Source organism: Coregonus lavaretus, assembly GCF_964263955.1.
Source record: "Coregonus lavaretus genome assembly, chromosome: 4".
In the NCBI taxonomy this organism is placed as follows: Eukaryota; Metazoa; Chordata; class Actinopteri; order Salmoniformes; family Salmonidae; genus Coregonus; species Coregonus lavaretus.
Window position 1 is genome coordinate 555,218 of NC_139991.1, and position 59,127 is coordinate 614,344.

A 59,127-nucleotide genomic window follows, 5' to 3' on the forward strand; every position below is an offset into this window, starting at 1 on the left:
GGTCAAATACTTATTTCCCTCATTAAAATGCAAATCAATTCATAACATTTTTGACATGCGTTTTTCTGGATTTTGTTGTTGTTATTCTGTCTCTCACTGTTCAAATAAACCTACCATTAAAATAATAGACTGTTCATTTCTGTGTCAGTGGGCAAACATACAAAATCAGCAGGTGATCAAATACTTTTTTCCCTCACTGTAAATGAGACAATATTTACATGAAGCACACCTTTTAGTTTTCTAATTAAATGCTTTCAATATTTGTATATGAATATCTAAAATGTATAGTTGGTTCATTGAAATTTGGAGCTATTGGAATTTTAACATATTGTCCCATGTACATTGTGTCATTTACTGAGGATCCCTAGCTAGCCTCATAGGTATATCCAAAATCAACCCAAATTTACCACATGCATTACAATCGGGTTGTGTGCAGCTTCACTCCGAATTGATTATTACTTGTGTGCCACCAGCTGTGGGCAGGATTGAAACAAACCCAACCTTCATTTAAGTTGTGATGCAGTCATGACAACAAGTTTTAAAAACTCAGTTTTGGACGAGACAGACTTTATGACCAAAATTATCCTATTTGTAGTCAATTTTGACAGTAGAATAAATGTTTCTGACTCATATCAATGCACATAGTCTATTTTCTAAATGAGAAGTTGTTTTTTTAGGGGCAGTTGCTCTTTAAAGTTACTGTATACTGACACGACCAGGGCAACTCAACTGTAAAGACAAATTCAAGTGTCCGCATAACAACACCCCTAATGCCTAGGGTATATGAATATAAAGAGAGAAATGAGACAAGAAAATGGTATAAGTTATAAGACCTCTATGATTAATTTCATTTAGTCAGTTCTGTCAGCTAATGTGAGATTTTTAGATGACATAACAAGGGCCTATGTATTTTCAATGTTTTGTTCACCTACAATCTAACCACAAAGCCGGCCACCTTTTCCTCTCTCTTTTTGGCTCCCCTCCCCCTTCCCTTCTAAGTTAAAGTTTTTTTTTTCTTCATATACACATGATAATACATAATATACTCTATTTAGCAAACGCTTTATCCAAAGCGACTTACAGTAATGCGTGCAAACATTTTACGTATGGGTGGCCCCAGGAATCAAACCCACAATCCTGGCGTTGCAAGCGCCATATTCTACCAACTGAGCCATGCAACGAAATGCTTACTTGCAGGTTAACCTCTCAACAATGCAACAATTGAAAAAGTAAGTAGATAAGTGAATAAAAAGAGTAATAAAAATAAAAGCTCAATTAAGTAATTTCACCAATTAAATAATGGGCAGTTTATTTTTTACATAGCCTATATGGAATAGTTACATAGCCTATATGGAAATAACAGACATGAGCCAAGCATGTTTACCTGTAGAATGGAACAGGTTATAAGACCTCTATGATTCATTTCATTTAGTCAGTTCTACCACCTTAACATCGCTAATTTAAACAGGGTTAAATATAATGTTGTAGTAAAGTTCAGCTTCAGTCTACAGGGGGGGCACTTTGTCACTGTCAGAAGATATGTGCTTCAGTCAGAAAAACTTTCTCTCGTCTCTTCGGTCTCAGCTAGCTAGCCAGCCAGACAGTAGCTTGGGCTTTGTCGAGTAAGGCTTAATTATGTATTTAGATTGTAGTTAGGTATTGTAGGTAGGCCCGCAGCACGAAGCTAGCTAGCTAGCCGTTTTTCAAACAAAGTCAACACAGTAGCCATTGCTAGCTAGCCAACACGACCAGCTAACTGTACTGTAGCAGCTAAATACAATATATTTGTGCTAGCTAGCCAACGTTTAATTATTGCTGCGTTATGAAAGGAACTAGACACGGACACGAATTATCTGTTTAGTGTGTTAACACACTATTGGTAGTTTGTTGTAACCAAGTATTGGTGCTAAACTGTGTGTTATTGGACGCTAGCATGCTAGTTAGCTATGGTGTCATAGTTAGCTAGCTGAATAAAGTAAGTTGAGTCTATTCCTTGAAACATTGAACTGCTGTAGTTCACAACAATTCTAATTTCTAAAAGTGGAAGTTGGGAGAGTTTTTGTTCGGGTGGTTCAGTGAAACAATTATAGTTTCTGAGGTGGAAGTTTTGGTGAGGGAGGCCCTACTCTCTCCTTTCCCAGATGTTTAGTTCATTTCATTCCGATCTCCTCTGCATTATTGTAGCCATTTGCTACAGCCTGTCAACTATGCCTCTGCCTATCCCTGTTCTCTCCTCTCCGCACAGGCTACACAAACGCCTCACACCGCGTGGCTGCTGCCTCTCTAACCTGGTGGTCCCTGCACGCACCCCACACCTGGCAGCCTCTGGAACTGCCGTTCTGCTGCCAACAAAGCTGACTTCATCCCAGCCTATGCTAACCTCCAGTCCCTCGACTTCCTGGCGCTGACGGAAACATGGATTACCACTGAAAACACTGCTACTCCTACTGCTCTCTCCTCGTCTGACCATGTGTTCTCGCATACCCCGAGAGCATCTGGTCAGAGGGGTGGTGGCACAGGAATCCTCATCTCTCCCAAGTGGACATTCTCAATTTTTCCCCTAACCCATCTGTCTATCTCCTCATTTGAATTCCATGCTGTCACAGTCACTAGCCCATTTAAGCTTAATATCCTTGTCATCTATCGCCCTCCAGGTTCCCTTGGAGAGTTCATCAATGAGCTTGACGCCTTGATAAGTTCCTTTCCTGAGGATGGCTCACCCCTCACAGTTTTGGGGGATTTCAACCTCCCTACGTCTACATTTGACTAATTTCTCTCTGCCTCCTTCTTTCCACTCCTCTCCTCTTTTGACCTCACCCTCTCACCGTCCCCCCCTACTCACAAGGCAGGCAATACGCTTGACCTCATCTTTACTAGATGCTGCTCTTCTACTAATCTCACTGCAACTCCCCTCCATGTCTCCGACCACTACTTTGTTTCCTTTTCTCTCTCGCTCTCCTCCAACACTACTCACTCTGCCCCTACACAGATGGTAATGCGCCGCCGCAACCTTCGCTCTCTCTCTCCCACTACTCTCTCCTCTTCCATCATATCATCTCTTCCCTCTGCTCAATCCTTCTCCCTCCAATCTCCTGATTCTGCCTCCTCAACCCTCCTCTCCTCCCTTTCTGCATCCTTTGACTCTCTGTGTCCCCTATCCTCCCGGCCGGCTCGGTCCTCCCCTCCAGCTCCGTGGCTTGATGACTCATTGCGAGCTCACAGAACAGAGCTCCGGGCAGCGGAGCGGAAATGGAAGAAAACTAAACTCCCTGCCGACCTGGCATCTTTTCACTCCCTCCTCTCTACATTTTCTTCATCTGTTTCTGCTGCTAAGGCCACTTTCTACCACTCTAAATTCCAAGCATCTGCCTCTAACCCTAGGAAGCTATTTGCCACATTCTCCTCCCTGCTGAATCCCCCCCCCCCCCCCTCCTCTCTCTTTGTTAAGTCTAATGACACTGCTGGTCCTACTCACACTGCCCTACCCTATGCTTTGACTTCTTTCTCCCCTCTCTCTCCAGATAAAATCCTGCGACTTGTGACTGCAGGCCGCCCAACAACCTGCCCGCTTGACCCCATCCCCTCCTCTCTTCTCCAGACCATCTCCGGTGACCTTCTCCCCTACCTCACCTCGCTGATCAACTCATCCTTGACCGCTGGCTATGTCCCTTCCGTCTTCAAGAGAGCGAGAGTTGCACCCCTTCTCAAAAAACCAACACTCGATCCCACTGATGTCAACAACTACAGACCAGTATCCCTTCTTTCTTTTCTTTCCAAAACTATTGAGCGTGCCGTCTTTAGCCAACTCTCTTCCTATCTCTCTCAGAATGACCTTCTTGATCCAAACCAGTCAGGTTTCAGGACTGGTCATTCAACTGAGACTGCTCTTCTCTGTGTCACGGAAGCTCTCCGCACTGCTAAAGCTAACTCTCTCTCCTCTGCTCTTGTCCTTCTAGACCTGTCTGCTGCCTTTGATACTGTGAACCATCAGATCCTCCTCTCCACCCTCTCCGAGCTGGGCATCTCCGGCGCGGCTCACTCCTGGATTGCGTCCTACCTGACCGGTCGCTCCTACCAAGTGGCGTGGCGAGAAGCTGTCTCCGCACCACGTGCTCTCACCACTGGTGTCCCCCAGGGCTCAGTTCTAGGCCCTCTCCTATTCTCCCTATACACCAAGTCACTTGGCTCTGTCATATCCTCACATGGCCTCTCCTATCATTGCTACGCTGACGATACACAACTAATCTTCTCCTTTCCCCCTTCTGATAACCAGGTGGCGAATCGCATCTCTGCATGTCTGGCAGACATATCAGTATGGATGACGGATCACCACCTCAAGCTGAACCCTGGCAAGACGGAGCTGCTCTTCCTCCCGGGGAAGGACTTCCCGTTCCATGATCTCGCCATCACGGTTGACAACTCCGTTGTGTCCTCCTCCCAGAGTGCGAAGAGCCTTAGCGTGACCCTGGACAACACCCTGTCGTTCTCCGCTAACATCAAGGCGGTGACCCGATCCTGCAGGTTCATGCTCTACAACATTCGGAGAGTACGACCCTGCCTTACACAGGAAGCGGCACAGGTCCTAATCCAGGCACTTGTCATCTCCCGTCTGGATTACTGCAACTCGCTGTTGGCTGGGCTCCCTGCCTGTGCCATTAAACCCCTACAACTCATCCAGAATGCCGCAGCCCGTCTGGTGTTCAACCTTCCCAAGTTCTCTCACGTCACCCCGCTCCTCCGCACACTCCACTGGCTTCCAGTTGAAGCTCGCATCTGTTACAAGACCATGGTGCTTGCCTATGGAGCTGTGAGGGGATCGGCACCTCTGTACCTTCAGGCTCTGATCAGTCCCTACACCCAAACGAGGGCATTGCGTTCATCTACCTCTGGCCTGCTGGCTCCCCTTCCTCTGCGGAAGCATAGTTCCCGCTCAGCCCAGTCAAAACTGTTCGCTGCTCTGGCACCCCAATGGTGGAACAAGCTCCCTCACGACGCCAGGACAGCGGAGTCACTCACCACCTTCCGGAGACATTTGAAACCCCACCTCTTTAAGGAATACCTGGGATAGGATAAAGTAATCCATCTACCCCCCCCCCCCAAAAAAAAATAAAATAAAAAATAAAATAAAAAAATATATAAATAAAAAATTATAATAAAAAAACATATTGTAAAGTGGTTATCCCACTGGCTATAGGGTGAATGCACCAATTTGTAAGTCGCTCTGGATAAGAGTGTCTGCTAAATGACGTAAATGTAAATGTAAATGTAGCTAACGTAGTGGCTAGCAAGCCAATCTAGCTACGGAAACTAAACCCTTCAAATACACTTGCTGAAAATAAACACTTTTCCTCATGACTTATATCAACATCCTTAGCTTCCCCATTCACTGAATATACTGTTAAATAACTCTGACTGACACTCAATAGATTAAGGATGCTGAACGCTAATGCTATCGTATTAGTGATGTGCGGTTACGGAAATTGATATCAGACTGAAATGTAAAATAAAATTGTAATAATAATAATATATTTGTTTTTTACCATCAAAAGGTTCGGGGCTGGATCAAAAACATCCGGGGCTGAAGCCCGGAAGCTCAGGCCTAATGACGCCACTGCCCTTAACCCAATTCACCTAAGCTGCTACCTAAATTCACCTAACCTTTCTTTTTTTTTTGTTCTCCTAACCTTTGTAGTGAGTTCCCCTAACCTGCAACATAAATTCTCCCCATAATTCTCCTTTGTTGTTACCATGCAACAAGCAACCTGGTCTCAGATAAAGACGTGCAATACTTAAAAGCCCTCCGTGATATATTATAAGTTACGCCATCCAATTCGTATGATACGACCGGGTAAGACGTATGATACTATACGTCCACTAATTCGTTTGATATTGTACGACTGCTATTCCATTCATATAATGTAATGTAACATATCATACTAAATGGCATGGCATAGATTTACATACAGAATAATACGAAATTGCCCTGAGACCACATTGCATACTTAGTCTGTCCCCACCCCCCTTCTTTTAATACAGAAATAAGTGCTTTTGTCTTTTCAGAGATGATCACACTCATTTCTCTTCTCACACCTCTCTGAGAGCAGGGCTGAGTTCTCCTTGGTTCTCAGAGACTGTTATTGGTAAACATCTAGACAGTATCTGTCTCTCCATGCTCACAAGGGGCTCTGAAAGGCAGATGCTCTCTCAGAGATCTGTTGTAAACAGAGTAGTTCTAACCTGCCCTCCTCCGCACCCCCCACATGACATGTACTTCTTAGAAGTACCATCCTGGAATGTGTATATTCAGAGGCCACCATACAACCCAAACAAGAGGTATTCTGTGTCCATATTGCTTCAGTTAAGACCAAAGGCCAATCACTCAGCATGTGCTTTGCTGATGTTATGACGTCTGATGTCTTGGGTCTTGGTATTTGCAGATGGTCAACTGTAAATAGCACATTTAAAAACTCTGTAAAAAGAAACTCCAATTATGGGTTTCAATCAGAGCTCTAATGTTATTAACACCATAAGTAAGAACAAGAGTTTGATCATTGTTTGGGTTTTAATTATTAACCTTTGCATTTAATTTCAAATCAAATCAAATCAAATTGTATTTGTCACATGCGCCGAAGACAACCGGTGTAGACCTTACAGTGAAATGCTTACCTACAAGCCCTTAACTAACAATGTCGTTTTAAGAAAGAATACCAAAAGAAATCACAAAAAAATACAATATAAAATAATACGAAATAAAAGTTACAAATAATTAAAGAGCAGCAGTAAAAATAACAATAGCGAGGCTATATACAGGGGGTACCGGTACAGAGTCAATGTGCGGGGGCACCGGTTAGTCGAGGTAATTGGGGTAATATGTACATGTAGGTAGAGTTATTAATGTGACTATGCATAGATAATAAACAGAGTAGCAGCAGCATAAAAGAGGGGGGGGGGGGGCAATGCAAATAGTATGGTACCTTTGATTAGATGTTCAGGAGTCTTATGGGTTGGGGGTAGAAGTTGTTTAGAAGCCTCTTAGACCTAGACTTGGTGCTCCGGTACCACTTGTCGTGCGGTAGCAGAGAGAACAGTCTATGACTAGGGTGGCTGGAGTCTTTGACAGTTTTTAGGGCCTTCCTCTGACACCGCCTGGTATAGAGGTCCTGGATGGCAGGAAGCTTGGCCTCAGTGATGTACTGGGCCGTACGCACTACCCTCTGATCACATGATCAGTCTATCATTTTAATGGTAGGTTTATTTGAACAGTGAGAGACAGAATAACAACAAAAAAATCCAGAAAAACGCATGTCAAAAATGTTATAAATTGATTTTGATTTTATTGAGGGAAATAAGTATTTGACCCCTCTGTAAAACATGACTTAGTACTTGGTGGCAAAACCCTAGTTGGCAATCACAGAGGTCAGACGTTTCTTGTAGTTGGTCACCAGATTTGCACACATCCCAGGAGGGATTTTGTTCCACTCCTCTTTTCAGATCTTCTCCAAGACATTAAGGTTTCGAGGATGACGTTTGGCAACTCGAACCTTCAGCTCCCTCCACAGATTTTCTATGGGATTAAGGTCTGGAGACTGGCTAGGCCACTCCAGGACCTTAATGTGCTTCTTCTTGAGCCACTCCTTTGTTGCCTTGGCCGTGTGTTTTGGGTCATTGTCATGCTGGAATACCCATCCATGACCCATTTTCAATGCCTTGGCTGAGGGAAGGAGGTTTTCACCCAAGATTTGACGGTACATGGCCCCGTCCATCGTCCCTTTGATGCGGTGAAGTTGTCCTGTCCCCATAGCAGAAAAACACCCCCAAAGCATAATGTTTCCACCTCCATGTTTGACGGTAGGGATGGTGTTCTTGGGGTCATAGGCAGCATTCCTCCTCCTCCAAACATGGCGAGTTGAGTTGATGCCAAAGAGCTCGATTTTGGTCTCATCTGACCACAACATTTTCACCAAGTTCTCCTCTGAATCATTCAGATGTTCATTGGCAAACTTCAGACGGGCATGTATATGTGCTTTCTTGAGCAGGGGGACCTTGCAGGCGCTGCAGGATTTCAGTCCTTCACGGCATAGTGTTACCAATTGTTTTCTTGGTGACTATGGTCCCAGCTGCCTTGAGATCATTGACAAGATCCTCCCGTGTAGTTCTGGGCTGATTCCTCACCATTCTCATGATCATTGCAACTCCACGAGGTGAGATCTTGCATGGAGCCCCAGGCCGAGGGAGATTGACAGTTATTTTGTGTTTCTTCCATTTGCGAATAATCGCACCAACTGTTGTCACCTTCTCACCAAGCTGCTTGGCGATGGTCTTGTAGCCCATTTCAGCCTTGTGTAGGTCTACAATCTTGTCCCTGACATCCTTGGAGAGCTCTTTGGTCTTGGCCATGGTGGAGACTTTGGAATCTGATTGATTGATTGCTTCTGTGGACAGGTGTCTTTTATACAGGTAACAAACTGAGATTAGGAGCACTCCCTTTAAGAGTGTGCTCCTAATCTCAGCTCGTTACCTGTATAAAAGACACCTGGGAGTCAGAAAACTTTCTGATTGAGAGGGGGTCAAATACTTATTTCCCTCATTAAAATGCAAATCAATTTATAAAATTTTTGACATGCGTTTTTTGTTGTTATTCTGTCTCTCACTGTTAAAATAAACCTACCATTAAAATTATAGACTGATCATTTCTTTGTCAGTGGGCAAACGTACAAAATCAGCAGGGGATCAAATACTTTTTTCCCTCACTGTAGATAAAAACTCTCTTGGTAGATAGTGTGGTCTACAGATTATCATGAGATACTCTACCTCAGGCGAGCAAAACCTTGAGACTTCCTTAGATATCGTGCACCAGCTGTTGTTTACAAATATACATAGACCACCACCCCTTGTCTTACCAGAGGCTACTGTTCTATCCTGCCGATACAGTGTGTAACCCGCCAGCTGTATTTTATTCATGTCATCGTTCAGCCACGACTCAGTGAAACATAAGATATTACAGTTTTTAATGTCCCGTTGGTAGGATATTCGTGCCTGTAGTTCGTTCATTTTATTATCAAGCGATTGTAAATTGACCAATAGTATCGATGGCAAAGGCAGATTAGCCACTCGTCGCCGGCTCCTTACCAAGCACCCCGATCTCCTTCCATGATATCTCCTTTTCTTTCTACTGCGAATGACGGGGATTAGGGCCCTGTCGAGTGTCTGGAGCAAATCCCTCTCGTCCGACTCATAAAATAAAAATTATTCGTCCAGTTCAAGGTGAGTAATCGCTGTTCTGATGTCCAGAAGTTATTTTCAGTCATAAGACACGGTAGCAGAAACATTATGTACAAAATAAGTTACAAACAACGCGAAAAAAACACACAAAATAGCACGGTTGGTTAAGAGTCCATAAAACGGCAGCCATCCCCTCCGGCGCCATCATCAGTTTGGAATGGAAAGTGAATTTGACATGAGGAGGCACTGTTCAGGGCAACTGTGCTATATTAGAAATGGTATAGAAACTCTGAGTTTCTCCTATCCAACATACATTATCCACCATACAGCAGACAGATGGTATTGGTGCAAACTTCTTCCAGGAACAGTAAGACAGGACTGAGAAAGTGGGTGGCTGAGGGGGAAAACATGCACACGTGGTCACACACACATGCACGCTAACAAAATGGCTACACAGACGGAGTCGACCTTTGTATTTTATTCTTATTTTTGCAGTCTCTATGCACACTCACTGGGCCCTGCACTCTACACACACTGATACTCCAACACACATACAAACACTCACTCCATCAGTTGCTTTTACACACATAATATGCACATACATTTACACTGACTCTATATCCTGATGCCTAGTCACCTCACCCCTATACATATCTACCTCTAATGATCCAGTATCCCTTCACATTGTGAATATGCTACCGAAACTGACCCTGTATATAGTATGCTTACTTAATTTATCGTGTTCTTCTTATTTCTTAATCTTGTGTGTTGTTATTTGTAGTATTACATTGTTATTGATTTCTGCATTGTTGGGGTTAGAGCTTAGAAGAAAGGCATGTCACTGTACTTGTGCATATTTAATCTGGAAAGCAGCTTGCGTGCCAATAATAATAATAACATGCCATTTAGCAGACGCTTTTATCCAAAGCGACTTACAGTCATGCGTGCATACATTTTTGTGTATGGGTGGTCCCGGGGATCGAACACACTACCGTGGCGTTACAAGCGCCGTGCTCTACCAGCTGAGCTACAGAGGACCACAAATCCAGTCAGCACCTGTAAACAATGCAGTGTTAAAGGTATCAGCAGGAGGGGAATAGGCAGTACACAGGTGTGTGGGCCTACATGCACACTACCAGTCCCACCCCACCCCATCCCACTGCCATTGCCACCACATCTTGCTGTCACCCCCAGCCCTCTTAGCATTACAGGTGCCATACGGACCCCCAGTGTGGCACACCCAGAGGGGGCCACTGCCCCCCCCCCTCCATACACACACACACACACACACTACAGAGCAGTGATGGCCAATAAAAACACTTCACACCTTAAGTGGAAGATACGACCTTAAATATTTTACACACATCCTGCATATGCAATTTGCCCACACCTGGCTGTTAGGAGGAACAACATCTGGCAACGGTTGCTTTAGAGGCAATTCATTATTCTCCCTGTGACTAGCGTCCTCCTACTGAACATCATTTCAGAGGGGGGAGTTGTTGTGTAAGCAGCACAGGTATGTGAAGAGATACATACGTAAGCGAGTGAACCGGTTCATCGGTAAAGAGCAGAAGGGAGGTGTAGTACTTGACCCTCATGTTGCATCAAATAGAATATAATGTTTTCTGTTACAAGACGCATGCGTCATTCCTACATCAAAATGTCGAGGTATGATTACAAACTAATTTTGTTGGGGAATAATATTTGAATCAGAATAGAGTTTAGAGTTGGAGTAGTTTCTCTGTGGCAAAAACAAGTAATTGAATTAAGTATGAAAAATAACTGCCTCTGCAGCTGGCCATTTGAACAGGATTGCGAATGAACGGAAACTACCTTACAACACAGATATTTAAAAGGTCTCAAAGTGATTGAAGAACTGCAGAGTTAATACTTTCAATTCTAAACATTAGTTTGATTGCACTGCTTTGACTTCATCAGACTGTGACCTTTAAAGCCACTAAATAAAACCCCTTATCACAATAGAGTTAAAACAGCGCCTAAGTGGTATATTGAGTTAGGACTGATTGGCTTGAAATTGTTCTCTCTCAGCACCCTTTTCATCTTTAGTGTCGGAAATCACTGTTTTCCTGTTGTCAGAATGGGCTTTAACATTTACCTTCTCTCTCCAGACTCTGATAGGATTTCTTTGTTTACTGGCAGTCTTTCCCATGGGAATGAGAGTGGATTTCAAGTTCAATGCTGAGTGTGAAACAACCATTCTGCATTCCTATGTATAGCTGACAGGCAGCAGAATCACTACCTGATGTGATGGGAGGCTGTTTACAATAAAACCATAGCGCCCATGTCTTCTTCAAGGTCCCGTGCATGGTGTAGATGTGAGAATACCGAGAACAACATCAGACAATCTTGGGAAAGTATCAAAAAAAGAACAAAATAGTCCCATATTTTAACTTGGGACTGACTATTATGAGTGAGAAAGAACAGGAAATTCAGACATTAAAAAATACATCAAACACAACACCAAAATAAAGTGAGAGAGTGATCCTGAGTGTGTCTGTCTGGGCTTCTGTTGTGTGTGACTGTACCGTTAGGCCACAGGGGTTGGAGAATATAGCCTGGGTGGTTCGAGCCATGAATGCTGATTGGCTGACAGCCGTGGTATACCACGGGTATGACAAAACATTTATTTGTACTGCTCTAATTACGTTGGTAACCAGTTTATAATAGCAATAAGACACCTCGGGGGTTTGTGATATATGGCCAATATACCAGGGCTAAGGGCTGTATCCAGGCACTCCGCGTTGCGTCATGCTAAGAACAGCCCTTAGCCATATACCACACCCACTCGGGCCTTATTGCTTAAATATAGCCTGGGATCCACAATGAATATCGCTGTGTTTCACTTCACGAAAACAGCACAGTAGTAAAAGCAATATTCTGTGTTGTTAGCAGGCTAGGTAAGTTCTAGGTTTTTCCAGAGGCCCAATCCACCAGTGTAATACTTGCTCCTGTCCAGTGGAGAGGCTATAGGTGGTAGACCCTGCCCCTTCCCCAGCAGCCCCAACCCAGCGGTGTTGGAGGGCCACTGGCTTTTTATCATAAACACAGCCCAGCCCAGAGAGGTCCATCTGCTTGGATTTTATTTAGCAATCTCCCCCAGGGCCTCTGAGCTAGAGTGAGAATAACAATACTTGAGCCCATCTGCTCCTGAAGTACCAGTCCCGGCTAAATTATCACACGCTACGAGCGGCTGGCATATGCTGTGGCATTAAGATACAAGAGGGCATTGTGGCGCCAGCTGTTGTGTTGACAAATACTTATCTGGCACTTCTGAAGTCAGCTTGCTAAGCTGGTTTCAAGTTTGACTAAAAACTAAATGGGTGTAAGGTGTGTAAGAGGGTTCCTGTGGGGGAAATGCATGTATAATAAAGGTTGATTTATCTCTTTGTTGCTAAGTGTCTGGGGAATTGGGTCATAGGGTATATGGAACTTAATCCCAACATATAGGCCACGTGGATAATAACAATGAAAAGCCAGTCACACAAGTGGTCAAACAAACTGCCATCTTGAAACAGATCTTTGTCATCCTGAATGTTAAGAATAACAGGTTGTGATCATATTGCGCCCAATTTGTATGTATTTTCTAGACAGCAGACGATTGACTGTGGTTTTAAAGAGGCCTAAACTGGGCCCTATAGTATAATAATCCTATGACTAAAGGCATAAACCCACTTGCTCACACATTGTCAGCAACTGCTCAAACACAGATGAGAGACTTTTCTCAAGAGCTTGAAATACTGCAGTGCTCACAGACAGGCACTGCAAGTCACTCACTGAGCTGGAAATGTACCTATGGGTTAAACTCTTCCCACTGGGCACACACTGGTTGAATCAATGTTGTTTCCACGCCATTTTAATTAAGTTACGTTGAACCACGTCGAATTGAAGTCTGTGCCCAGCGGGTTATGACTAATCCAAAAAGTATACCCTTTCCACTATTTTAACAATGATTTATCAGAGGTATGTTAAAATTATTTCTGCCTTTTCCAGTGGGGACTGTAGTTTGAGGTGAGAAAGAGAAGAAAATAGAACCTTGTGTTCCCTGTGCTGTCTAGGCCTCGAGCCCCCAGTCTGACCTGTGCCCAGCTGCTATGTCTCTGCCCATGGGGAGGTTAGTCCCATCTGCACGCCGTCTCTCTGACAGACGCATTGACCAGAGCAGCGCTCCCGCTGTGCTGAGCCCCTGCAGAGACACCATGCTAATGAGACCCGCACCTCTGTGACAGGTGAGGACACGGACACACACCAGAGCCGTCATTAAGCTACACGACAAGCGTACCGCAATGCACTCAGACGCAACAAACAAAGCCAACTGCCATCAGACGCATACGGCAAACATCTCCAACACACAAATAAACGTTTCATTCCTTTCAAAACATAGGTTTTAATTTAGTTAACATTTACGAGAACAGCACTGACATTAATTTCCATCCGTTATATACGTTTTATACTGTACAGATAGATGCACAAGTCAATGTTTATAGATCTCCATATCAGAGACTCACAGGCTCCCATGGAGTAAAGAAAGTCCTCCTGTCTGTCTGTGACGAGCATTAAACTTCAGCAGTGCAGAAACAAGCGCACACAGTAATAATGTCCCCTTTGGGGGTCCCTGGGAAAACAATCACAATGGGGCTTTGTGGAGGTTGTAGTCATCTGGAAACTAGCATTGAACCTCCCAATCAGGCCTCCATCATGACATTAAACTACACTACCCAGCATGCCACTGGTGGTAACATTCAGTAGTATTAATGGGACAGCATGAATCACAAGAACTCACTTCAATATCTGGTGAGAGATGAGAGGAGGAGTACCAGAAAGCTTATATTTAATATATATTATTTATTTCCTTAAAAAAAAGGAAATACGATAATGTAAATATATTTTGATTAAAATATAATTAGGCATTTACTGTTTTTGAAGTTATTTGATTTTGATCCATGGTTGGGGAGTTGACTGTCACAAATGTATGAAAAAGACACAAAAGGCTAATACTGTTTGTCTCATCAGATAGATAGGTCTTGAGAATGACAAATGCCAAGCAGGGGTTTGCTATGTCTTGAGTGCAGTTAAAAGTTTAGATATAAAATAATGTAGTTTTCTGACACACAACGCCTTCAGACTTACAAAACAGAAAAATCTAAATTGAAAAGTTCAGCTGAATTTTTCCACAACAAACTGTTAATTCAAAAACACCTGCCAGGCTTTACAGTACCTCACCTGTCCTCTTGACTGCATGGAGAACTGTCAAACAACCGGCTATACCGAGGTATAATAGGGAAATATGCAACCCAAGGTATTCTGGTTGATCCTAATGCTATAGTCCGTTGACATAAATATACTGTTGGTGGTGGTACACATCTGACACAATGGATCATGGTACTAAGGAGGTCTTAAGACAAGCTGTTTAAACAGTATCCACAGTTGGTTGAGGGTTTTGAACATGGCATTATTTCCACTATGAGTTGAATTATGGAGAGCTCCCATCTCTTACACTGATTAAGAAAAGCAGAACTCCCCCTTCTTTAGGTAAATGAGGTGGCCTCTGTCCTTCCATTAACACGGCTTGTTTTTGTTTTGCATGTTTAGTCAGCCGAGACGAGCATGTCGTCCCCTTCTCTCGCTCTCCTTCTCCCTCTCTCTCCTTCTCTTCCTCTCCACAGGGAGAGAATAATATTCAGCGGGCTTCTCGTGTCTCCATCGACCACCGACCCCCACCACTCAGCTACGAGGCACAGGGAAGCTACTGACGGCAAGATCAGCTTGTTTTGTTGTTCACCACAGAGGGAAAACATGAAGAACAACACTTCAACAAATGCACAGTGCAAATAAGCTTTTTTCTTTTCTCTTTTAGTCTCTTCACTTTGGGCAGAGTAGACTGAGGAGACAGGGGCAGGCATTGAGGAGGTGGTGGTGGGGACTGAGGGAGAGAGCTCTGGACTGCAGCTCTCCCGTCTGTCTGTCTGTCTGTCTGTCTGTCTGTCTGGGAGTCTCCTGCCCCGGGGGCTCTACTTGTACAGGCTCATGGTGGGGCTCTGGTACATGCACATGTAGGCGTCACACAGCAGACGGCGGGCCTGGCCCTGGATGCTCTTGGGGTCCAGGGCGTGCAGCTCCTCAGGGGTCATCTTCAGATAGGCCCCCACCTCCGGACACGGAGACACCTGGGGGATGTTGAAGCCATTCTGCCCTCCTATGGAACAACAAACACACAGAGCACTCAGAACTGTGGTATTAAAGCAATGACAAGTGTTCTAGTTATATTTCTATGTAATATAATTTCTATGTGTGATTTGAGGGATATACCTAAAGCTTGAATCCAAAATATTTACTATTGAACTGAATATCTATTCATAATTATGAACAATGAGACAAACGGCCAATATCGGAAAAATACCTGGTTTGACAGTTCATAATAATTTTGTAAATGATTCAAAATATTGTTTCCCCAACAATACAAAATACTAAATTATCCAATACACATTTCACCAACAGTAAAAAAAAACTAAAAGTCATCCAATAACTCCTAAAGAAGACTTTTCTCCCCATACCGTCGCGGTCGGCCATACTGTCGAAGAAGAGCCATGCGGAGTCTTGGTGGCCGTACTTGACGAAGGCCACGTAGTGACTGGTCTCGATGCAGAGCACGGCGAACAGCTCCATCCGCTGGCGAGGGAAGCTACCCTGCCGCCACACACCCTCCTGCAGCTCCTTGGGGACGGACAGCTTCCCGTGGCGATGGGACTTCCTCCTCGGGTGGAGGTGAACCTGAGGGAACACAAACACACATAATGGTTGTAAATAAGTATTTATCTATTTCTTGGGGATTTTGTAAGTATTTCTATGCAATAGTTATAAATATGTCTAATAACAGTTATCATAGATCGATGGCAACTACAGTGTAAAGAATAAACTGAAGAATGACAAGTTTCACAATTCATGAGTTTTTTTAATTAATTACGCATATATTCACTGAGAGTTAAGCAAAAATATTCACAAATGTGCCTCAAAGTTCGGGGTAAATATTTCCACTTTTGTCTTGAGCTATAAGTTATTTAAGGAATAAGGCACGAGGGGGTGTGGTATATGGCCAATATACCACGGCTAAGGGCTGTTCTTACGCAAGACGAAACATGGAGTGCCTGGATATAGCCCTTAGCCGTGGTATATTGGTCATATACCACAAACCCCTGAGGTGCCTTATTGCTATTATAAACTGGTTACCAATGTAATTAGAGCAGTAAAAATTAATGTTTTGTCATACCCGTGGTGTACGGTCTGATATACCACGGCTGTCAGCCAATCAGCATTCAGGGCTCAAACCACCCAGATTATAATATAATTTAGAAAGTTACATGAAACTCAGTCATTCCTTAGGACTTGTCACCCCCAAGTGGATTGTACTGGAACTACACTGCTTTACAACTACTGCAAGTCCCTGATGAGATCCCCTTAGTTTCTATGTTGGTGAAATGGCGCTCTCTGTCTGTTACCTGTGTATTGCACTTTTCACAGAACTGTTTTATCTTCCCGGCAGTGATGTCACCGTCCTCGTAGCACTCCCTGCATTCATACAGAGCCAGACCCCCGCAGATTCGACACTCCCTGGGAGCTGAGAGAGAAACACAAGGTTGAGGGTTAAGACTATACACACCCACACACAACCATATGTTGATGGAGAACAGTAGATTTCTGATATGGAAAACAGTTCCATCACATTCAATAATGATAATCCAACTTCAACCACATTCAAATAAAATACATTTTTACGCACTGTCTTCAAGTAAGTCTGTGATGTCTAACTCTAGTGAGGGGAAGATCTTGTTGAACATCTTGAAGTCCTTCCCAAAGCGAGGCATCTGGATGATAAGGCATGAAGGAGCCTGAACAGAGAGAAGAGAATAAGCATGAAGTCACTTACTGAGGAACAGCTGTTACATAACAAACAAATCCTGAATATAAAGCACCGGATTGGTGACAGCAGAGCAAACAACATCCCACTTAAATTCCACAAAAGAGAACTGTATGTGGTCTACACTATATTCTACAAAGTCACACCCAACTGAATACAAGCTACTGATCCTGCCAATTTCCATAGTAGCTCAGCCTTTCATTGATTAACTCAGCTAATCATTAGAATTGATAGTCAAGTTGACTCTCCCTTCATGCTCCTAGAATGAATTGCTTCTTGATTGCAATCAGCAAATGATTCAACCCTGCGCAACCCAACCACTGACAGACAGCCAGACAGACATAGACATACAGACAGATCACCTCAGCAAACTTGAGGTCACTGTTGATGAAGGACCACTCTATGAGCTGCTGGCTGGTTGGCACGCCCACTTTGTCCTTCTTATCCATGAAGATCTGGTAGAAGTAGCAGTCCTGAACCTTCTGACCTGCCGACCTAGACACGACAGATACAAACAGGATATAATGTGTAAGAATACATGGGAAATCGTACTAATTTGAGCTCAGCTTAGATTTATGTCTAAATATTCTTAAATGTGTATACTATTTACATTTTAGTCATTTAGCAGACGCTCTTATCCAGAGCGACTTACAGTTAAGTGAGTGCATACATTTTCATACTATTTGCAGAAATACTTTAGATAAGCAATAACAAGAGGATATGTTTATGAGTATGTTTAATGTAGACTGACCTCAGCTTGAGTAAGGGGTCCACCCTCAATATGTGATGGAACAGAATATTGAGGAACTCCTCAGGATCTGTGAGGTGAAAGGTGAACATTAAGTTTATAAGACGTTTAAAAATATTTAGAACAAGTTTATGACATTTATAACAAAACCCCAACACTTTAATATTTTGATAAAGGCATCAGACACCTTTTTCTTCAGATGTGAACCCTGAGGCAGCTTCTACCTTCTCCAGTATCCTTCTGAGCTTCATCACTTTAGTGGCGCACACATATCCGTGTCTACAAGACAAATTGAAATAGAATCAGAGGATCTCACAGTTATGATACTGTGTCTAGAAAACTAATTAAAGTGTTTATAAAATCACATGTTAAGCATTGGTTTGCCACATTACATTATACTGAATGAATGTGTCTGTGAACAAAACACAAAGAGCAATTTCCTACTTACATGCGCAGGGGGTTGACTATCTCTGTGCGCAGCAGCTCCTGTGTCTCTCGGTAATACTCTACGTCAGTCTTGGACCTCGGCCTCAGCAGAACCGTGTCCAGGACTGAGCTGAAGGAGAAGAGACTAAAGAGGGGAAAGAGAAAAGAAACCATTTATTTTCCCTGTTGAGAGACTAAAAAGACTATGAAGTACCTTAGTGTGATTGTTTTCAATTAAAAATAGTCCAAAAGAAACAAAAATGGCTTCTTAGCAAATTCTCAAGCAATACTTTTGCTAGGACTGTCTGGGAGTGGTCTGAGTGGGGAGGGGTGAGAGGTTTGGATCTCTTTATTATTGGTCTATTAACTAATTTACCTAAAACTCCATCCCACCAAAACAGGCTTTATTCCAGTATTATATTAAAACAGTATTATTCCAACCTCATAATGTCGAAATATATTTATAAAACACAGGAAAATCACATTTTTTACTACGCTGGGCCTTTAACTACAGTGACATAGGAATGAGGAGGTTAAGAACTCGCAAAGAAGAAGAGAAAACTCAAGAGATCTCTCTCCTATGTCCTTACCAGAAGAGTGTGGAGTCCAGGTAGCAGGAGTTGTAGTGGCCCTGGATACCTTTCTTCTTGCCCACCATGACGTCCAGACCATCATTCTCAGTGCGTGGAGGAGTGTTCTCATGCACCACCTCACTCAGATAACCCCCGAAAGCTGGACAGACACAAACAGTGAAGATTAAGTTGACAATCCTGGGCAGGACTGCTTAGCTGGGAGGAAATGTCCCCATATTGCTTTTACCCGTCCAATCCTAGGGAGTACCTAGGGTAGGGGCTAGGGGTCAATTTGTAATTCAGCGCAGGACTGACAGGTGACACCAGTGACTCACCGATAGAGTTGCATCTCTCTATGGGGTTGGAGGAGTGATGTAGGGAGGGAAAGCGGGAGTCAGGCCGGCAGCATTTCAGCTTCACAAACAGGGCCTTCTTGGGCGCGCAGCTGAAGTAGCGGGTACCTTGAAAGGTGCCGTCTGTACAGCCAACACACTCTTCCTCCTGAGAGAGCAGAACCAGACAAGGCCATCATGATGTTATCAGTGCAGTTAGCCGTATGCTATTAGACTAAACATATAGCTAGTAATGACCAGTATGAAAAATGTATGCACTCACTAACTGTAAGTCGCTCTGGATAAGAGCGTCTGCTAAATGACTAAAATGTAAATGTAAAATGTAAATAAACATGTTTATTCCAAACCGTAGCAAACAATGGATTTGGATGATTCTACTATTCATTTAAAAAAAACGTTGTTTCACTGATGGTTTCCTTAAATCCTTAATTCACTTGTTGTGACAATGTTATTGGGGAAAACACAAGACAAAATAGCCAGGTCTCAGAAGCTACAAAGAGACAATCCTTCCTTTCGGTGTAATGATCTCTCACCAGCTCCAGGCCAGCCAGTGGCTCCGGTAGTCCCGGGGGCAGCCCCACCCAGCGGATGACCCCACACAGTGGCGGGTTCTCCTTCACCTCCACCAGGGACCCCACCTCCAGACCAGGCACACCCCCACCCCCGCGAGAGTTGGGAGGAGAGGGGGGCCGCGGGGAGGGAGGGGTAGGGGAAGGGGGCTCTGGCATCTGCATCTGCTCTCCCATCACTGACTGGACGGAGAGGGAGAGGGGTCCATGGCTCATGCTGCCATTGGGCCCAGTCTTACGGCTCAGGCTGAAGGGCAGGGAGTGGAACTTGTTGTCATTGGACAAGGAAGCAGAGGGCGGGGCCCTGGTAGGAGGAGTGGCTTCATTGAAGTCAGGGGGCGTTTCTGTGAGGGACTTGGCAGGGTCCTCCCCGACTGCAGAGGAAAACAACAGACTGACAATCAATTTTCACTGCAGCAGATATTACACTGACAGAGAGCTTCTAGCAATGTGGACTTTGTCGTGAACATTTGCCAACGTTCTGAATAGGGAGAGTCTAGGTGGTGTCACAGCTTCAGATCAGCATTAGCAAACCAAATATAACGTTGGCTTATAACACTTTCACTATAAAGTGTATACACATTTTTACATTCACTGTAAACAGAACCACAAAATATACCTTGTGTGACACAAGGACGTTTTTATTTACCTCCCATGGGAGTTGAAAATGTAAATTTTTGTGTCACTGTGAGCATGTTGAGAAAATCTAAATGCCTCCACATGGAGACAGCCACAGAATAAACCAGAAGAGAGATGGGTGAGTCACAAGATCCTCACATCACCAACGGAAAATAATACAATCCACCACCACATATGAATATGATGGACCGGAACATATGGGGAGAAGGCAGTGATGAGAAACAAAAGAGGTGATGAAACAGAACAGAGAGAGCAGCTGTGACAGGATTGCTCTCCACTAGGTCATCTCCACTAGGTCTTCCTCACCCTAGAGTCCACTGATAGCTCCATAACTTTACACAGGCTTTACATGGCTCAATCGTTTTCAATCCCTTGGTTTCCTTGTCAATTATCCATTCATCACCACCATGCTGTAAGGAACATGATCATCACCACAGATGAAGACAATGGTACAACTTTTACCTTCCTAAACTACCCCACACCATCCCCCATAAAACATATCCATGTCCTCACTTACACCCAGCACTGAAGGCTTTCACTAATGCTTACACGAAACTATCAAGAATAAAGTACAGCACTTTACCTAATTTAATTATTCTGAGAGAGAATACATGTAAGAAACGTTACTTCTGTCCACTTTTATTAAAGCATTATTAAAAGCCTTTTTGTGATTTAATGAAGACCATGCCACACCAATTACACCATGCAGGTGGACCTCACAGTCAATGGGAATGAATAGAGAGAGGACTCTCAGTGAATGGTCTTGATTAGGGCCGGGACGATACCAGTTTCGTGGCAAGGAAACAAAACACTAAGCGGATTTCACTTCTTTAGTAAAACAGAACCTCATTATGTTGTCAACCAGTCATATTTATTTATTTTCCAAGCTATAGAACACATTATTTTACATACACAGCAGGTATTTTAAAGGACCAAAGAGTTTGACCTGCTTCGTGTTGTCATTTCTGCCATGGAAAAAATATATCTCGATACTGGTATCGTCACAGCCCTAGTCTTGATAGCAAGCTACTTAATCAAATCACGGTAAGATTTAAATAACAATGTAATGTTATCTACCAAAACAATACAATAATTAAGTTAAAGCTCAAACGCATTCTTTATTTGTTCACTGATTGGTAAATTAATCCTGTAGATCAACCATGCATTAACAGGACCCTGCTATCAAGACAGTTGGGAGTCTCAGTACTGTATCTTGCTGGTGTTTTACCTTCATCAATGTACCATGTGCTTTTGGATTTGGCCTGGACTGGGTGGTCAACAGAGCTGCCATTTAAAGTATAATAAAACTCTGACTTGCTTCTACTCCCACACTGAAGACCTAAGCCTGGAGATAACACAAGTCAACAGAGAAACAGAAAAGAAGCAGGTGTGTGTTTGCTGTGTGTGTTTTTGGCTGGTTGTTCAAAGCAGACACTGTCATTAATGACAGCAGGATGGGTGTGGAGAAGAGAGAGAGAGAGAGAGAGAGAGAGAGAGAGAAAGGGATAGAGAGGCGGAACGGGGAGGCAGATCCTCAGCACACTGAGCAGTTCAGTAGCCATGCAAGGAACACAACGGTTCAGTAACTCTCACCACTCCATACCTTTCACATAAGCTCTGGAATCCAAATTGGACATTCACACAAAAGGAATCTGGCAAAACGTCTTACATTTTCCAAAACTCAGTCATCATGACTTATTGATATGATTTCCCTCACAACATTCCAATGACAGAACCCTCAGCTAATATCACGTCAGCACACTAACACCATGTTAAAGTGTTATAGTGTTAGCTAGTACATGCACTTGAAGCCAGCAGCAGTACCTTTGCTCTTTGGTTTGCTTTGGCCAGAGGACGACTTGTCACTGCTGCTGCCTCTGGGGGCAAAACTGTGCTTCTGCAGCCTCTGGTCCTGCATGGAGTACTCTGTAAACACAGAGCCCAGTATAACAACAGTGTTCAACAACACTGATATACGCATCCCCCTGTGCAAAAACAAGTGAAAACCCTACAGTTCACAGCTGTGTGTCTTGTTGCAGGTGCTGGTTCTGGCAGGTATACAGTAATACACCACACACAAACAAATCAATAAAACCAATGGCTAGAACAAAGAGGCTGAGAGGAGCAGCATCTCACTTGACTTTCAAAAACAAGCAGAGCCGTCAAACAAAAGAGCCTCTGTTACTGATGCTGCTGCCATTAAACACTAACACACAACACTCCGCTTAGTGCTACTGTGTTCACTCACCCCCCACCATAAATACTACACTCATAACTGCCTAAATGACTATATGGCCAACTGACAATACTGAAGCTTCTTCAGTTAAGGGAGAGAATATTTCAAAAATATCTATTTGCACTTGATGAAATTGTTATGAATTGAAATATCAATACACATTCGATGTGAGAGAAAAAGGAGAGAATAGACTACCGGACCGCCCGACTCACCTGGCATTACGTCACAGATGGGGACTAGACGGGTGTGCTCCAGACTGGCGAAATTACACAGCAGCTTCCCGTCGATAACGCCATCCCAGTCCCCAATAGGATTGTCCTGGAAGAGTCGGAGACAGCAACCAATTACTCCTGCGGGCGTTCCTCATCTCCTAAAACCTGTACTTACAGTCCCAGTCTCAGTCTCAGCAGCAGCACTGGCATTACTACTACAGCTCTTCTCTATCCAGTCAACTACCCCCTCCACCCAGTAATGGGCCTCCGTCTGCACTTCAACTCCCCTCTTAACCTTCCCTCCCTACGTTTCTCAAATGTACCTCCCCGCGTCTTCAAAACAGAGGGGTTATTCCAATCCCCAGGAAGCAGGGTCAAAGTTCTCCAGTACTGGTTGCCCCACTCCACCACACTAATGTATGTACTCTTGGAATGTTGGCCCCATTGTGGGCTAAAATAGATCCAAATAAACAAAAACGTTACACGAATATAGTCTAACACTAAGCTGTTTTGTATATGGCCTGTCAGTGTTGTTGATTCTCTCTGCGTGCTGGGCGAGGCTGGAGCAGAGCGGACGGAGCAGTGGACTCTCCTCTCCTTTCCTCGGCTGCCCGGCCAACCCGCTGGCCCTGTGCCATGCTACTGGTCATACAGCCCAGTGCTGTAGCTACGTCTCCAATGGCACCCTATTGCCTATTTAGTGCACTACATTTGAACAGAGCCCATTGAGCTCTGGTCAAAAGTAGTTCACTGCATAGGGAATAGGGTGCCATTGGGGGCTCAGCCTGCATCTTTACCTCACTCCCCAGCTCCCTGCGTGACTACTGCCCTTTGTGTGTGTCCCAGGCCAGAGTAGACTGAGTGGGCTCACTGCTGCTGCTGCTACTACTACTAACAACCAGCAGTCAAATGCCTCTGTCATTATGCATGTTCCCTATCCTTAACTGCTATGCTATCTGATTACATTGGCAACAGTAAACATCGACACCAGCAGCTGGTTGTTAGACTGCTAAATAAATAATATGAATGATCTTTGCTTTTCTGGATAGACAATAATCAAATCACACAAACAACCTTACATGGGCTACTTGAACTAGGCTCTTGCTTAACTTGAGATGTAATTTATAAGTGGTTAGCCATGTTCTATAAATATAGCATTATTCTATAATATTTAGGGTGGACATTTCACCTTCACCTAGTGTTAACAGCATTTACATTGCCAGTCTGCCATTCTACAGCACACAGGAGCAGGTTGTACTCAGTGAGGCCCCTGTATGGGACCAGCGTCTCGACCCTTACCATATCTACTCCCACATAGTACCCCAGGCTCTCGTTCCCAGGCAGCAGGTCACAGAAGATGATGGTTCCCCTCTCTGGCCCCTCTCTGGTCTGGACCAGGACCCTGGAGTTGAGCTCCAGCAGATGGAAATCTCTCTCCTCCTCCACCAGGGTGACGTGATCAACCTCTAGCTCCCCCAGCTCCTCCTCCTCCTCCTCCCACAGCTCCAGCTTGTCCAGGGCCACGAACACCCCGCACTCATCCTCACAGCGGAACAGCTGTCGGCCCTGGTAGGAGCCCTCTGTGAAGCCCTGGCCTCTGCCCTCCTCCTAGGAAGAGGCATAGGTTACATACAGTATGTTAAACGTGGGATAACCTGTGAGTGCCAGTCGCATGTAGCTTACTCCGTCACGCTAACCCCTCACCCAGTAATGCCCAAGAATAACCCTGACCCTTAGCCTAACCCCATTCCTAACACTAGACTAACCATCACAGGAAAAGCCTAACACTGGGCTGAGCTGATACAAGAGGCATGAGCTCTCATTACAGTGAGGTGAGCTCAGCTACAGTAACCTGCCTACTCAGCATTCTACAGGGGAGGGAACATCATACATCTGGGATGATGACGGTTTCAGATCGATACTGCGGAGGGCATAACAGCATACTCAAAATGTTTCATTGCAGAGTAGCCGGCAGGCGCCAAACTGAATAATATTTGCTATTACACAGGGATAATGGACAGTTACAGGGTGTAGTTCCATGATCCTATACACTGCAACACTGCACTTCTTCTTGAATGCCATGTAGGGCTTTTCAGTATTGGCATCGTTCAATTTATGTGTGTATGATCAAGACAAGAAGTAAACATTGTTGACTGTAAATGTGTGGTAAGTATTCTGAATTGTGATACAAGTCTGGCATTCAATCAAGACGCTGATCTGAAACCCAAGAATGTGCTAAACCCTTTATAGTGAGCAACGGTCAGCCTTGCCTCTCGTCCAGCTCCTTCACCCACTCACCCAGCCTACAAGAGGAATAAACACAACATTGTGCTCCAATAAACAAGCCTTTGTAGCCCGCTATTTTACCTCATCTTTACAGAACGTAGGCTACGGCAAGAGAGAGAGTCCATTTACTAGCTTTAGCTGTTATGAAATCCTCAAGGAACATTTCACAAAGACCAAATTATAGGCAATATCACACACACATAACATAACTGAAGTTCCTACTCTATATACGTAACTGAGGGTCAGTTGCTTACAAAATGCATTACAAATTGCATTTTAAAAGAATAGTAAAGATGAGGTTTCTCACCAGCAGCTCCACTCCAAACCAGACCCCGGAGAGAGCCCTGTCGGGGAGGAGCGATCCTTTAAATCGGACTACCCCAGGCAAAGGTTCATCCCCCGAACGCAGCTGCACGCGCACCTTGGAGCCACAGTCGATGTCTCTGGCCCGCTCCAGCCGGGGCTTGTTGCACAGCAGGGCATAGCGCTCCTCACAGTTGGTGATGGGGAACAGCAGCTCAGCTAGCTTCTCATCCAACTCCAGGACGTCCCTGAATTGAATGAATTGGTTGCAAATCAAACACACAACAACATGTGCATTTGAATCCCACAGGATAACACAAGAAAGTATTAAAGTAACAAAAACAACAATACAAAAAGTATGTGGACACGCCTTCAAATTAGTGGATTTGGCAATTTCAATCACACCCGTTGCTGACAGGTATATAAAAATGAGCACACTGCCATGCAATCTCCATAAACAAAAATTGGCAGTAGAATGGCCTTACTGAAGAGCTCAGTCACTTTCAACGTGGCACCGTCATAGGATGCCACCTTTTCAACAAGTCAGTTCGTCAAATTTCTGCCCTGCTAGAGCTGCCCCGTTCAACTGTAAGTGCTGTTATTGTGAAGTGATAACGTCTAGGAGAAACAGCGGCTCAGCCGCGAAGTGGTAGGCCACACAAGCTCACAGAACAAGACCGCTGAGTGCTGAAGCGCGTAAAAATCATCAGTCCTCGTTTGCAACACTCATTACCAAGTTCCAAACTGCCTCTGGAAGCAACGTCAGCACAATAACTGTTAGTCGGGAGCTTCATTTAATGGGTTTCCATGGCTGAGCAGCCGCACACAAGCCTAAGATCACCATGCGCAATGCCAAGCGTTGGCTGGAGTTATGTAAAGCTCACTGCCATTGGACTCTGGAGAAGTGGAAACGTGTTCTTTGGAGTGATGATTCACGCTTCACCTTCTGGCAGTGCGACGGACGAATCTGGGTTTGGCGGATGCCAGGAGAACATTACCTGCCCGAATGCATAGTGCCAACTGTAAAGTTTGGTGGAGGAGGAATAATAGTCTGGGGCTGTTTTTCATGGTTCGGGCTAGGCACATTAGTTCCAGTGAAGATAAATCTTAACACTACAGCATACAATGACATTCTAGACGATTCTGTGCTTCCAACTTTGTGGCAACAGTTTGGGGAAGGCCCTTTCCTGTTTCAGCATGACAATGCCCCCGTGCACAAAGCGAGGTCCATACAAAAATGGTTTGTTGAGATCGGTGTGGAAGAACTTGACTGGCCTGCACAGAGCCCTGACCTCAACCCCATCGAACACCTTTGGGATGAATTGGAATGCAGACTGCGCGCCAGACCTAATCGCCCAACATCAGTGCCCGACCTCACTAATGGCTGAATGGAAGCAAGTCCCCGCAGCAATGTTCCAACATCTAGTGAAAAGCCTTCCCAGAAGAGTGGAGGCTGTTATAGAAGCATATTAAAGCCCATGATTTTGGAATTAGATTTTTGATTAGCAGGTGTCCACATACACTACATGACCAAAAGTATGTCAAATGTGAGTATTGTTATTTTTCAAACTTTGCTATATTGCAAGATAAAGTGTCACTATCCATGAATTAGATATGGACCAACCGCTCATCCAGGCTCAGCACCACGTTGGTCTGGTCCAGGACACGGAGGCTCCTCTTGCCCTTGCTGGGGGGCAGAGTGCGCCCCAGGCTGTTCCGCTCCTGGCAGGCCTGTCCAAGGCTGCCCCGGGGGATCCTCAGGGTCTTCTGGGGGGGCTTCTCCACTGTACACTCCTTAGTGGAATTTTGTTGAGTTATTAAGGGTCTCAGGCTGTGTCAGAAATGGCACCCTATTCCCTATATAGTACACTGCTTTTGACCAGGGCCCATTGGGCAGAAGTAGTGCACTATATAGGGAATACAGAGCCAATTCAAACATAATCGAAGATACCCATTAGTACATCAGGACTTATCTTCCTGATTTATTCTCAAACACACAATAGACAACAACAAAATATGAAACACAAAAGGAACCCTTTTCGATAAACAGGCCTCAATAAATAAATAAACATGAACAAAATATTGAATAATCCCTAGCAAAATTCAGTAATTTCTTAAAGAGCGACTGCTTTTAAAAAGCAATGAATCCCTTTGAAAATGGCCTATGTGGCATCAATATCAGAAAGTCAGAAACCGTTATTCTACTGTCAATATTGACTACAAAGTGTAAATAGGATAATTTTGCTCATAAAGTTAGTCTCGTCTAAAACAGAGTTTGGAACATCCGTGCGTCACAATGGGTAAATGAAGATAGGGTTTTGATTTGACGACGTCCATTTGCCCACTAACATGGGGTGAACCGCTGCAGTGATTGCTCTCTATCCAATAGCATAGACAGTGAGACTGTTTAAATAAGACCACATGTCGCACATTTTTTTACTTGAGAAATACTGCACCAAACACCTTAGTTAGATGTAATAATATATACAAATATAACAACAAAATATATATATTTTTTTTACACCTTTATTTAACTAGGCAAGTCAGTTAAGAACAAATTCATATTTACAATGACGGCCTACACCGGCCAAACCCGGACGACGCTGGGCCAATTGTGTGCCGCCCTATGGGACCCCCAATCACGTCCGGTTGTGATACAGCCTGGAATCGAACCAGGGGGTCTGTAGTGCCGCCTCAAGCACTGAGATGCAGTACCTTAGACCGCTGCGCCACTCGGGAGCCCATATATATATATATATAATCCTTAGCCAAAACATCAAAATTAATTACAGATTTGAGTTATCTTAGATTCATTCTGCGGATTTTGAAGAAGTGAAATAGGCTTCCGTGTCTACAGTGCTTATTGGGAACAAGCATCATTAACCAAACGCGGAATCGGTCAGGAAACACACCTACAAGACTGAAATCTGGTTTTTCTAATGAGCAACAGAAAAACACACGCGCCAATCGGCATGTTCAGTGGCTCTTTAAACATAAGTATATTTACCTTGACCACCATGTAGAAGCGCCAGTCCTCCCTGAAGCCCCCACTGGGCTTTTCCTGGCTCCACAGGGCAGAGCTCATGGCTGTAGGAGCTGGGGCATAGCAGGGGGAAATACAGGGTCCGCCTGTCTAACTAACCCAATATGAAGGACCTCTCTCTTCCCTTTATGGCCGTTCCTCTATCCCCAAAGCAGTGACAGGGGCATAGAAAGGGTGAGAGATTAACTAGACCTAACACCTGAGGGGAACGTTGGCTGGTTAGAATACAGAGTAGACAGAGAGGGTGGTATGGTCGCTCACAGGCTCCTGCTGGCCTGGGATTCCCTCATGACGGTCTCAACTGGCTGCCTGCATGCCCCAATGTACTTTGTAGGACCTGTGTATGAAAAGAAAGGCATGTTGCTATTATGACAATGTTGTTAAAGGTCACGGAATGACTCCAGGTTAATTCTATTAGACCATTTAGAATCACTGACCGTTATCATAAATCCCAGCTCAATTTCTCCCCAAAAAAATTGGCCTATGGCTAGGCTATATTAACCCAAATAAGGATTGAGTTGTTTTTTAAAAGATTTGCTAGAAATGTGCCTTTTCAGGAAAACAACAAAACATTTAGGCAATACAAATCTGGGATAAGCTCTGAATAAATGGCATTCAAAGATTAAAACTGGTATCTAAACAAACAGGATGTAGCCTCATTAGAATGTAGGCCTATTATCTGAGTGAAGCCTGATTACACCATTAGCTGCAGGCTGCTACTGTACCTCATAAAACTGATGGTGAAAACCAGTTGGGCACAAACATGATTAGGCCTAACCTAGTGTACTACCGGTATCTTGCAACCAAATAGGCCTAAAAAAAAAGGTTACTGCCTGTATTCTGATTCCTGACAAAACAATTTGACATAAGGGTAAAATCAGGAATTCAATCACTTTTGACAGCATCCCTTTTGATTTGAACGAAACCTTCCATACATATTTGCCCATCGTATTAGTGCTCAGAAAGTGACTTTTTGTACCTGAATGCCAAAACATTCAGGAGATAAAGGTGCTCAAAGTTGACTTATTTTGCATACCCCACCATACCATGAAACATCACTGGAAAAGATCAAGAGTTTGGGATGTATATAGTTTAAAAGCTTACAAACAGGGTTGTCAAACTATTTTATAATTTCTGGAAAAATAAAGTGGCATTCTATTAAAAAACTTTTTTTCAATAAATAATAAAATAGTTTGACAACATTGTTTGTAAGCTTTTAAATGATATCCAGCTCAACCTCTTATCTTTTCCAGTGATGAAGACATGGATGTCTCATGGTATGGTGGGGTATGCAAAATGGGTCAACTTTGAGCACTTCTACCTCCTGAATGTTTTGGCATTCAGGTCCAAAAAGTCACTTTCTGAATACTCCTTCCATGGGCAAACATCCATAGAAAGTTGACAGGGATGCTGTCGAAAAACTGATTGAATTCAAATGGCTTTACCCAGAAGGCAATTTTGAAGCAGTCAGACAATATGCTCAAAACCTGTTGATACTGTACTCTCCTCTTAAAATGAGAAATGGGTGATGCCGCATAGGCCTTGGTACTACAGTCAATATTTACATAAATAGATTCTGAGCCAGCCGTTATTCAAACACACTCGGGCCTGACTCAGAATTTGAGACATTTTGGATTTCCCCTAGCTGTGTGATGATCAGATAAGGTCAGAGTGGGTTAAGGGAGTTGTGAGGGGGAATTCATAGACTAAAGCAGTCAAACGCCTCTTCCTGACAAACAATAGAGACACCTCCACTGTAATACAGGGTCGACCTGTTTGACAAAACCAATATTATGAAGGGAGGATCCAAGCACCTCTGACATGACTCCTCTTTGTGGTTCTCTGGCCACTCACACCTCATGTCTGTGCATCAAGCATCAATCAATGATAGGGTGCCACTGTTAGCCTTGGTTTGCATTGCAACTCCTCTCAGGCTGCGTATCTGTGCATAACATCAATTTTCCCAGTTCAAATGTTCACATAGAGGACTTGTTGTTGTTTATCATGCAAAGTTGACCATGCCCCTATTTGAGCTTGATGAGGGAGCATGGAATTAGCAAAATAATACGACAGACACTTGTTGTGATGCTATTCTAGTAGTCTACCATAAGGAAGGAGTGAAGGGAAAAGGCCTATTGCCCTTTCAAAATACACATAATTGAATGACCCTTGGTCAACAACATGTACTACTGCAGTGCTTACTGCTATCTGACACATGACAACTACTTCTGAAAGTAGCCCACTTGTCCCTTTTGCTTTGCCTTTTGACAGTGTGAATGTGTGATGTACAATGTAGCCACATACTGATGGTGCTGACATTCTGAATATAAAATGACTGGGATGCAACACTGACTATCTAAACAACACACCATCTTGCTTCCATTTTCAATCACAACATTCAAAAGCCCCAACAGATTAGATCAAACATTATTAACAGCAGAGTAATTGTATCATCATTGCAACAGTTGTCTTGCATGTCCCATCAGTGACATCACTGAATAAAGCCAGTCAACAGCAGCGAGTGATGATGCGCGAGAGAAGAATGTGTCACTGCCAGGCCTTGCTTAAATCAAGGATGAGGAAGGACCCTCATTGTGAAAACACCCATGGAACGTGTCAATTAGTGTAAAACAGCACATATACTAGGACATGTTTGCTGTAAGGCTAGGTAGCCAGTATAGCAAACCATGCAAAATTTGATCAGGTGCATCCATATCATAATCTGACGTATGACGAGGAAACACGCGAAACAATGTAGCTAGCATCGTCGTTAGCTAGCTCGTTTTCTTACCTTATTCAAACGTCAGTTCGGCGCTGGAGTGTCATGTCACATGCATATTCCAATGCTGTCCTTTAGTAACTGAGGTTTGGATACGTTTGTACAATTAACTGGCTAGCTTCTTGATAGCAAGACAGCTGAGAACTGATATGACAGCCTCGAAACTACCAAGCTAGCCAAAGTAGCTAGTATGGCTAGCTAGCTGCCCCCATGCAACAGAGGATGTTATCTACGGCATTTAATGTAGATATTTTTCTGAACGACTCTTAGACTATACTAACAAATACTGACACACAAAACTTATATTATGTGACAGACAAACGAAGTCAGGCCTTATAGCGAGAGGAATAAAGATTATTTACAGAACCAATTTACACCAGACTTGTGTCACCTCAAAATATGCCAATCATCCATTGCAAGTGCCAATTGGCTGAGCTTCAGGTTAGTCATTAAGTCCCACCCCCCGGGGTTTTCCCACGAGTTTGGTTGACGGGTATGGAAGAATCCGCGAATGAAGGGTTCTCTCTAGTAGCAGTTTCTAAACCTGCTACTAGTCTCCCTGGCAGACGGTCTTCACTAGTTACCATAGCCACAAAGTCTTAAAGCCCGCCTAAATCTACAACGTATCTTCTTAAAACGTGAATTTAAACCTAACCATAACCTTAACCACACTGCTAACCTTATGCCTAACCCTAATCAATCTTAAATTAATACCAAAAGGCACATTTTTGTTTTCGTGAATTTTTACCATATAGCCCATTTTGACAACTACTGATAACCTTGGCAGACCATATACACTAGATGACTGATAGGGGGCGCTGTGTTGAAGCCACCGTGCCTCCATCTTGGCCTGATCTTGGTACTCCCCCACATTTGACATTTTAGTCATTTAGCAGACGCTCTTCTCCAGAGCGACTTACAGTTAGTGAGTGCATACATTTTCATACTGGCCCCCCATGGGAAACGAACCCACAACCGTGGCGTTGCAAGCGCCATGCTCTACCAACTGAGCTACAGGGACCGTCATACATCTAGCCCTCCCCAACAGTCAAGGCCAGAACACCAGTCGTCCCAGATAACAGAAGATGCAATACAAGGAATGAATTACTAGCATCTAACAGCATGAAAATAAAATCAACGTTTTTGTGTTAAAAGGTTTTAAAACAGAGTTTGACTGACTGACTATCAGAGGGTTACTGAAGGTCAGGTCTACACTGGAGGGAAGACTGCAGGCAGACCCCACTCAGACCACAAATAAACCACAAACTGACGGATGAGCCACCGTAGTGTTCTGGCCCCAACCGCACAGGGAGAGGACATGAGGATAGGGGGAGTGGAGGAGAGAGAAGGGGGAAGTTAGTCAAGAAGAAAGGCATGCTAAGGAGGTGATAACGTTATAAAAATGCACAGACCTTTACATCCAGCGATATCAGTCTCCCCACATTTACATTTACGGCATTTAGCAGACGCTCTTATCCAGAGCGACTTACAAATTGGTGCGTTCCCCTTATAGCCAGTGGGATAACCACTTAACAAAATATTTTAGAAGCTATAGAATTGCTTTTATTAATGTCTACATTCGTTTTTGCCACATTTATTCTATTACAAACACCTTAATGGGGCGGCAGGTAGCTTAGTGGTTAAGAGCGTAGTGCCAGTAACCGAAAGGTTGCTGGTTCTAATCCCCGAGCCGACTAGGTGAAAAATCTGTCGATGTGCCCTTGAGCAAGGCACTTAACACTCTGCTCTGGATAAGAGTGTCTGCTAAATGACAAAAAAAAATGCATACTTTCAATTATATTGTGAGATAAACATTTAAAATTAAAACATATATATAAAAAAAAAAACATTTTCCTTAAAGTATCACCTTAGAGATTACTAATGTTACTGTCACCACTACAACAACAAAATACTTAAATATATGTAATTTTGTCCTTGAAATGTTTAATTGAAATACTGTAGAATTCCATTCATTCCTATGGAGGACTGCTCTTACTGGGGAGTGCCAATATGGGCGACCGGTGGCTTCAAAGCCTCTCGATGGCCAATGCAAAGCATCAGCAGTCCAGGGTTTATATACATAATTGATTGCCTCCCACATTAACAGTGCTGTTGACAGGTCTGGGATTTACTATACTGTGACTTGTACAGTGTACACAGATTAATGTCATTCAAACCAGGCAAGTGTGTTGACATGCAAATTACTTGTTATGAGTGCAGAATGATGTGCAAATATTGATACATTTTCCATATTATATTTTGGAGAAATTATATTTAATTAATAGTACACTGAATTGCTGTTTTACTTCAAATTAAAGCTGCAACATGTAACTTTTGGGGATTCTCTACACTATACTTGCTTGTTTCGTCACAAACTGAAATTAAGCGAACTATTAGAATTTTAGCAACCAGCAAATGGCGGTTTCTGCATAGTGCATCTTTAAAATGTAATAGCCTACATTAACATTTCTCAATAGGCAAGGTGACATAATGTAACAAGACCTTCTATCCCCACCGTAGATCACTGACACAATAGGACTAATGTAATCACTGTTAGTGATTCACTGATGAAATAAGAGTCATGTCACCGCTGAATCAACCCGTGTCATCAAACATACTGGCACTGCCAGTCAGTTTAAAATAGGGTAGGGTACATAAGAATGCTGATGTACCAGTTCAAATACCTGACTGTTATTTGATAGATTAGCCGGAAACAATAAGCTCACACACAATGGTACTTACATAAAACAAGTGTCAGACCAGTTCCGTAGCATATAGCATGGTGTCACTTATCACAATGACTAATATGAAAATAATGCTACCAAACAAGCTGCTTGTAGTAGCAGAGCAGGTCAGAAGTTGCTACGTATTGTGAATGGATAAAACAAGCTTGCCCACATGGTTTACATCATAGAGAACATCACATCCAACATGATCCATAATGTATGTAAAACATATAATAACCTATAAATAACACAACTACCATTTTAGGGGAAATGCTACTAAAGAAGTTACATACATTACAAACAGACATGGCTATAAACAATAATACTCCAGTATAGTTGAGCCGCACTTTTGGCATCATCAGAATGTAAGCCGGGGTTCTCGCTGTGTCATCTCCTCCACCTCTTCTGGGCTGAGCTCATTACCTCTCAACCTAGAGAGAAAACAATGATTCACTTAACTCTAATTCTTAGAGATTAGAGATCCAATCTTCACCCTCGATGCATCTTCACATGTATGGGGAGATATGGGGAGGCATAGGAGACTACAGCATACTGTACTGTATGTATGTATGTATAGGAAGTAACACTTCGTAAATTACATTTCTCAGCCAGTATAAAACTGTCTTAATTATCAAAGCATAATGTTAACATACCACACTGCCTTCACACTAGTGTTGCTTTCAAGAGCCAGTATTAGACACTCCACACCTGATCTTGTGATGCAGTTTTTGGTTAACCTGTGGAGGACATGAGAGAGCAGAGTGAAAGATGTGTTTAGCACAATCACAAATGTTTAGCACAACCACAACTTTCAAAATGTCAGTTGAGGCAAAATGGAACATGGTTAGCTGCAAAGTATTTTTCAGTATTCAGGATGTGCTATCAATATACTCACCACAGCTCCTCTAGCGTACTGTTCTTGATGAGTGGGGCAAGGGCACATGCTCCTGCACTGCCAACACCATTGTCTACCAGGCTGCCATGAAACAAATCTGACAGTAAGATGTATCCCTACTTTGACGTTTTTTTAATGATAACAGGGCTGTCTGGACATATAGTTGCCCATGAAAGTATGAATGTGTTAGTAATGTTCATGTTTCAACCTGTCATCAGTCTAACATTACCTGAGCCACACCAAGGTTTGGCTGTCCTTTAGAGCATTGGCAATGGCCTCCGCACCTTTATCACCTATTTTATTTCCCCAAAGCCTAAAAAAACGAAGAGAGGATTAAAATTGTCAACCAGATATATTATTACAGCATTGTGATAGGCATAAAAACAACTTTGACATTCTCAGAGAGATAGGGTAGTCTGCTTCCTACCCCAAGAACTGTAGTGACCGATTGAACCTCAGTCCCTCCGCCAGTTGCCCTGCCCCTGCTGCTGTGATGTTATTGTTTCCCAGCCTGCAATGCAAAGTCAGAGAAAGTTTGACTGAATATGGTATTTAGCTATTGCTGCGTTAGGTAACATTTTACAGTATCTTATAAGTTGAGAGTTGAAAAAGATCCTCACCTTAGAGAGAGAAAATTCTGCTTCATCTTCAGGAGGTGAGCGAAGTACTCTGTGCAGGCATCAGTTAGCTTGTTGTTGAAGAGCCTTTCAGAGACATTAATCAAGATCAATGAAGGTTATTCATCAGTTGTTGTTTTTTTACATCTGCATATTTGACATAGAACATTTACAGCCACCATAGCCTAGCTATAGGTCACCTGACAGTGGAAGATTTGGCCATACTCACGCAATCTTCTGAAAGCGCTCACACTGGATGCCTTTTTCAATCAATTTACGGATTCCCTCATCTGATATGTTATTGTGTCTCAGGCTGAGGGAGTGAAATAAAAATAGTCTTATTATTAGGCCTAAGTTTAGTGTCCTGTGTGTTTTGTTACTGGCACAAGCTAAAATAATGCCATAGTGAGTGTCATAGTGAATAGAATGGTAAAGCTTTCCATACGTACTATAGAGAGTGGCAGACATGCAGGCAAGGCAGCAGCTGCTCCACCCCGACGTCTCCTACGTAGTTGTAGTCTAGCTGAAGCCCCACAGGGTTCCTAAGGTGTTGGAGCACGTAGGCCAGTGCAGTACACTCCACAGGGCCTATGTTACAATAGGTCAGCTTCAGGTGTTCTACCTCTAGCTTAGCCATAGTGTCTCTGGCGATCCTGCTGTCCTGCATCTCATGGATGCACTTGATGAGCCACACGAAGCCTGGCATGGCGTGCATGCTTTTCTTCTCCCCCTCCACGGGCCGAGGGATGGATTTAAAGTGCTTCTGCATGCCTTTGGACAGGCACGTCAACACCTGCTTGGACTTCCTGTCCAGAGTGGGCCCAGGGCAGGAGAGGAGCAGCAGGCTACGGTGGCGCTGAGACAAGAGCCCAGACACAAAGGTGGCTGTTATCTGGAGGTTGGGGGTCTCTGCTGCCGTAGCGGCCACCTTCAAGGCCCCTTTTTGCTGGGTCAAGCAGTGCCCCAGACAAGCCCTGCGTAAGCCTGGCTGTTGCTGCCTGTCCTGGGGCTGAAAGAGCTTAGGGATGGTGGAGCGGTCCGAGTTATTGTTCAGGACAATGTAGAGAGCAGCAAAGAAGCACTGCATGGTAACGTGCAGGAACTCATAGTGTTTGCAGTTAGTGGAGGAGGAGAGGTCTTTACTATGGAGGAGGAACCCCATGCAGATATCTTCCTCGGTCACCCCACATTTCTGAAGCTCTGCGCCTGTGAAGACGTAACAAGAGGCCCCCAGGCCCTCCATGGCTAGTTTCCCCAGATGCAGGGCCGTATCCTGGTGCTCTTGCACCCAGCCTATCCCCAGGGGATTCCTCTGAAAGGCCCGGCGCTGGAAGAAGTGCTGCAGGATCATGAGGTAAACATCTGTGATGGTCTGGGGACTGCAGTCTCCCTCTCCAAAGCCCAGCAGCTCCTTATAACACTTGGACACAATCCAGCAGAAAACCGGGATGTGACACAGGCCCAGTAGAGCTGTGTTGCTTTGTAGAGACTCCAGGACTGCCGTGGCCATAGTCGGGTCGCGATGATGCTTCCTCACGAAGCAGTCGATCCCACCAGGCGAGAAGCCTTTCAAGAGGACTTCCTTGCGAAGGTACCTCTTCAGGGCGGGACCCACCGCCTCCGGCCGGCTGGTCACCACCTTAGGATAAGGATGAACTTTATTGTCCCTGAGGGGAAAATTGTCTATAAACACTATACATTACCCAGTCGACACATTCACAATACATACATTGCACATAAAAACATACCTTCCTCACCCCCTTCATGAGGGATCCCTGCAGCAGGTTGAAGAGCAGGGTGGGGATGGGGGCACACTGGGTGGGGCAGCAGTGCCTCTGCTCTGAGTCCGAGAAGCTCTGCTTGAGCTCGTCCAGGCCGTCGAAGGTGAAGAGGATGAGGTGTGGATGGTCCAGGATGAACTGGAAGAGTCGGTCCTGGTCCCCGTCCGGCCAGCAGCAGTGCAGGAACAGCAGCTCTCTGAGAGACAACTCCCTCTGCTCCGAGCTCAGCCTGCGGCAGCTGAAGGGGAAGAGAAGGAAGAAGTCATGTAGAGCCTCCCCCCTGGCCCAGAGGAGGTGCAACCTCTGGAGAAGGGTGCTCTTCCCACTGCCTGCCTCCCCGGAGACTAGCACGGTGTCAGCCTCCTGGTTCAGTGTGCCCACCAGGCCCACCACATCCTCCAGCCCCAGAGCACCAGTCTGGGGCTGGGCCTCACTGCCACCCTGGGCAAGCTCCAGCTGACCCTCTGTGTAGATGTCTTCTAGAGACAGACTGCTGGTTCCTCCATATGTGCTGAGGAAATGGGACTGGGCCGACACAGTGCTGCGCAGCTTCTTCTGATAGGACAAGCACTCTGCAGCAGCACACAAATAATAAGAACATTTGAAATACACAGGACATCATAGCAAACGATACAATATCTAACAAGTATTAGTGTAACATCTACAGTGGGGAAAAAAAGTATTTAGTCAGCCACCAATTGTGCAAGTTCTCCCACTTAAAAAGATGAGAGAGGCCTGTAATTTTCATCATAGGTACACATCAACTATCACAGACAAAATGAGGAAAAAAAATCCAGAAAATCACATTGTAGGATTTTTTATGAATTTATTTGCAAATTATGGTGGGAAATAAGTATTTGGTCACCTACAAACAAGCAAGATTTCTGGCTCTCACAGACCTGTAACTTCTTCTTTAAGAGGCTCCTCTGTCCTCCACTCATTACCTGTATTAATGGCACCTGTTTGAACTTGTTATCAGTATAAAAGACACCTGTCCACAACCTCAAACAGTCACACTCCAAACTCCACTATGGCCAAGACCAAAGAGCTGTGAAAGGACACCAGAAACAAAATTGGAGACCTGCACCAGGCTGGGAAGACTGAATATGCAATAGGTAAGCAGCTTGGTTTGAAGAAATCAACTGTGGGAGCAATTATTAGGAAATGGAAGACATACAAGACCACTGATAATCTCCCTCGATCTGGGGCTCCACGCAAGATCTCACCCCGTGGGGTCAAAATAATCACAAGAACGGTGAGCAAAAATCCCAGAACCACACCGGGGGACCTAGTGAATGACCTGCAGAGAGCTGGGACCAAAGTAACAAAGCCTACCATCAGTAACACACTACGCCACCAGGGACTCAAATCCTGCAGTGCGAGACGTGTCCCCCTGCTTAAGCCAGTACATGTCTAGGCCCGTCTGAAGTTTGCTAGAGTGCATTTGGATGATCCAGAAGAGGATTGGGATAATGTCATATGGTCAGATGAAACCAAAATATAACTTTTTGGTAAAAACTCAACTCGTCATGTTTGGAGGACAAAGAATGCTGAGTTGCATCCAAAGAACACCATACCTACTGTGAAGCATGGGGTGGAAACATCATGCTTTGGGGCTGTTTTTCTGCAAAGGGACCAGGACGACTGATCCGTGTAAAGGAAAAAATGAATGGGGCCATGTATCGTGAGATTTTGAGTGAAAACCTCCTTCCATCAGCAAGGGCATTGAAGATGAAACGTGGCTGGGTCTTTCAGCATGACAATGATCCCAAACACACCGCCCGGGCAACGAAGGAGTGGCTTCGTAAGAAGCATTTCAAGGTCCTGGAGTGGCCTAGCCAGTCTCCAGATCTCAACACCATAGAACATCTTTGGAGGGAGTTGAAAGTCCCAAAAGAGGAGATCTGCATGGAGGAATGGGCCAAAATACCAGCAACAGTGTGTGAAAACCTTGTGAAGACTTACAGAAAACGTTTGACCTGTGTCATTGCCAACAAAGGGTATATAACAAAGTATTGAGAAACTTTTGTTATTGACCAAATACTTATTTTCCACCATAATTTGCAAATAAATTCATTAAAAATCCTACAATGTGATTTTCTGTATTTTTTTTCTCATTTTGTCTGTCATAGTTGATGTGTACTTATGATGAAAATTACAGGCCTCTCTCATCTTTTTAAGTGGGAGAACTTGCACAATTGGTGGCTGACTAAATACTTGTTTTCCCCACTGTATGTGTTAGTGCTGTATGCAAATGATTTGCAAGTAGCTGTGTGACTTTTAGTGCTTTGTGATATAATACAGTACCTTTGGAAAGAGCCTCTTGGTTAGATGGTGAAGGATGGTCCTCTGTTTGCTGAAAGTATTGCAGTAGGACCTTTGCTGCAAGCTCCCCCTTCGATCTGACCTGGTCCAGTAGACGTCTTGCCTACATGACAAAGAAGTCAGTTAATTCATAGTCACCCCTACTATCTGAACCTAAATAACATGTCTAATTACATAAATGTCTAAGGACAGCATGACCTGTTTGGATTCAAAGTTAATTCCAAGAGGGACAGGGAAGTTGTGTAATTCATTGTACTCTACATCATACCAGGCATGTAGAGCTAAATAAAGCTCTTATACTGCTCTCAGGGTGCGGTTGGTTACCTGTTGTGAGGGGGTGTACACAGGTAGCTGCACTTCATCGCAATCAGATGGCGTAAAGCTGCCAGTATCCAGCAGGACCTCCAGAGCTCCTTCAATACGGTCCCTTAGCTTCCTCACCAGACCAGGCCTGTCTGTCTGGAGGGTCTGGATAGCTGTACCATGGAGTTCTTTTGTATCTTCTCTTGTATCATCTAGATCCGCAGTACAACCGTTTCCAAAAGAGAGGCCAGCTCTTTGGGCCTCAGGGAGGACCTGGTTGAAAGCAAGAAAAACAATAATACAATTTAAATGATCTGTATCTTTGGGACATGGCAACTATTTGATTTGTATATCTAAACATTTTTGCCTAGTGGCTTTTTTAACAAGACAAGATATACATTTATTAAGAACACCTGCTCTTTCCATGACATAGACTGACCAGGTGAATCCAGGTGAAGCTATGATCTCTTATTGATGCCACTTGTTAAATCCACTTCAAATCAGTGTAGATGAAGGGGAGGAGGCAGGTTAAATAATTATTGTTAAGCCTTGAGATAATAGAGACATGGATTGGGTATGTGTGTGCCATTCAGAGGGTGATTTAAGTGCCTTTGAACGGGGTGTGGTAGTAGGTGCCAGGCGCACCGGTTTGAGTGTGTCAATAACTGCAACACTGCTTTTCACGCTCAACAGTTTCCCGTGTGTATCAAGAATGGTCCACCACCCAAAGGACTGTGGGAAGCATTGGAGTCAACGTGGACCAGCATCCCTGTGGAACGCTTTCGACACCTTGTAGAGTCCATGCCCCAACGAATTGATGCTGTTCTGAGGGCAAACGGGGGTGCAACTCAATATTAGGAAGGTGTTCCTAATGTTTTGTACATACATCAGTAATGAGTAAGTTCAAAACATGCTCATACATCCTTTAGAACGGCATCACCTGTGAAGAGTAATCCTTCTATCCTATTTGATCCCCTGCTGATTTTGTACGTTTGCCCACTGACAGACATGATCAGTCTATAATTTTAATGGTAGGTTTATTTGAACAGTAAGAGACAGAATAACAACAAAAAAATCCAGAAAAACGCATGTCAAAAATGTTATAAATTGATTTGCATTTTAATGAGGGAAATAAGTATTTGACCCCTCTCCAAAACATGATTTAGTACTTGGTGGCAAAACCCTTGTTGGCAATCACAGAGGTCAGACGTTTCTTGTAGTTGGCCACCAGGTTTGCACACATCTCAGGAGGGATTTTGTGCCACTCCTCTTTGCAGATCTTCTCCAAGTCATTAAAGTTTCGAGGCTGACGTTTGGCAACTCGAACCTTCAGCTCCCTCCACAGATTTTCTATAGGATTAAGGTCTGGAGACTGGCTAGGCCACTCCAGGACCTTAATGTGCTTCTTCTTGAGCCACTCCTTTGTTGCCTTGGCCGTGTGTTTTGGGTCATTGTCATGCTGGAATACCCATCTACGACCCATTTTCAATGCCCTGGCTGAGGGAAGGCGATTCTCACCCAAGATTTGACGGTACATGGCCCCGTCCATTGTCCCTTTGATGCGGTGAAGTTGTCCTGTCCCCTTAGCAGAAAAACACACCCAAAGCATAATGTTTCCACCTCCATGTTTGACGGTGGGGATGGTGTTCTTGGGGTCATAGGCAACATTCCTCCTCCTCCAAACACGGCGAGTTGAGTTGTTGCCAAAGAGCTTGATTTTGGTCTCATCTGACCACAACACTTTCACCCAGTTCTCCACTGAATCATTGCGATGAGCCCTGTATATGTGCTTTCTTGAGCAGATGGACCTTGCGGGCGCTGCAGGATTTCAGTCCTTCACGGCGTAGTGTGTTACCAATTGTTTTCTTGGTGACTATGGTCCCAGCTGCCTTGAGATCATTGACAAGATCCTCCCGTGTAGTTCTGGGCTGATTCTTCACCGTTATCATGATCATTGCAACTCCACGAGGTGAGATCTTGCATGGAGCCCCAGGCCGAGGGAGATTGACAGTTCTTTTGTGTTTCTTCCATTTGCGAATAATCGCACCAACTGTTGTCACCTTCTCACCAAGCTGCTTGGCAATGGTCTTGTAGCCCATTCCAGCCTTGTGTAGGTCTACAATCTTGTCCCTGACATCCTTGGAGAGCTCTTTGGTCTTGGCCATGGTGGAGAGTTTGGAATATGATTGATTGATTGCTTCTGTGGACAGGTGTCTTTTATACAGGTAACAAGCTGAGATTAGGAGCACTCCCTTTAAGAGTGTGCTCCTAATCTCAGCTCGTTACCTGTATAAAAAGACACCTGGGAGCCAGAAATCTTTCTGATTGAGAGGGGGTCAAATACTTATTTCCCTCATTAAAATGCAAATCAATTTATAACATTTTTGACATGCGTTTTTCTGGATTTTTGTTGTTGTTATTCTGTCTCTCACTGTTCAAATAAACCTACCATTAAAATTATAGACTGATCATTTCTTTGTCAGTGGGCAAATGTACAAAATCAGCAGGGGATCAAATACGTTTTTCCATCACTGTATCTTACCTGTTTGAAAGCAGCCAGGAGCAGCCGACAGGCCTCATCTCCCTTGGTGTACACCAGATCTAGTAGCTCCCTGGTGTTGGCACACAAATCCCGGCCTGGTACCCGTACATTCTGGTAGTCCTCCCAGAACAGCATGCCCCAGGACAGGAGTATGTCCAATACACTGTCCAGACCCTCAGAAGAGCCACCACAGCACAGGGCATGCAGCAGCTCCGCTCTCTGCCTCAGGACCAGCTGCCGGGCACTCATACAGTTGTAGGATCTTAATTTGAGCCAATTTGCTACAGTAGGAAAATAATCCTGCAGCAACAGGAAATGTGAATTATTATGTGGATTAATGGACATTTCTGTCGGGGTTGATACATGTTTTGTTAGGGCAAAACAAGTCTGAAAATGCACAGGCACAGATCCAAGTCTGACACCACATCATGCCACACTCACATGGTTTACTCTCATTTCCTCAGGGATGTCAAGGAATACAAATCAATTCATCACATAAAAAGGGAAATGTATGAATAGAATCCAAAGTTTATCATACATTTCAATACAATTGACCTGGAAAAATGCAACATATTTAGTATGTTGTATTGTGATTGCATAATTGTCATACATTGAATTTTGCATAGAGAGCATGTGAGAAACAGGTGAATCCAAAACGTCTCGATAAGCCTCAAAAGGTAACTGTGACACCTGCATACAACTTTGAATCTGTAAAAGTAAACACGTTATGCTGAATAGACCATGGATAAAATTGTAACTTACGTTTCAGTGGGAGATTTGTCTGATTTCTTCGAGATCATCATCTGTCAACTCGAGTCCTGCGAAACAGGGTGGTCCACGCAAATGCTACAGGCGGAATCGGTCAACTCCTGTCGCTCTTCCTCATTCCACAAATAGCTAGATTGACAGCTGTACATTTTTACTTTTTCATAAACCATTTAATAACGAATCTATAAACATGTTCAGTTATTATTTCAATGTGAAGCATTTGCAAGTTCTCTAAAAGTATTAGATTATTGAGAGCTATTGAATTATGAGAAACGACATGTGCCTGTAGCCTTTTATCTAAAAGGAAAGTGAAAGTGACATGTCAATAAAACGTTTAGATTTTTTTTTTATCCTGGCTCTTTATTCCAATGATTAATGTCCCTTCAAATAGATCTCAGTTAACAGTAATACAAACAGTAAACCTCTGTTTCTGACAGAGGCATAACAGTGAGGACTAGTTTATCTGGTGTTAAGTTGCGTCAATTCAAATCTGGTATTAGGAACAAAAGAGGTCAATACATGTCTTCTAAAATAGACTAGTATTTTAATTAATGCAAACACTTCAATGGTAAATATGATGTTCGTATATACGGGTCCACTGAAATACCACGCAGGGCACTCAGACAACTAAGCCATTGTTATGAGTTCTTCTTAAAATACTCTGACAGAGATAGTTCCCGCTCCCTGCTGGCCAATCAGAGTGGAGACTGAGCGTGGTTTAGACTTACTCAGCCAATCCGTTGGCGCACAGGCTGGTCCCAGCCCCTTGGCGCTCCACTGTTGCACACTGTTGCCAGGCATAAGTTGTTATCGTCATACCCGTCTCAAGTCAGCACCCATAGACACCGTTCCACTGTACTCTATGTACCTACATCCTTGGACGGTTCACAGACAACAAAGAGGCAGTGTGTATGTGTCTGTGAGAAATACAAGTTCTTATCTCATCCTACCCACTAACGTTCCTCACATGAATCACAGCTTGTTATGTGAAACAATTAATATCAGTACAGTACAAACCTTTTATGCTTAATCATTCTTTCTAAGCTAGGTATCACATCTAGATCCCCACACTGGTCAATTTAGTATCAATGTGGCAATGATAGTGGGGGTTGCCTATAGCCTAATAGGAGTCCAATAATAGGTATGCTATTATAATAATTATAACCATTGGAGTATTTTTAGATTTAGTTGTGGTTTGGAGTTTAGTGAAGGATTTGTCCAAAATACAATGCTTTTAGGTTTATAAATAGGACTAACTTATTTCTTGCGACCCATTCTGAAACTGACTTCAGCTCTTTTAAGTGTTGCGGTGATTTCACTTGCTTTGGTAGTGAATGCCTGGCATGATTTGTGTTCATGTTTTATTTATTTGCATTTATACAGCACTTACTAAGGAGCGTGCCCCTCCACAACAACCCAGTAGCATACTGAAAAGGTGTGCACTGCTGACCTACGGGGGTGTCAGTCACAAATATTCAAATTAAAGAAGCAAGCTTTAAATCAAACTATACACTGTAGTCCAGTCTTTTGAATGAACATAAGCACATTGTTCAATCAAACAAATCACAGATCATATGACCACGATTGAACTTATGAAAAGCCTAACAGTCTAATGAAATGTACACCTCACATGTAATGTAATTGGAATGTAAATCAAATCTAAGCTAGTCTAAATGGCCTATGTCCACTACGGCTGACGTCGGGCGATGAAACAACATAAGCCATTAATTTTCAATGGAAGAAAAGCGATGAGAAGCAAAGTGGGCAGGGGACTGTTGGGCGATGCGAACATGATGTGGGAGCATGAATTGATATCGCAGTGCAATTGACCAATCGTAGCTTACTGTAGCTTCCAGCCCCTGCTGGATTGGCTGTTGATACCTAGCACTACCTAGTGTAATGATATGATTATACTACCACCTGTCAGAACAGGAAGTTTATGGCATGCAGTCGGCTTGCTAGCACCCACATGATGGCACTCTTGAAAAATCTAGCGTGATTAGGCGAAGCATCTCTATAGTGAATCTTGGCACTATTGCAGAGCATTTGCTAAATATTGAGCATTCCCAAACTTAAAGTAAACTCCAACGTCCTGGCGCCCCCTGGGTGTCTGGTGAGGTCAGACGCGTGCGCCCACTGAAGCAGTTGCGAGCGCGCAGCCTTGGGTACGTACATCCTCCCCGATGGGCCTCTGCCCGGATCGGGCTCCCGCCCTAGCGCTGCTCTGACCAGTCTATCAATTCCCCACGAAACTGGGGCAGCCATCGGGGCATTGGGGAAAATGGGGTCGTCCCTCATGGCCAGCGTCGTCGGCCAGGACATGGAAAGCAATCACCCTCGTGTAGGCATGGCGCCCGGCAGGAGATCGATAGCGCAGTCATAAGGCCTGTGAGGAGGTAGGCCCTTGGCACGCCTCCTACTAAACACCTCCCCCAGATCCCAATACTCCCGGGGAACGCCTGCCAGGTCTGGGCCGGTGATGGAGTGTGGGACCTGGGGAAGAGGTGAGGACTGGTAGGTGGTCTGGGATGGTGGTTTGGGCTGAAGAGTGGTCGGTGGCGACCGGAACAGGATGAGATGCCTCGTGGACCAGTCTATCCGGGGGATGTGGGCGACCAACTAGATGTGATGACTAGCTTAGAAGGAATGCATTAATGATTAAACGTAATGGATTTGTACTGTACTGATATAAATTGTTTCACATAACAAGCTGTGATTCATGTGAGGAACATTAGGGGGTAGGATGAGATAAGACTTGTATTTCTCACAGACACGAACACTGCCTCTTTGTGATCTGTGAACCGTCCAAGGACGTAGGTACAAGGAGTACAGGGGAACAGTGTCTATGGGTGCTGACTCTACAGGTTGTGATGATAACAACTTATGCCTGGCAACAGTGTGCAACAGTGGAGCGCCAAGGGGCTGGGACCAGCCTGTGCGCCAACGGATAGGCTGAGTAAGTCTAAACCACGCTCAGTCTCTACTCTGATAGGCCCAGCAGGGAGCGGGAACTATCTCTGTCAGAGTATTTGAAGAAGAACTTAGAACAATGGATCAGTTCTCTGAGTGCCCTGCGTGGTATTTCAGTGGACCCGAATATACGAACATCATATTTACCATTGAAGTGGTTTGCATTAATTAAAATACTAGTCTATTTTAGAAGACGTGTATTGACCTCTTTTGTTCCTAATACCAGATTTGAATTGATGCAACTTAACAGGGACCTGGGGAAGAGGTGAGGACTGGTAGGGGGTCTGGGATGGTGGTTTGGGCTGAAGAGTGGTCGGTGGCGACCGGAACAGGATGAGATGCCCCGTGGACCAGTCTATCCGGGGGATGTGGGCGACCAGCCAGGGGTGCATTCCAGAGAGTCTACAATGAAAAACTGGATATACTCCCATAGCCCCCCCACCCCGTCACCCGGACACGCACGGGGACAGTTCGCCGGGTGATGCAGCCCGACCCCAATGGCCAGCCGTCCAGGCCCATGACCGGAACTGGCTCGGAGAGAGAAAGTAACAGAACGCTCCACCCTTGGGCCAGCCCTGCGTCCATCAAGTTTCCCACGACCCCAGAATCCACCAGTGCATGCGCCCGACGCGCAGCGCGGGCCCACTGAACCGTGACGGGGAGAAAAGTCTGGGAGTCTCTGCTGGAGTTGGGGTTTCGGTTCCGGCTCGCTAGCATCCCTCCCGATCCTAGCGAGCCCTCCCGTTTCCCCGGCTTCTCCAGGCATGAGTCACAGTGGTGACCTGCATGGCCGCAGTACCGGCAACGTCCCTGGGACAGACGCCTCTGCCTCTTCATCCTGGACAAGCACGCCACACCCAGCTGCATAGCCTCCTCCTGAGGCGTCTCCTCCCTGAATCGTCAGAAAGCCTCTGGGCTGATATGGCGATGCGGATGCGAGCCTTGCGTAATGCCTCTCTTGTACACCCTCTCACAACTCCGATTGTCCACCCGCACCGAGAGGTCGACGAGGCCGTCCATTCGCTCAAGCAGCTCCCTGAAGGAGAGTTCGTCCTTCATCCCCTCCGATAGACCCTGCGCGTACAGGACGACCAGTGCGGCCTCCTCCCATCCTGCCTCTCAAGCCCGGGTCCGGAACTCTACGGAGTAGTCCGCCACCGAACGGTCACCCTGCCGATAAGCTGTGAGCCGCCTCCCGGCCTCATTACCCGACACCGCCCGAGAGGTATCGAATACCTTGCGTAGCTCCCGGGTGAACTGGTAGGAGTCTGAGCACGCCGGAGTTTGGCTCTCCCACTCCGCGGTAGCCCAGGAAAGGACCCGTCAACAGAGTGATAATGTAGGCCACCCGGCCCTGCTCCGTCAGGAAGGAGGAAGGTTGTAGGCTGAACATCAGGGAACACTGGGTGAGGAATTTCCTGCAGCCCTCTGGACGTCCATTGTACCTCTCCTGAGGTGGTAGGCGGGGTTCCCGCGATGTCGCAGACATGACTGGAGATGCAGCTTCCGCGCTGCCGGGGCTTGTCGGGTGTCCACCCGGCTCTGCACAGCGATCGTCAGCTGGCGGAGATTCTCGATGATCTGCTGCAGGCTGCGGCCAGCACGGCTCCCTGCGCTGCCAATGCGCTTTGATACTGTGCTGCCTCCGCTGTGTCCATATTGGCACAGTTTTCTGTAAGGGTTGGTGTAAGGTGTGACTCAGGTGCGGTACAGGATAGACAGTAGGCAGTAGGCAAGGATGGTGAAACAAGGATCTTTACTGGTGGTCCAAAAGCCAGGATACAAAACAACAGACCATTCATGAAAACAAATGAGGTGGACATAGGTCTCCAAAAAACAGGCTGACAGCAAACTATACGAAATACTAACTCTGACTGGAAAAACCCAATTACATTTTACATTTTACATTTTAGTCATTTAGCAGACGCTCTTATCCAGAGCAACTTACAGGAGCAATTAGGGTTAAGTGCCTTGCTCAAGGGCACATTTACGTCATTTAGCAGACGCTCTTATCCAGAGCGACTCACAAATTGGTGCATTCACCCTATAGCCAGTGGGATAACCACTTTACAATTTTTTTTTGGGGGGGGGGGGGGGTAGAAGGATTACTTTATCCTATCCCAGGTATTCCTTAAAGAGGTGGGGTTTCAAATGTCTCCGGAAGGTGGTGAGTGACTCCGCTGTCCTGGCGTCGTGAGGGAGCTTGTTCCACCATTGGGGTGCCAGAGCAGCGAACAGTTTTGACTGGGAGATGCATTCCAGAGGGAGACACAGGGAGAACACTTCTCAAGTACCTGTAACTCCGTCACGTGATCCGACACTGATATGTACTGCTTGACATCAAGGAACTAGCAGAGAAAACTGAGCAAGGGAACACAGGGAAGTGAGGGCATAATTGCACAAGTGAATCAGATAGACACAGGTGACACCAATAGGCAGATAATTAGTCCTGACTGAGAGTGAGGAGGTGCCTATGGTTGTCGGAGGATGACACCTAGTGGGTCGCTCCGGAACTGCGACCCACTCCTGTAACATATTACCACATTAAAGCCATGTCTGTTTAATTCTAACAGTGTCAATTTCATATGAACGCTGTCGCTTCCCTACCCTGTCAATCAAATGTCCCTGCCTTTAAAGGTGAACATTGATCATTCAAGAGACTGGACTACAGTTTGAAGTTTGATTTAAAGGTTGCTTGTTTCATTCGCTGCTTGTTTCTTTGATGCAATACTTTTTGTTGGATCCACCCTTCATATGACCCTCTCGCCTTACCTACTTAATATCTTGGTTTACATACAGTACCATATAACTGGTTCTCACAAACGAGCTAGGAAAGGCTTAGTAGAGTCAAAACGAACAATAACTCACAAGGCACAAACAGAATGAACTGAACTAAATAAGGAGTTGATGAGACCAGGTGAGAAACTAACACAGATTAAATCAATGAACAAAACTGAAAGACAGGGCTACGTTCAAGAACACAAAGAAACAGGGCTACATTCAAGAACACAAGGATGACTAAGAAAATAAATACAGAACCTTACAATGAAGCGAAGACAGAACTTTTTGCAGGGGAGGCGGAGCCGGATGTCTCTGGTAGAGAGCCACACACGCTGTCCGTAGTGAAAGAGTGGCGTAGGTCGGCGGTGTCTGTCGGCAAAGCGTTTCTGGGTATTAGAAGCTTCCCGCAGATGCCGGTGAGCGGTCTCACATACCCGCTAACTATGCCGAAACCAGTCGTCGACAGCTGGGACAGTACCAGGCTCTGCCTCCCAGGGAAACATGGGGGGTTGGTAACCACGTACACACTGAAATGGAGTAAGGCAGAGGGATGAATGCATGAGTGAGTTCTGAGCGTATTCGGCCCAGGCCATATACCAAATCAAAATCAAATCAAATTTTATTTGCCACATGCGCCGAATACAACAGGTGTAGACATTACCGTGAAATGCTTAGTTACAGCCCTTAACCAACAATGTATTTATTTTTTAATAAAAAAGTAAAATAAAACAAAAAAGTGTTAGAAAAAAAGAGCAGAAGTAAAATAAATAACAGTAGGGAGGCTATATACAGGGGGGTACCGGTGCAGAGTCAATGTGTGGGGGCACCGGCTAGTTGAGGTAATATGTACATGTGGGTAGAGGCAGAGCATTGTTGGCAGTGGTACTTCTCTATTTGGTTCAGGCATTCCGTCTGCCCGTTGGTCTGGGGATAGTACCCGGAGGAGAGGCTGAGGGCGACCCCCAGTCGGTCACAGAAGGCTCGCCACACCCGGGAGACAAACTGGGGCCCGCGGTCAGAGATGATGTCCTCCGGAATCCCATACAAACGGAACACCTGCTGGAACATACACTCAGCCAAATCCATGGCGTTAGGTAAATGAGGAAGATGAACCAGACGACACATTTTAGAAAAACAGTTTACAATGACAAGGATGGTGGTGTTACCACAGGATTCAGGAAGGTCTGTGATGAAGTCAACAGCTATGTGGGACCAGGGTCTGTGAGGGATTAGCAAAGGTTGAAGCTTACCGGAAGGGAGATGACGAGGGCTTTTGGTTTGGGCGCAGCCTGGACAGGAGAGTACGTAATCCCTTACGTCGGATGGCAGTGAGGACCACCAGAATTTACGGGCTAGAAGTTCGGTGGTTCGTGTAATGCCCGGACGTGTGACACCATTGCATCAGTTGGGGGTCTAACAGCTGCTGGTACGTAATCTTCCCAGCTGGTGTCTCAGGAGGAGCCGGGTCTGAGGTTAGGGCTTCTTGTATTGCAGAGTGAACCTCCCACTGTACCGGTCCCATAATGCAAGAGGAAGGAAGAATGGGTGTAGGGTCTGAGTTACTGGTCGGAAGGACAAACTGGCAGAAGAGAGCATCAGCTTTTACGTTTTTCTTTCTAGGGATGTAAGTAACTTGAAAATGGAAGCATGTGAAGAAGAGAGCCCAGCGGGCTTGTCTGGAGTTTAACCTATTGGCCCCTCTGATATATTCCAGAATACGATGATCTGTTAGGATGAGAAAGGGATGTTGTGTGCCCTCCTACCAGTGGCGCCACTCCTCGAGGGCCAGCTTGATGGTGAGGAGTTCTCTGTTCCCCACATCATAATTCCTCTCAGCGTCTGATAACTTCCTGGAGAAGAAGGCACAGGGATGTGATTTGGGAGGTGTTCCAACCCGCTGAGAGAGCATGGCTCCTACTCCTACTTCGGAGGCATCCACCTCCAGGGAGAAAGGAAGGGTCGGATCAGGTTGGTGAAGGATAGGAGCTGAGGTGAAGAGGCGTTTCAAGTTGTTGAAAGCAGTCAGGGCGGTATCAGTCCATTGAAGGGTCCGGGTCTTTTGGCTGGTAAGGGCAGTGAGAGGAGCGGCAGTAGAACTGAAGTTCCGAATGAACGGGCGATAGAAGTTGGAGAACCCAATGAAACGTTGGAGTTCCTTAACGGTGGTGGGTTTGGGCCAGTTACTGATGGCGGTGACTTTGTTCTCATCCATGCTGACCCCTCCAGGTGTCAGTACGAAACTGAGGAAGTTTACTGAGGTTACATGGAAGGTGCTCTTTTCAGTCTTCACATAAAGGTTATAGTCAAGGAGCCGTTGAATAACCTTTTGTACATGCTGTATGTTGTTCCTTAAGGGAGTGGGAGTAAATCAGGATGTCATCAATATAGATACTGAGAAAGCAGTTGATCATATCCTGGAAAACCTTGTTCATAAAGGATTGGAAGATGGCGGGGGCGTTAGTAAGGCCGTAGGGCATGACCAGGTATTCGTAGTGCCGTCTTCCATTCGTCGCCTTCACGTATACGGACAAGGTTATATGCACTTTGCAGGTCGAGTTTTGTATAGATGTTGGCGCGGCCCACTTATTCAATGGTCACTGGGATCAGAGGAAGAGGGAAACGGTTCTTGACCGTGACGTCATTCAGGGAACGGTAATCAATACATGGCCGGAGACCACCATCCTTTTTTCCAACGAAGAAGAAGCTGGATGCAGCTGGGAAAGAAGAAGGACGAATGAAACCGTTTGAGTCCTTCATCAATGTAGTTCTCCATTGCCTCATTTTCCAGATATATATAGGGGGTAAACACGGCCCTTAGGTGGGGAAACTCCAGGGAGTAAGTCAATAGCATAGTCCCCTGGGCGATGTGGTGCCAGAGTGGAGGCCTTGATTTTGCTATAGACATTGCTGTACTGGGCGTATTTAGATGGTATGGTAGGTGGCACTGCAGAGGCAGAGTCCTCAATGGTGGTAGCTCTGCATGGTAGGCTGAGACAACTGGTGAAGCAGGTAGAAGACCAGGACAGTAGTTCACCTTGTTGCCACGAGATGGCAGGGCTGTGACGACAAAGCCAGGGGTGTCCGAGGATGAGTGGTTGTTTGGGGGATGAGAGTTCCTTGAGTTGAATGGTTTCTGTGTGGAAGACTCCAATTTGGAGGGTGACGCTCTGTGTCAGGTGCGTAATGAAGCCGGTGCCCAATGGCTGCCCGTCCAGGGTGTTAATCTTTAAGGGAAGGGTGACAGGTGTTAGATCAATGTCATGCTCTTGTACTAGCTGGTGATTGATAAAATTACCTGCTGCTCCCGAATCTATCAAGCCCTCTACATACTTAGTAACCCCCATCGCAGTTATCAATACTGGGATGGAGAATTGCTTCTGGGAGATATTTAGAAATAAGGACACGCCTACCTGCATGGCAGCAGAGGGACACTTCTCATCTCTCCGTGGGGGGCGAACAGGGAAATGGCTGAGTAGATGATCTTTCCCTCCACAGTATAGGCAGAGCCCTTCTTGGATCCGCCTTTGACATTCGATACACTGGAGAGGAGCATGGCCCAACTGCATGGGCTCTGGAAGACTCGGATGGGATGACAGAATCATGTAAAGAGAAGGTTTCAGGTTCCTGGGTGGCAGAGTTCTTCGACAGTCTGCGATGAGGTGGTCAATGGAGATGGACATACGAATGTATTGATTTAAACCCTGAAGGTGACCTCTACAGGCCAGCTCCGCCTGAAGTTCCCTGTTGAGCCCTCTTCAGTAGACGGTAAGTAAAGCAGCCTCACTCCATCCACTCCCTGCAGCAATGGTGCGGAACTCGAGGGCATACTCGGCAGCTGAATTGTGTCCTTGTTGAAGTTCTATGAGGAGGTCTCCTATAGGAAAACCAGAAGGAGAGTGATCGAATACCACTTTGAATAGGGTGTGGAAAAGGGTCTCGGATCCGAGTTCTGTGCTGTTGGCAATTCATATGGCGGTGGCCCAATCCAGGATATGAATGAAGGAGGGCTATGGGTTACAATACCTGGCATCGGAGGAGTAGGGATAGGCTGCCGGAGAAGATGGCAGATTTCCTCCATACACTCCTCTTGCTGGGTTAGGCGCCGCTGTAACTCCGCTGAAACCATTCCGTTATATAGGTGAGGTATTCTGTAATGAATACTCAGGGAGAAAGAGGTGTAGATTCACGTGCAGAGCGCGGCAGGTGTTTATTTCGCCTTCGCAGAAGGCAGGAATCATGGTCACAGGCAGGCAATGTCATACACAGGTAGGCAAACAAGCAGGAGAATCAAAAACTAGGTCTGAAGGCTATAACTGGACTGGTTCACACAAGCGAGCTAGGAAAAGGCTTAGTAGAGTCAAAACGAACAATAACTCACAAGGCACAAACAGAATGAATTGAACTAAATAAGGAGCTGATGAGACCAGGTGAGAAACTAACACAGGTAAAATCAATGAACAAAAATGAAAGACAGGGCTGCGTTCAAGAACACAAAGAAACAGGGCTACGTTCAAGAACACAAGGATGACTAAGAAAATAAATACAGAACCTTACACTTTCTGTCACACATCCTAAACAATTTGCTGCCTAGAAAATGTATTGAAATGCATAACCTGGTCAAATGAAACATGAAAACAACAAGGTAATGGGATTGATGGGACAATGGTGGACATGTTATTGTTGACGATATTAGCTTTTTTTTGTGCCAATCAAAGCGCAAAATAGTTAGATGGGTAAGACCTGATTCCTGGTTTTCTGAGCCTTATCTGAAACTTTGCTCTGCTGGTACAGCTGTAAAGGAAAATACAGGACCTTCATTTAATGTCTCTTCTTGTCATGCCCTGACTCAGAGGACGCTTATATGTTGAGTCAGGGTGTGTATATTCCTTGTTGTGATTTTCTATATTGTATTTTCTATGTTTAGATCTAGTATGTCTAGATCTATGTTGGCCGGTGTGGTTCCCAATCAGAGGCAGCTGTCGCTCGTTGTCTCTGATTGGGGACCATACTTAGGCAGCTTATTGGCACTAGTGGGTTGTGGGATCTTGTTCCGTGTGAGGTATGTTGTTTGTGTACCTTGGACTTCACGTTTCGTTTGTTGTTTTGTCGTTGTTTATTCGGTTCAAATAAACATGTATGCATATCACGCTGCGCCTTGGTCTGACCCGTTTATGAACGAACGCGACACTTCTCAGATAAATAATGTGTTGGTTGATGATCATGGAGTTGAGGAAAATAAATCTAGGGCACCAGTTGACTGTAGTTTATCAGTCCTCAGTTCTTTATCAGTAGGTTGTACTGGGCAACAACACCCTGACTCTGACTCCTATCAACCTGCCTCATTAGATGAATAAGCTGAGGGTAAGACATATGCTGCATCTGAAATGGCACCCTACCCTATATAGTGTACTACTTAGGGTGTCATTTCAAACACAGTCATAGTCTACAACACTTTGCCAGTCAAAACCATCAGTTAGAATTTCCTGTCCTGCACTGAGGAAATCTAACAGTTAAGGGGGAGGAGTGTGTAAGACTGCAGAGGGGTCAAATTCCTCTGACAACAAGGGGCGGGATTGGATAAAAAATAACGGGGCACAAAAAGAATTGAGGGGCGTTGGTGGTTTTGCTCAGAATTTCCGTCAAAGGAAGACTAAAGCAGACTTTTTTAAAGATTATCGAAGATTTCAGAGATCTTAATAGCATCCAACAGTTATGGCAGGTAAAACAAATATAATTGAATTGCATGGTTAGTAAAAACAAGATAATCTGGACTCTGATCTGCATGTTTGCTTTAAAAACAAACGCAATCTCATACCAGAACATTTGCATGTGAACAGCAATCTGCGCAATATGCTGTTCCCAAAGAACATTTCAATCTTTTCAGTCAATTGGGTTGTATTGCAATAGGTTCAGCAGTCTATTGCTAGACAGCTTACTCAAATGCTCTTATCAGATGAAGAGGCCATGCCCAGCGTAGAGGGTCCCCTTGTCGCAGTCACACTTCAGAGGACTCCTCACCAAAAACAGAGGTACCTGGAGTCTGAACCGAAAGCAGACTATTTTAAAGATTATCGAAGATTTCAGAGATCTTAATAGCATCCAACAGTTATGGCAGGTAAAACTAATATTGAAATGCATGGTTAGCAAAAATAAGACAATCTGGACTCTCATCTGCATGTTTGCATTGAAATCAAATGGAAAACAAACCCAACTTTGAATAGCCTACTCTCTCATTTTCAGCAGGGATGAAGCCAAAGATCTCAATCTCAAACCAGAACATTTGCATGCATTTGAGAAATCTGTTTTTGCAAAAAGCTTCAATGTCCTGTTGTTTAATCTTGCGCAATATGCTGTTCCGAGAGAACACTTCAATCTATTCGGTCAATTGGGTTGTATTGCAGTAGGTTCAGCAGTTTAATGCTACACAGCTTACTCAAATGCTCTTATCAGATGAAGAGGCCATGCCCGGCGTAGAGGGTCCCCTTGTCGCAGTGACGTTTCAGAAGAATCCTCACCAAAAACAGAAGTACCTGGAGTCTGAACCGAAAGCATTGGGGGTAAATCATCCTGAGCAAATACATGAAGTGTAGTCTGACAGTCTGTAGCTCATTTTACTTCACCTCTCTCTTCCCCTCCTCAGGTGACTCAGATTGCCCTCAGTGTGTTCCATATCAGTTCTGTCATTGTCATTCTTACCAACAGCATGAGCATGTTGGTTGAAGAATTACCACATATCATTGGATCAGTGTTTGTGAGTGCCCACCATACAAGTTCTTCCTCTACTCCTTTGATTGATGTTAAATGACAAGCAAATTAAAGAGTTGAGTGTTCAGACTGTGAAGTTGATGTGACTCTTACTGTTGTACTCCCTACAGGTGATCATAGCTGGGAGTTTGGCCATAACTGCACAGAATCTCCATCTTCCCACTGTAAGTTATGCAATTTGTAGGCAAACAAGTTATTTGAGAAAACAAGTGATATATACTGTACCAGTGGCATCTCCTCTTCTCTTCTCTGCTCTCCTCTCCTCCCTCTTGTCTCAGCTGAAGGCCTGTCTGGGGATGCAGGTCGTTGCCTGTGTAGCATCAGTGTCCAACTTGATCTTCTCTGTGTCATACATGGGAGGACACAATTATGGCTGCTGGGAATACAATGACGTCAACCACACTGGTCACTACAAAACTTGCCTTTCAGTCACTGTGAGTATGTACAGACAGTATGTCAGTAGGTGTTGGACATATTTCAATGTAAATGCATATGGAGGAAGGGGGATGTTCAAACTGAGATGATAATATTGGATGTTAAAGTGAGCTGAGAATGTCCTATCAAATGTTATATGCAAATATTACTTGTAAAATGTGTAATGAGGCAAATATGTCATACAATAGGGGAAAAAAACATGAACCAAAGTACACATTGCTCCAATTCTTGTCAACAGGATTCTGCTGAACATTACTTTGCTGAGTTGGTCCTGATACATACTGCTCTCATCGCTATCTCTGTCACGCTGGCTGCCTATTGCTGCAAGGTGGTCAACTGCTGCTCCCCGGGACCACGAATGGTGAGTCAGTGTAGAAATGGATCCTCTAGAATCAGAAATGGACTGGCCATAGGTCAGTTTTGGCAAACACCAGACGGATCCATTGGCCAGTGGGCCAGTCACGGATCCATTGGCCAGTGGGCCAGTCTAAATTGGGGATTTATTGCAGAATTATCATGAATTGGATTATGATGGGAATGACAAGGGAAAGGAAATGGTCCAGTGAGTTAGAAATGCCCACGCCAATTTCTGGTCCCATGCAGGACATCCTGCCTAGAACAGACATCACCTTGAAATGCAAAGTTTGGTTGGAGGCCTACCAATACTATGCCTGTGGTGTGTCTAGAATGGGCTGAGTGGCCTGTTCACATCATTCAAATATTGTATTTGTCCAGATACCAAACAGAACATCTGCATTATCATCAGAAATGGAATGTTGTTATAACATGACGGTTATAACCTCTTAATTGAGTGTGTGAGTTCTCTCTTCTAGCCGGTGATCACAGTCCAAGTCCCTCCTGCTCAGCAATGAGGAGCGATACCATGTGAGGACCAACCAAGACAAGAGATCCAACCCCTTAACCAACCAGCAAAAAACATGTCTTATACTTCCGTCAACAAAAATATTTTAGGCCTATATTCCTACACATACACTGAGTGTACAACCCATTAAGAACACTGTGCTTCCCACAGTTATGTCAAGATGGCTGGATGTCCTTTCGATGGTGGACCGTTCTTGATATACACGGGAAACTGTTAAGTGTGAAAAACCCAGCAGCGCTGCAGTTCTTGACACAAACCGGTGCACCTAACAACTACTACCATACCCCTGTTCAGAGGCACTTAAATATTTTGTCTTGCCCACTCACCCTCTGAATGGCACACATACACAATCCATGTCTCAATAGTCTCAAGGCTTAAAATCCTTCTTCAACCTGTCTCCTCCCCTTCATCTACACTGATTGAAATGGATTTAACAAGTGACCTCAATAAGGGATCAATGCTTTCAACTGGATTCACCTAGTCAGTATATGTCATGGAACGAGCAGTTCATAATGTTTTGTGCATTCAGTGTAAGTCACGCTGATGGATTTAATTTTGTAATTAAAAACTTTTTGGCATGATGTAGCCTAATGTGAGTTACATTTTATTAGGGGTCCTAGCAGGTGCAGGGACCATATTGTTTTGTTAGTGTTCTTATTATATTTCCTGGGTCTTCCTCATTTTGGTCAATTTCTCCACAACCGATTGGTAAAAAGTTGTACAAAAATATATATAAAATAGTAACAAATGGGAGGTTGGAGAACCCCTACATTTTGATCTAGGGAGGGTTTATTAATGGCTTACAACTCACCAATAAATAGGTTTACAACCGGCCAAGCGGCTATGTGGGTTAAAGCATGGTGCTGGCAACACCAGGAGGTTGGAGTTGATTCCCACATGGACCACATACTAATATAAGTAGCTTTAGATAAAATATAAAAGTAGCTTTAGATAAAAGCATCTACCAATGACCATATCATTATCATATGATATCACAATGTAAAGAACACAATTCAAAATCATTACCATTTTTTCAATGTGCATGAAAAGTGATAAAGTAGTGGCTGGAACATTAACATAAGTGAATCTATTGTTTCTCTTCAATGACAACACATTCATAACGCGTCTCAAAGTAGGACTAATGATCTAGAGTCAGTTTTGCATTTTAGAACATAATTAATATCAGATTACATGGACAGGGGGGACCAGATCCTAGATCAGCTCTCCCACTCTGAGACACTTTATGAATATTGGCCAAGAGGTTCAATTTGTATTACAATGCTGCCCCTTTGTGGCTAATGCAGCACTAAAATGCTGCTAGATATGAAGTGCCCATCTCTTCTAATCAATTTTTAGATGGTAGATTTGGAGTAATGGTAAATGGATAATGAAAGTGTTATGAGCAAAGGTTAGAGGTAAGAGGTACAGGGGCAAGGGTACAGCTACAAAGTATTATACAAAGCCTAAAGAGCTGAATGAAATCCAAGAGCTGAATAAACAGACACAATATTATAGTGATTATATGATTGAGGACTCGATTCAATCAGATTCGGCTAACCAACACCCACATAGCTGGTGTTTTGACAGTGTCGGAGGTGGAACCGCTTTAGACCTGTCAAATCCACAAGAGGCTCCCGGTGTGGTGACACTGATGGTTTATTTGAACTGATGGCTTCTGCAGTGGTGGCTAGAGAATACAGATTTTAGCTAAGCCTAACCCTTTTCCCAACCTTAACCTAATTCTCCTAACGTGCTACTTCAATTTTCCTAACCTTCTATTTTAATTATTCTAACCTGCTACTTTAATTCTCCTAAAATGCTACTTTAATTCTCCAAACTGCTACTATACAGCCAGTGATTTTTGTGCTTCACACCAGAGTAAAATAGTCTCAGCGCAATGATCTAAGAGCTGGGGTGTGCAAAACCTTGCATTCTGTCACAGATCCTAAATAATTTGCTGTCTAGAAAATGTATTAAAATGCATAACCTTGTCAAACGAAACATAAAAACAACAA

General features: G+C 44.5%; 3 protein-coding genes across 8 annotated transcripts; 1 reads left to right on the top strand and 2 right to left on the bottom strand.

The window, feature by feature from the left end:
- Positions 1-14,881: 14,881 nt before the first annotated feature.
- Positions 14,882-31,738, bottom strand: LOC311128131 (ubiquitin carboxyl-terminal hydrolase CYLD-like). Of its 4 annotated transcripts, XM_084160107.1 has the most exons (19): positions 31,334-31,714; positions 28,507-28,879; positions 27,124-27,293; positions 25,504-25,747; positions 24,210-24,518; positions 22,911-23,016; positions 22,287-22,388; positions 21,691-21,807; positions 19,788-20,197; positions 19,237-19,402; positions 18,920-19,061; positions 18,352-18,474; positions 18,091-18,182; positions 17,907-17,973; positions 17,518-17,650; positions 17,018-17,126; positions 16,737-16,855; positions 15,795-16,011; positions 14,882-15,436 (listed from the first exon to the last, which is right to left on the bottom strand). In XM_084160107.1, the coding sequence occupies exons 2-19, from the start codon at positions 28,582-28,584 to the stop codon at positions 15,252-15,254; spliced, it is 2,889 nt and encodes a 962-aa protein (XP_084016233.1). In that variant the 5' UTR covers positions 28,585-28,879; positions 31,334-31,714; the 3' UTR covers positions 14,882-15,251. The 4 variants fall into 4 exon arrangements, with proteins under 4 accessions (XP_084016233.1, XP_084016235.1, XP_084016234.1 ...); XM_084160109.1 differs by lacking the exon at positions 21,691-21,807 and having other exon boundaries at positions 31,334-31,738; XM_084160108.1 differs by lacking the exon at positions 22,287-22,388.
- Positions 31,739-33,281: 1,543 nt separating this feature from the next.
- Positions 33,282-43,535, bottom strand: LOC311127725 (nucleotide-binding oligomerization domain-containing protein 2-like). Its single transcript, XM_084159593.1, has 13 exons — positions 43,273-43,535; positions 42,511-42,810; positions 39,990-40,241; positions 39,648-39,768; positions 37,308-37,912; positions 36,009-37,198; positions 35,789-35,872; positions 35,563-35,646; positions 35,370-35,453; positions 35,172-35,255; positions 34,943-35,023; positions 34,701-34,784; positions 33,282-34,478 (listed from the first exon to the last, which is right to left on the bottom strand). The coding sequence occupies exons 2-13, from the start codon at positions 42,757-42,759 to the stop codon at positions 34,406-34,408; spliced, it is 2,991 nt and encodes a 996-aa protein (XP_084015719.1). The 5' UTR covers positions 42,760-42,810; positions 43,273-43,535; the 3' UTR covers positions 33,282-34,405.
- Positions 43,536-54,618: 11,083 nt separating this feature from the next.
- Positions 54,619-57,693, top strand: LOC311127755 (membrane-spanning 4-domains subfamily A member 4A-like). 3 transcript variants are annotated; one of them, XM_084159628.1, is made up of 8 exons: positions 54,619-54,748; positions 54,937-55,058; positions 55,480-55,586; positions 55,670-55,780; positions 55,905-55,958; positions 56,073-56,228; positions 56,468-56,590; positions 57,063-57,693. In XM_084159628.1, the coding sequence occupies exons 3-8, from the start codon at positions 55,491-55,493 to the stop codon at positions 57,099-57,101; spliced, it is 579 nt and encodes a 192-aa protein (XP_084015754.1). In that variant the 5' UTR covers positions 54,619-54,748; positions 54,937-55,058; positions 55,480-55,490; the 3' UTR covers positions 57,102-57,693. The 3 variants fall into 3 exon arrangements, with proteins under 3 accessions (XP_084015754.1, XP_084015753.1, XP_084015752.1); XM_084159627.1 differs by having other exon boundaries at positions 54,983-55,058; XM_084159626.1 differs by lacking the exon at positions 54,619-54,748 and having other exon boundaries at positions 55,058-55,144.
- Positions 57,694-59,127: the final 1,434 nt, after the last annotated feature.

Bases quoted from the DNA above. Each gene is read 5' to 3' on its own strand.
- LOC311128131 (XM_084160107.1), bottom strand. From the start codon at position 28,584: ATGAGCTCTGCCCTGTGGAGCCAGGAAAAGCCCAGTGGGGGCTTCAGG. The intron at 25,748-27,123 runs GTTGGTCCATAT...CATTCAATTCAG, and splicing joins GTGCTGAGCCTGGATGAGCG to GGACGTCCTGGAGTTGGATG. The intron at 21,808-22,286 runs GTACTGCTGCTG...TGTTATCTCCAG, and splicing joins AAGCAAACCAAAGAGCAAAG to GCTTAGGTCTTCAGTGTGGG.
- LOC311127725 (XM_084159593.1), bottom strand. From the start codon at position 42,759: ATGAGTGCCCGGCAGCTGGTCCTGAGGCAGAGAGCGGAGCTGCTGCAT. The intron at 37,199-37,307 runs GTATGTTTTTAT...CCTTATCCTAAG, and splicing joins TCATGAAGGGGGTGAGGAAG to GTGGTGACCAGCCGGCCGGA. The intron at 35,024-35,171 runs GTAATGTTAGAC...GTTTCATGGCAG, and splicing joins CAAACCTTGGTGTGGCTCAG to CCTGGTAGACAATGGTGTTG.
- LOC311127755 (XM_084159626.1), top strand. The intron at 56,229-56,467 runs GTGAGTATGTAC...TCTTGTCAACAG, and splicing joins AAACTTGCCTTTCAGTCACT to GATTCTGCTGAACATTACTT. The intron at 56,591-57,062 runs GTGAGTCAGTGT...TCTCTCTTCTAG, and splicing joins GCTCCCCGGGACCACGAATG to CCGGTGATCACAGTCCAAGT.